This window comes from Drosophila yakuba, chromosome 2L (assembly GCF_016746365.2).
Source record: "Drosophila yakuba strain Tai18E2 chromosome 2L, Prin_Dyak_Tai18E2_2.1, whole genome shotgun sequence".
Lineage (NCBI taxonomy): Eukaryota > Metazoa > Arthropoda > Insecta > Diptera > Drosophilidae > Drosophila > Drosophila yakuba.
In genome coordinates, this window is record NC_052527.2 from 14961217 (window position 1) to 15029225 (window position 68009).

At 41.0% G+C, this 68009-nt stretch overlaps 12 protein-coding genes, 2 long non-coding RNA genes and 1 pseudogene across 17 annotated transcripts; 9 read left to right on the forward strand and 6 right to left on the reverse strand.

The window, feature by feature from the left end:
- Positions 1-2592: 2592 nt before the first annotated feature.
- LOC6528258 lies at positions 2593-8029 on the reverse strand. 3 transcript variants are annotated; one of them, XM_002089275.3, is made up of 5 exons: positions 6574-8029; positions 6330-6475; positions 6057-6270; positions 4572-5881; positions 2593-4475 (listed from the first exon to the last, which is right to left on the reverse strand). In XM_002089275.3, exons 1-5 carry the CDS (start codon positions 7910-7912, stop codon positions 2625-2627), a joined length of 4860 nt encoding a protein of 1619 aa, XP_002089311.2. In that variant the 5' UTR covers positions 7913-8029; the 3' UTR covers positions 2593-2624. The 3 variants fall into 3 exon arrangements, with proteins under 3 accessions (XP_002089311.2, XP_015054444.1, XP_039226834.1); XM_015198958.2 differs by lacking the exon at positions 6574-8029 and having other exon boundaries at positions 6332-6466; XM_039370900.1 differs by lacking the exon at positions 6574-8029 and having other exon boundaries at positions 6368-6448.
- A 6038-nt stretch (positions 8030-14067) lies between these two features.
- Positions 14068-15457, forward strand: LOC6528259. Its single transcript, XM_002089276.3, has one exon. The coding sequence runs from the start codon at positions 14187-14189 to the stop codon at positions 15240-15242; it is 1056 nt and encodes a 351-aa protein (XP_002089312.1). The 5' UTR covers positions 14068-14186; the 3' UTR covers positions 15243-15457.
- Positions 15458-15547: 90 nt separating this feature from the next.
- Positions 15548-16077, reverse strand: LOC6528260 (heterogeneous nuclear ribonucleoprotein A1). Of its 2 annotated transcripts, XM_039371009.2 has the most exons (3): positions 15991-16077; positions 15870-15921; positions 15548-15749 (listed from the first exon to the last, which is right to left on the reverse strand). In XM_039371009.2, exons 1-3 carry the CDS (start codon positions 16000-16002, stop codon positions 15622-15624), a joined length of 192 nt encoding a protein of 63 aa, XP_039226943.1. In that variant the 5' UTR covers positions 16003-16077; the 3' UTR covers positions 15548-15621. The 2 variants fall into 2 exon arrangements, with proteins under 2 accessions (XP_039226943.1, XP_002089313.1); XM_002089277.3 differs by having other exon boundaries at positions 15548-15921; positions 15991-16057.
- A 107-nt stretch (positions 16078-16184) lies between these two features.
- Positions 16185-17808, forward strand: LOC120320865 (annotated as a pseudogene).
- Positions 17809-18058: 250 nt separating this feature from the next.
- Positions 18059-18605, forward strand: LOC6528262 (otolith matrix protein OMM-64). Its single transcript, XM_002089279.3, has 2 exons — positions 18059-18187; positions 18263-18605. The coding sequence occupies exon 2, from the start codon at positions 18315-18317 to the stop codon at positions 18573-18575; it is 261 nt and encodes an 86-aa protein (XP_002089315.1). The 5' UTR covers positions 18059-18187; positions 18263-18314; the 3' UTR covers positions 18576-18605.
- A 955-nt stretch (positions 18606-19560) lies between these two features.
- Positions 19561-20705, forward strand: LOC26534507. Its single transcript, XM_015199029.3, has 2 exons — positions 19561-20207; positions 20264-20705. Exons 1-2 carry the CDS (start codon positions 20121-20123, stop codon positions 20582-20584), a joined length of 408 nt encoding a protein of 135 aa, XP_015054515.2. The 5' UTR covers positions 19561-20120; the 3' UTR covers positions 20585-20705.
- Positions 20702-21204, reverse strand: LOC120320618. Its single transcript, XR_005560150.2, has 2 exons — positions 21008-21204; positions 20702-20921 (listed from the first exon to the last, which is right to left on the reverse strand). It is a non-coding gene; the product is annotated as an uncharacterized LOC120320618 (long non-coding RNA).
- Positions 21205-37336: 16132 nt separating this feature from the next.
- LOC6528263 lies at positions 37337-38564 on the forward strand. The gene has a single exon (XM_002089280.3). It carries the CDS (start codon positions 37531-37533, stop codon positions 38281-38283), a length of 753 nt encoding a protein of 250 aa, XP_002089316.2. The 5' UTR covers positions 37337-37530; the 3' UTR covers positions 38284-38564.
- Positions 38565-39622: 1058 nt separating this feature from the next.
- Positions 39623-40966, forward strand: LOC6528264 (COP9 signalosome complex subunit 1b). Its single transcript, XM_002089281.4, has one exon. The coding sequence runs from the start codon at positions 39751-39753 to the stop codon at positions 40840-40842; it is 1092 nt and encodes a 363-aa protein (XP_002089317.1). The 5' UTR covers positions 39623-39750; the 3' UTR covers positions 40843-40966.
- A 2998-nt stretch (positions 40967-43964) lies between these two features.
- Positions 43965-45320, forward strand: LOC6528265 (outer mitochondrial transmembrane helix translocase). The gene has a single exon (XM_002089282.4). The coding sequence runs from the start codon at positions 44073-44075 to the stop codon at positions 45225-45227; it is 1155 nt and encodes a 384-aa protein (XP_002089318.1). The 5' UTR covers positions 43965-44072; the 3' UTR covers positions 45228-45320.
- Positions 45321-47021: 1701 nt separating this feature from the next.
- Positions 47022-49787, forward strand: LOC6528266 (chymotrypsin-like protease CTRL-1). Its single transcript, XM_039371469.1, has 4 exons — positions 47022-47325; positions 47404-47449; positions 47509-47666; positions 47779-49787. Exons 1-4 carry the CDS (start codon positions 47121-47123, stop codon positions 48297-48299), a joined length of 930 nt encoding a protein of 309 aa, XP_039227403.1. The 5' UTR covers positions 47022-47120; the 3' UTR covers positions 48300-49787.
- A 2972-nt stretch (positions 49788-52759) lies between these two features.
- Positions 52760-54229, reverse strand: LOC6528267 (chymotrypsinogen 2). The gene is made up of 4 exons (XM_002089284.4): positions 53997-54229; positions 53895-53940; positions 53664-53827; positions 52760-53608 (listed from the first exon to the last, which is right to left on the reverse strand). Exons 1-4 carry the CDS (start codon positions 54217-54219, stop codon positions 53088-53090), a joined length of 954 nt encoding a protein of 317 aa, XP_002089320.3. The 5' UTR covers positions 54220-54229; the 3' UTR covers positions 52760-53087.
- Positions 54230-55359: 1130 nt separating this feature from the next.
- LOC120320660 lies at positions 55360-56065 on the forward strand. Its single transcript, XR_005560182.1, has 2 exons — positions 55360-55850; positions 55908-56065. It is a non-coding gene; the product is annotated as an uncharacterized LOC120320660 (long non-coding RNA).
- A 4798-nt stretch (positions 56066-60863) lies between these two features.
- Positions 60864-62409, reverse strand: LOC26535927 (serine protease grass). Its single transcript, XM_039371332.2, has 4 exons — positions 62139-62409; positions 62032-62077; positions 61798-61976; positions 60864-61724 (listed from the first exon to the last, which is right to left on the reverse strand). The coding sequence occupies exons 1-4, from the start codon at positions 62356-62358 to the stop codon at positions 60997-60999; spliced, it is 1173 nt and encodes a 390-aa protein (XP_039227266.1). The 5' UTR covers positions 62359-62409; the 3' UTR covers positions 60864-60996.
- Positions 62410-62540: 131 nt separating this feature from the next.
- LOC6528268 (CLIP domain-containing serine protease B15) lies at positions 62541-64012 on the reverse strand. The gene is made up of 4 exons (XM_002089285.3): positions 63573-64012; positions 63451-63493; positions 63209-63384; positions 62541-63147 (listed from the first exon to the last, which is right to left on the reverse strand). Exons 1-4 carry the CDS (start codon positions 63763-63765, stop codon positions 62615-62617), a joined length of 945 nt encoding a protein of 314 aa, XP_002089321.1. The 5' UTR covers positions 63766-64012; the 3' UTR covers positions 62541-62614.
- Between the last annotated feature and the right edge of the window lie 3997 nt (positions 64013-68009).

Consider the following 68009-nt stretch of genomic DNA (forward strand, 5'->3'; position numbering starts at 1 on the left):
CACTTCACACTTCAATTTCCGCACGGTTTTCTTACCTGCCTCATGGTGGGGCGAAAATTCGAAGTTGTTTGTTATTGCCGCTCGTTATTGTTGCCATGTTCCATGTCGTTTTCCATTTCGATGGTGTCACTAACATGTTGCGCTTCCACAGACCAAAGGGGGCGGGGGGCGGCTGGGCGACTACCGTAGGCGGGGGCGTGGCAGCGGCCAATGATTTGAGGAGTGCGCCCAGGCAATTTCACAACGGGCACGTATGCAAACAGTGGCCAAAAAGTGGGCGTTGTTATGCCAGGGCCTCGAAATGGGAATGTGCCAAACTGTCGGCTGCAATTTTGTCGGCTGGTGGCTTCAGAAAAACGCATAAACAGAAAAAATCTCTTTAGAAATTTGCTAGATTTCCCCGATTGTGCTATACCCACTATTTAAATCTATTATTAAAAAACGGATACCCCGAACATATCGCATGCAAAGCTGCATATCTATTAGTCAGAAAAATGGCATTAAATGCGAGTAAGACGTTTTACAATTTTTTCATAACTTTATAATTTTAAAGAAGCTAAAGTCTTCTTTAATGCAAGAATTGTTACCTACCAATTGCCCATGCCTAGTATACCCCGTATTCAGGACTGCAGTACCAGGTAACTATGCAGTAGCCCAAAGGACTATGATATGACAAATTCAGCTGCGTATGTCGTCTCCTTGGGCTTTTGGCTGAGTGAAGAGAATAATGGCCATGCCCTCAGTACAATTTCCGTTGCATCCTCTGTGCGACATTCGAACAAAAAGGAAAAAAACACTTCGTGCGAAATGGGAGGCAGATGTGCAAATCCATGCCTAACTACAAGGTAAGCAGAAATCGGAACTGGTTGCAGATTGAGCTGTTGCCAAAATTTCGGAGATCCACGGCTGGTTTACAGCCCAAAGGGTAGATGGAAATGCATCAGAGTTGCGACCAGATTTTGAATGCTGTCAATCACCAGGAGAATTGGAAACCACTTTCGCTTTAAGATTTTTATAAGACTCTTTGTTTTAGACACAGCCGTGAAATGTTTTGTTATTAAATACATTTCGCAGGTAATTGAAAAACTTGAATAAAACTTGATCTTTTGCCAGAATATTTTATTTGCTCTTAGAGACAAACTATTCAAGACCCGAGCCACCCCAACTTAACACATTTATAATGCCCAGTAACGTTATGAAAATGCATTTTTCGACTGTCCCCACGACAATGAGAAACGAGAACAACAGAGCAGTGAAGAGAAGGAGAAAAACTCCCCCGACTTCTGGCATAAAATATCACACGTTGGAAACGTTTTTCGCAGCATTTGTGTGGCATTTAATTAAATGCATTTTTATTTTATTTTTATACCCGTTACTCGTAGAGTAAAAGGGTATACTAGATTCGTTGAAAAGTATGTAACAGGCAGAAGGAAGCGTTTCCGACCATATAAAGTATATATATTCTTGATCAGGATCAATAGCCGAGTCGATTTGGCCATGTCCGTCTGTCCGTCCGTCTGTCCGTCTGTCCGTCTGTCCGTCCGTCTGTCCGTCTGTCTGTCCGTATGAACGTCGAGATCTCAGGAACTACAAAAGCTAGAAAGTTGAGACTAAGCACACAGACTCCAGAGACATAGACGCAGCGCAAGTTTGTCGATTCATGTTGCCACGCCCACTCTAACGCCCACAAACCGCCCAAAACTGCCACGCCCACACTTTTGAAAAATGTTTTAATATTTTTTCATTTTTGTATTGGTCTTGAAAATTTCTATCGATTTGCAAAAAAACTTTTGCCACGCCCACTCTAACGCCCACAAACCGCCCAAAGCTGCCACGGCCACACTTTTGAAAAATGTTTTGATATTTTTTCATTTTTGTATTAGTCTTGTAAATTTCTATCTATTCGCCAAAAAACTTTTGGCCACGCCCACTCTAACGCCCACAAACCGCGAAACCTGTCCTTCGCACTTACACTAGCTGAGTAACGGGTATCAGATAGTCGGGGAACTCGACTATAGCGTTCTCTCTTGTTTTAATTTCACCCAACGTCACATAAAATATGCGAACAAAAAAATAGGTGTGGACCACAAGAAACAGGTGTGAAGGAGAGACAGTGCAAAAAGGTGTTAATGGTGACTATGAAATTCCATTTGCATACACTCTCAAGTTACAAAAAATAATAAACGAAAAGCATAGTTTCTAAAAAAAGCGATAATTTTTAATGCAATTTTACCTTTTTTACCCGCGTGTGTGTGTGTGTCTGTGTTTTTTTTGCCCCTTTCGGCTAAGTAATGGTAATTAGGCGTGGAAAAATCCATTAGCCCAAGCCCGGTCGGAAACGGTCGCCAGAACATAAGGCGGAGCCCTTCGAGTGCTAATTTGAATTATTTAAATTTACAAATTGCCACATTTAAAACTACATAACATAAATAAAGAAATCGAACAGAAAATATAAAGTCTTATAGAAAAAGAGATTCTTATTACTTTAACTGTCGCTATTGAAAGATTAGAATTCTAGTTTGTTAGGGGAATATCAAACACTTTTAAATTTATTATGCCTAATAATATTTAATTTATTTTTGTATAAGAAAGTTCATTACAGTAGCTACTTGCTTACTCTTTATTCACGTTTCTGGCCATATCCAACGCAAGATGACGACTTCAAACAACAAATGAACAAGTAAACCAATTACAAAAGCGTAGAAACCCAGAAAGGCGACTAAGTTAACTTGCAGGCCGTTCTCAATGTTTTGCCTGGTCTCCTCCTGAATGGACTGCACCGTGTGCTTGCCGAAGTACAAGGTCACCACCACCAGAGTAATGGCAGTTTTGCAGATCCACACGCAGGTGCGTTCGAACCGATTCATGATGATGCCCCCAGCCTTACTTTGCGATGGCCCCGTGATCGCATTGATCAAATACCAGCTGACATAGAGCTGCTCCACTCGAGTCCGGAACCTCTTGCACCACGTGTACTTGGGAGATCGGCGGTAGCTGCCGTATGTGAAGTACTTGGATCGCATGAACTGCATGTGGCTCTTGCGGTCAATCCAGCTCTCCACCAGGAACAGTTGCTGGACCTTGAACTTCAGATCGACGACTATTATGGAGCGGCAGTACCACGATGGATACCGACCATTGGGAACGAGACGCAGGGCCAATCGGGTTGGTATATAGATGTGTCCACGCGGAACCGTAATCTTAATGGTGCTGTTCCTAACCAATTTCGGGTGTCCGGGATCCTGAGTGATTTGATACGATGTTTGCTGGCGATGCGGCGACTTGAGGTAGAACTTTATGTTCGATGTAGTTCCGGCAAACTCCTGACCACCAGTCACAATCACGACTAGAATCTCCGGCCCATCCCTGAACGATGGATCCGACTTTGCCATTGACATATCGCATTGTAGAAATTCCGGATTCCTCAGATAGGCGGATATAATGTTGAGGTGCAGGAGCCACTTGAAGATAAGCAACAGACAAAGCAGAACGAAAAATACCAACAGGGTCATATTAAACACGAATGTGGGCACGGGTATGTGCTCCACAAACAACTCCGTTGAGATGGGAAAGATTCGAGATGACAGGGCACCCAGGGTATAGCAAGTGCACTGAACAGATGATCCGCGACTGTGCTCAAAGGTGGTGGTGCAGAACTCCTCGCTCCAGCCGGGATCCAATGAACGATTCATCCAGATGTTGCACTGGTAAATTTCCAGGAGTATCGAGTAGTTCAGATAATCCACCTCCTTCACTACTTCCTCATTCTCATAGTCCACGTAGTCCGAATTTTTTCTCACATTCGGTGCTCTATGCGATTTGTTTCCCTTCGCCATTCCCCGCGGCTTCAGCGTATCCTCCTCATCGTTTTTATATCGGATTTCACCGGGCTTGTGAATGGCCACGTATGCCGGGCACCGTTCGCAGGAGTTGGCCATCCAAATGCGTTTGCCCTTCATATCAGGAGTGATTCGACAAGCCTGCTGCCTTATCTGCCCGAGTGTTGGCCATCTGTGCAGTCGCATCTTGACGTACATTAGCTCTGAACAATTCACGATTCGCACTGCCAGCATGGCCTTGTGGTTTAGCATCAAGCTGTAGATGTGGACTTCCGTGCTATTCTGGATACTATTGTTGGTCATGTACTGATTGAAGGACTGGTCGTTGAACTGCGTAATGTTCGTCTTGTATACTAAAGGATTCTTCAACTGGAACTCTTTGGCGCTCCTGAAAAACATAACTGGACTGTAGGCGTGAACGATGAGCACGCTGGTCTTCGAGGGCAATGGGTCTGGATACCACCAGTAGATGTTGTGGAAGTTCTGCTGCGAGATGACCTGGAGCAGAATAGTGCTGTGGTTCAGTCTCTGTTTTAGTTCGAAGAGCAGCTTTGTCGATATCTTGATAAGGTGGATGTGGTCTATTGTCTTCAGCTTGATGTCCTGGGCGTTCTGTGTCACCTCAGTCACATTAATCTGTGTAGTGGACATGCAACAAATCGAATATATAAAGCAATGGGATGACATATATTGAGATGCATTAGATTATTCATTTTTCGAATACATTCCTACCTGGTACGCAATGCCGCTCTGGTAGATTGTCATTGCGTCGTCATAGGGATGATGTCTCTGAGTGGCAATGACACCGAGGAAGAAGATGCACCTGTACAGGAACCACGTACTCATCAGCCAGCTATTAACGCGCTCCAAGATGAGTGGATCGAACTTGATAACGAACGGTTTCTCCAAATCGATTCTCTGCAAATTCATGCACGCGGGATTATGCAGACTACACATGGCGTTCGAATGACTTTGGGTTTTCTGCCCCAGAAGTGACATAAAGAACATATGCATGGCCGACAACGAGAAGTAGCCCTGCCGATGCAGCCACTCGTGGTCCAGAGCGATCTCCAAGAAGGTGTCGCCCATTATTTGGAACAGATCCGCCATGACGATGGCTCCACGAAAGTCGATTGGATGCAGCTGAATCAGCATGTGAGCGGCCACCGAGGTAATCTGCTCCAACTGCGAGCCCGTCGAGGCGTACAAGCCCTCCAGATACGAGTACAGTTCAAATCCATCGATTGACAGGTCCAGGAAGGTGGTGGCAGCTATTGCCCTGATATAGGCTCTATTCCAGTGACCGTGCTGCAATAAATTCGGCACATTCTCCATTACGTCGTCTATCCCACTTATTATTCCTTTATCTAACGCCAATACTTTCACTCTTATTGTTTTTTCGACGCACATGTCAATGGCGTCACATATGGAAATCATGACGATTTCTGTAGCCGGTAGAGGGATCACAATCCTCGAATATGGCACATTGGTGGCCACAACTGCATAGGACACCATGTAGCGAAAGGTTATTGGCCGGAAAGGCGACTCAAATCCCGGGCAGTTGATCTCGAACATGGACAAGCTCTCGACGCCCAAACGCGGATTGATTGTGCAAGTGCCATTTTGGGGGCCGTTGTTCCGGCGCAGCGTGTAAAATGCATCCGCCCACCTATTGCCCCTTACCCACACCCGCAGACGGATATGAACGATGGGCTCGTTGGTGTGGATAATCAGATATTTATGAGAAGATTCCAGATAGGGCGGTAAGCCTGGATCCAGCAGCCACCACTCATACCGCTTAACCTTTCCCGGGCAGTCATCGCAATTGGGGATCAGGTGCACGCTGTCCAATGGAGCATAAACACCCAGATTGCAATTTCTACGGCAGAGGATTTGGGGCGTGAAGCATGTTTTGGCGGTGCCCTTTATTTTTTGGGTTGTGGTCTTGCGGTTCCGCGGATCGGAGCGCGAGGTGACGGTCAAACTGAAGTCGTAAACGGCACCCACCTTAAGAGCATTTGGGGGCAGTCTCAGCTTCGGGCCTATAAAAAAACTTTCAATATACCGAAGTACCTGAAGTACTAGAAGTATGTGATATATTCTAGACTTGTATCTATACTTATCTATCAAGAAAGCTTGAGAAATTTAACACAACATTTAATATCTGTTAAAAGGGTTGCACCAGTGGACTACAATAAGATTGTTCATAATACTCACTCTCGGACATATCCTTTTGGCAATACTTGTTCGATGGATCGTCTGAACTGAGGCAACTCCACAAGAAGCGCTTTGACTTAATGGATTCCTGTTTTGTCAACCTGTGCTTCGAGCTGGACCCGTCAATAAAAATGGGTTTTCTGACGTCGACCAGTCGTCGCTCATTGCCTTTGATTTGGGGTTCAATTGGGGGCGGTCTGTACTTCATATAGCACTAAAATAAAGGTCAAGCCCTGAGGGGTTATACATTTCTTCTAGACTAGGTCCACTCACACGAGCTACTGTGGTTATGCCGTTCATCACAACTTTACCTCGCAACATGAAGACTCTGCTCCTTTCCGGATAGTGGAGGAGGTGGACCTTGTAGGGCAGTAGCTTCACCACCAGTCCAGTGGCACCTTCTAAACGAGCTATGATTTCTGCGGTTAGAAAATATCAATATTTGTGCACTCGTTGTACCATCGATATCAATATCTTAATCACAAAAAGCGTGTATAAGGCATAATTTATAACTTACTTTTCTCTGTGATATCACAAAACTGCCATTCGATTTTGTCATACTCCAACGTGGGGCATGCATCGCTAATGGTCGCGAAAAATTCTAGATGACCAATGGGGGAGAAATACACTGGTTTTTCGGGATTCTGGCAAAATTCCAACTCCAAAGCGGGTAGGCACGGCACTTTTGGTGGTCTGTGTACAGTAATTTTAAAACGCACTATTTGTGCCAACAGTTTTCGTCTGTCCTTTGAAGGACTTACTTTAGCAATGATGTATTTATGTTTCGTATTGTAGAATCGAGCCGAGCTTCGATGGAAATAACAACTATTGTATGGAATTCGCTTACTTCTTATGCCCCAGTTTCGCAGTAACTTCCGAAGGTCGTGGGTGTAACTCCAAGCCCTATTTCTGAAACTGACTGTCGTATTTACCTCATCAATTAGGTAATCATTTGTATCAACAGTAAGGTTGAGCACAAAGTTCGTGTTTCCCAGTTTCGGCATAGTTGTGAAAATTGAGTGCTTTTGTTCATAAACTGGATTGGGGTTCATGAATAAGTGCACCTTTAATAGATTTTGGCTCTGGCTCTGCATTTCGGTTCTAAAGTTTCGGCCACTGATACTCCCAATCAATAGTTGGTTTCTTACAGAACTTATCGTACCATTAACTTCTGAAACAAGGCATGGTCCCGTATAATTGTGATCATTGACAGTTTGATTTTGAAACTCTGTAGAGTTGTAATATATGCAGGTTGAACTGTAATTATAGATGGGAAACCAATACTCATCATCGTTTGGGAAGTCATTATAGCTGGATGAGACATTTGTGCTTTGTGATTGCCTTTCTTCGATTCCGTTTTCATCCGTCTGGTTTTCGTTTTCATAACTCTTTTCGGTGATGACTGCATTATAAACGAGGTGAGTTGAGTTCTCACTTCGCTTTTGCTCCGACATATACTTATGTATGAGTTCTGTATCTTCCAGACCAATTTTTTCACTTCTTGTTTTAGAAGTCGTATTGTACTCCTCAGAGCTAGAAAAGTCGTAGCTTTGATTAAGAACGGGATCCCATAACCTCTCAATTCTTTTCCTCTCCTCCTCTTCGGGATATGTTCTACCCATCCCCTTTCGACGCTTTCTGCTTAAATTTGTACTAAATCTAGTTCGATCTGTAGAAGACTTTAGCCCAGCTCCAGGACTTCTCCACGGATAAGAACTGAGCCCGCCTTGAGGGCTCTCTGTCGAACGGTTGTAAGCCTCCAGAAATGTGCCATCCAATAGGGACATTAATGGGGTTCCGTTGTTTTCCATGATCAACACCAGCGATATCGATATGGTCATGAGGTACAGGAACATATCATAGTTTACACAATCGTATCGAAAAATAGTTCACTTTTTGCGTAATTTCCTCCATTTTCGATTAAATTTTGACTCAAGAAGCAAGGTGTATGAACTGTCTGACGTGGTTTGGCAATTTCAGCGGAACAGCTCTTTCATTTTTTTAATTGCATAATACTCGAACTGGGAATGTGTGGTTGACAGGCGACATGACATTTTACCGCAGAACATGTTCGTATATCTTGGTGGATTTTTAATTTTTTTTTTTCATCACTACCCTCTTGTTTGCCTTTTTCCTGTTGCTGTTGTTGCTGCTGTTGTTGTTCTTGTCGTGTCGCTGCCTACATAATTGTTTTAATTAATTGCGAATTGTGCATGCAAAAAGCATAAAGTGCACTTCAAATGTGTGAAAAGGAACAAAAGCGAAAAAGGCTTTTCTGCACAGCTGGTAATTTATTGACCACAATAGCATCCAGAATCGGCGTCATCAACAAGAGCGATTACAGAACACGGCTTAACCCCAACTTCAAATCCAAGCTCATCCGCTTTCTCATCCCAATTTCCCAATTTCCATTCACACAGTCCATATAAATCAAATGAAATTAACTGAGAGTGAGCGAGTGCAGGAGCGAGCAGATAGAGCAGCAAATAGAGTGTTGAATTTTTATAAACCACAAAAACAACGAGCATTGACAATAGACAATCATACTTTATTTACTATAAACTTCGCACATGCATAGTGTTTTTTATGCCAGGAGGAGTGGCCAGGACACTGGGGCAAGACAGGGCGACAATTTCTTAAATTGTTCGAACAAATGAGAATGGAATAGAAGTAATGGAAGCCGAGGAGAAACCCATTTGCAGGCGAGCGCACGTCGCATAAAAAATAAGGCACCGAGAAAAAGTGGAAACTGATTTCACTTCCTCTAAATGCTTTGGAGATACTCTGCCCCGAAATTTGATCTCAAAGGGTCTTGGGAGTAGATGAAATTATTACTTACTTATCCAATTAACTTAATTTAATCTTGGGCTAGCATTCCGCTTTCAAACTATTAACACATAAAACCAATAAGAACTAGTTTACCGTAGGTTAGGCTACAGTTTTTTTTATCTAAAAGAACTAAAACATTGGCGTAATTCATATAAAAACTCATAGTTTATACACATATCTTTGAGCTTAACAGCTTGAAACCAAATTAATGTATTTAAATATTTGAAATTTATTAAAACAAATTGTTTGACTTTTTCCAATCATCGGATGTGTCTTCCTGGGGTACTATACCCACAAAAAAGAGTATAAAAACTTTAACAGCAAGGCTAAAAAAAGCAAAACGAAGGAACGGAGCATTTTACGATTTAGCATGTGCGGACCAACTGGGAGTCGGGTAGTCGGGTGGTTGGGGGCCTGATGAACCGGCGGACGGACGGATTCACATACGGACGGATCGGAGCGCCAGTGGAGGACCGCCAAGTTCAGCACTTTGGCGCGTCAAGTGCTTTTCATTTTCCGAGCACGTCGCCGCGTCATAAAACAAAAACGCATGAAGCGCAACGGAGAAGACGAAGCGGGGTGTTCGGGCACGTTTAGCATATATATTTTCACACTTGCAATCATACTTTAAGCAGAAAAGTACGCTCTCACACACGGCCAAGTTTCCACGGTAGAGATGGAATCTTAAAAAAACTCGAGAAAAGGCAGATCTTTAAAACAGCATAAGCTCGAGGAACTAAATACATCGGTAAGTTCACACTTTTGTTAAGCGAAAACTTTAAATTATTTAATAAGTAGACGTTGAAGTTCGCGTCTAACTTAGTGAGGGAGTATCTCAATTAAAAAGCACAGTTTCGGCTTTGATTTGAGATACATTTCAAAAGAACTTTTTTGTGAACATCGAAATGTCCTGAACTGAATAGTTTTTCTATGTCATCCCTAAGTGTTACACACTCATGACTCTGACACCCAGTTGGTGTGGGGTCGACTTTCCCGTATCTTCATTTTCATTCGCAGCCAAAAGCGGTGCCATAAAAGTGCGTCGGGATTGTCGACAAACTTTTGCTTTCTTTACTTGCTCTTTTTTACCCTTGTTTGCCATCGTGGGTGTGATGATAATAACTTCAAGAGGCACATCGACGGGGGCGTTTATCTTTTTTGCACGGCGGCGGCTTACAATGACTGCGGCTTTCGGTTTGGCTTTAATTAAAGTGTCATAGACCCCGTTAGCGCATCTTAATTACCGAAAATGATAAAATTCCATAAATAATGTGCTTTGCTGATAAATTAATATTAATGCGAGCGGTCTGCCAGGCTGGCAGGCTGACATTCTGGCTGGCTGAAAAGTGTCTCGCAGTCGTCTAATAGATGTCAACTCTGATTTCTGCTCATTTGAAGGTCTGCTGTTATTAACTGAATCGACTTATCACTTGTCGTCGAGAAGGGTTCGGTATGAAGAAGGCGCTGGGATGAGGCATTCGACATTAAAAGGATTTCGCTGGATGTGCCATGATTTCTGACACTAATGACGCATAATGTTATCTAAATAATGCAGATTAAATGTTTGAAATGCGAAATAGTTGCGACGCGTGCCATTATTTTCCTGCTCGGTCAAAGTTCAAAGCGCTGTGCCACTCGTCATCCTCATCATCCCCCTTCCGGTTTTACCATCGCCGTATTGGCATGGAATGCTTAATGGATCTGAAAGCAGCGTGAAACCATTCTGCAATCCTTTTTGTGCCCATTACCCTGCCAGCAGCTCATCCACTTCATCCATCACTTGGCTGAAAACTCTTTATGCTCACAAACTTTCCAGCTGGAGCATTTTCGATGGCCAAGGGGGAATGAAGCTCGGTTTGTTTTGGACCGGACTGGTTCCGGTGGTGACGTCTGTTTCGGCCACGTTGGCAACGTTGGCAACGTTGGCAACTTTGCATGCGGTTTGTCTCCTCCGGTCCAAAGTTCTCGCCCCCTGCGTCCTTTAATGATCCATGCCGCAAATGAATTGCAGTCCAGTTGCAATTGCTGCACTTGATTTGCGGTGCGACTTAATGGTTAACAATTATCTGGTGGCTTTCTGCGGGCAGGAGTTCACTGTTCCTGAAGTTGACACTAAGTGTGCGGCAGTTGGCACATTGACCAGATGGAACGGACCCTAAATTTAGGATAACTTTGGTCGAGAAACTCTAAGTTTTACTCTTTAAATTTTAAATGGCGTCTTTTTTTAGTAACGTCGTTTTTGAACTATTTAGATATACTTCGTTAAATTATTTATACAGCCTTTTCCTGTAAATGAACTTTTGTTGTTGACTCATCCAGCGATTGACTTGGATTTATCAGTAACTTCCGCAACTAAACCACGAAAATGTGTCAGCGGCAATTACAAGAATCCGAAACTGTCGCTCACCGGTACTTGGCCACGCCCACCACATCCGGAGCCACATCCGTATTTCTATCCGTACACCCAACTCCGGGCCGCACAATATCAATTATCGGGCTTCAAGTGTCGCTCAAGTGTCACGTCAAACACCAACACAAAATACGAGCAAAGAGCAGTGAGCATCGAGCATCCAGCAACCAGCATCCAGTATTGAGTATCTAGCACCAGGAGACCCGCGAGCACACATGACAATCCAGTTTCCGCCCCGAGCATCCTGGCTGCACTTTGCAACCCAGTCGCGCCCCCAAACCCGTCAGGACATGCTCCTTTAACGCCACCCCCAGCACGAGTATGTAAGTAACATTTTGCGCTTTTGACTTTGATTGATTACAAAAGCAATTGAGCATATCGTCACGCTATGGGAGGGAAAAAACTGAAATCGAGCAAAGCAGGGAGAAGCTGGGCAAACGAATTAACATAAATAAAAGAGGCCAAAGAACGAATTTTCATTGACAGCTTCCGACAAAAGAAAAAGCGGAGCGCAATTAAAAGAATCCATCTTTCGCTTCCCACCTACCAATTCTAATGAGCAATGCCTTGTAATTTTCATCAAGGTCCCTGATTTTCCAAATCGCTTATGGCAGCGAGATTTCGGTGGAGCTTCTCAGACAGGCTTGCCATTAATTAGCACAATTGAAGCGGGCTTAACGACACCCTTTGCAAGGCTAATGAAAATAAAATTTCAATTACGTTTAATTGATAAACTAATCAACAAAGGTCGACAGGCCTTGATTGATGGGTTTTCCTTTAAACATGTCGGCCGCATCAAGCCTTTCGGCGCTGAAGTTTGGAACTTTTGAAGTTTGGAACTTGGCTTTACTTCTAGGCATGCCAATTTATCTGTAGTTTTCAAACATTTTTTCATATTTTTTGGTATATGCATTTTGAATTCGCAATGCTGATTTTGTATACTACTTAAGTATACTGCTTAGGTCCATTAGCCACTACGCTTTTTCATAGAATCCGATCTATTCCCGCAGACCGACTTAAACAGGGCAGCTTTTAAAGCAGCAGTCTCGAATAAAAACCAATGTGGAGCACTTAGAAGACTGCTTTGGCATTAGAAAGCGCAAGGACCATACGTGTGAAGCGGTGCCTTGATGTGCGGCCGTTGCTGCAGTTTGCCTTTTGCTTTACTTTTAATTACCAACTCAAATTACATGGCCAGGCAGACAGGCGGACAGACAAAGGCGGAACAGCTGTTTGGCTTGTTCTTGCCACGGGACTGCCGGCGGAGAACCGCTGTGGAACCGTATCGCAATCGCAAAACTTGCCCGAGTCGAAAGGCAACCAACCACAGAGCTCGACTTGCTACACACCGACCGAGCGTCTGCAGACCATCGTTTGCTGCACATTTCATTACAATGCCATTGTATTCAAATCCTATTATAGAGCGTAAAGCACTGGGGGAGTGGTGCTGTGGTGCAGTGGTGCAGTGGCGGCAGGACTTCATGTTTGCAGCACGTTTCCACTTTCGCACTTGGTAAACATAAGTTGCCCACGCACACACACACACACACACACATTCAGCGAAGAGATTGCGTTCTGTCCGCCACACTCTATAAAATAATTACCAACACCAGTGCAGAAACAGGAGCTCTGCTCATGCACTCGAAAAAATGTTACCCTAATTTCAATGAATTTTGAAATAACTCCTAGATTTAAAATAGGAATACATTATTTGTATCGAGTCTAACCAATATTATATTTTTAACATTAATGAATCTAAACATTTTTCCTGAAGTTCAGAATAGTTTTAATTTTACCAGTACAGTGGATGGATAGACGTCATTTTGGGTTTGATTTGGTTCCATACGTAATGATTTTATCCATGGAATATTTATTTTAAATGATTTTCATTATTAGTATTTTTCATTATATATATTTTTTTTACGAGTGGACTGAATCCACCACATTGGTTTCCGTCAAGGGGGAGGTGCATGAAGCCGGAAGACTTCCATTACAACTGCCGAGCACCAAGCCCGGGAAATTAAAAAGAACAGAGCGAGATGGAGAGCCAGAGACAGACAGAGACAGAGACAAAAGAACAGCTAATGACACTGAACCGATGTGTTTAACGCCTTACCGACTAAAATGGCAATTTTTTGCATATTTTTTTCGGGTTTTAATTTTATTTGTACAAACACTGCGCTGGATTACATTTGTACATATAATATCATTTTAAATTCAGGTATAATTTACACAAAATACAGGTTACAGTTTATTGTATATCTGTGACTTCTTTTCCCCATTTTGCATTAAGCTATAAGCAAGAATAATGATAGCCTTTAAGTAATCTTCCACTGCCAATAGATTTACTCTTCTTTCAGCTGTACAATCATAAAAGATTGAGTTCCATATCAATAATGGGTATTTATTTTGCTTATCATGTAAAGCCGGCAAACACATGGCATTATCGTTATTTGAACGGATATATTTGCATGCTTATCTGAAATATATATTTGTTAGTTTTCCGTTGGTCTTAAACTACTAAAAATAATCATTTATTTAAAAGATGAAAAGGAAAATACGATATGCATATGTAAATATATATTATTGAAACATTATCTGTATTAATAATCATTTATAATCATTTATTTAAAAGATGAAAACGAAAATACGATATGCATATGTAAATATATATTATTGAAACATTATCTGTATTAATTAATGATTAACTTTGGTAACAAACTTTGCGATAAAGTTTAGTTAAAAAGTAGAATGGCTAACGGTAAGCATTCACATCGATGAAAAACATGTCATATAGATTCGATTTGTTGAAATTCAGAACCCTCTTACCCGTTTTTTCGACCAGAGTTTAGGTCTATTCGCTTAAACCGAAGATAGCTCACGGATCAAGGATGGGCCACCGCAACATTTGCTGTGACGGCTGTCAAATGACGAATCTCCGGTGTCGCCGCTTCCGGTGCTTGCGCTGCGTGAACTACAACCTATGCGGCATTTGCTACGATCAGCGGATAGAAACGGGAGAGCATTGCGCCTGGCACCCCATGCAACTGACCTCTGACCCGGACGATCTGGGTCTGCTGCTCAACGGCGAAGTCCCAGACCTGATCCACCTGTCCAATTGCTTCAGCTGTCCACATTGCGGCATACTTGGCCTCTCGGCAAAGCGCCTAATCGAGCATGTGTACATGCAACATCGGGGGTCCGATGAGTATGTGGTCTGCCCCATGTGCACTGGCCTCTCGGCCGTCGAACTGGTGACCATACGCAACCTGTCCAAACACCTCCTGCACGACCACATCGATCACGCCAATTTGCTCGAGCCCGACACACCGCCACTACGCCGAATCTTCACCCGGAATCACACACGCCAGCGCCGCCAGTCACAGCAGCCACCAACTCTGCATTCAAGGGCAGTAGATATGCTTTTACAGCTGCCGACTGGACCCGCGAGTACGGATCAGCAGCTCCTTGGCAACATTGATCCTCCAGAGGAGGCAGCCAATCCGGAGCCCCTTGCGTTCAACCTGACTGTGGTGGAACCTGACGAACAGCACGACGAGCGATACCTTCTACTCCAGTGGATGGCACAGCAGAAAGTGCGGTGCCAGGATGCGGAATTGGACCAATGTACTAGGCGGCGGCACAGCCTCTTCGCCGAGCACTTGCTGATTTCCATGCTGTGCTGCGAGGAGCTGCAGCTGCCGGAGAACGGCAGACAAAGGCACGAACAGAATTCGGAGGGCGATCTAGATCGGGAAAAGGAGCACAGTCTGTCCAAGGTGATGTCGGTGATGTCGCTGCCGTGGACCAGAGTTTGGCAGGCCACCCAGCTGAGCGGATCGGAGGGGGAAGGCGATCTACAGGGAGCCGGAAAAGATGGAGTCGATCTGGACAAGGTTCAGATCGAGGAGCACAAAAGGGTAGCTGCGGAGGAGGCCATCGATTAGGCGACTCGAGATTGTGTCTCTTCTTTCAAGCATGTTGATTTCGCTTTGTGGTTGCGTTATTTAATTCGAAGAAAAAACAAAATTTTTGTGAAAATTTGACTTATATTTATAATTTGGCTTTTATATTTTGGCTTTTATTTATATTTATAATATTGTAAGTAAAAATGGCCAGCAATGTCAACATATGGGAGACAAGATTTCCCTTTGTCCATCAATTTATCTCGTGTTGACGCGTCTAAATTTGAGTATTTCTACGCTCTTTCTTGAGAACGATGGCTCCCGTAAAAATATAAAAAACCATTAAATTTTGTATTATTAAAGTGTCATGTTTTTATTGATGTATTTGCGTTAATGTGTTGCTAGGGATCTTAGTTGGTCTTTACCAGCCGAATCCTCCTCCCTGCTGCTGTTGCTGCTGTTGGTCGCCAAATCCACCTCCGAGTCCACCTCCGAATCCTCCCTGCTGCTGTTGCTGCTGTTGGTCGCCAAATCCACCTCCGAATCCACCTCCGAATCCTCCCTGCTGCTGTTGCTGCTGTTGGTCGTCGAATCCACCTCCGAATCCACCTCCGAATCCTCCCTGCTGCTGCTGCTGCTGTTGGTCGCCAAATCCACCTCCGAATCCACCTCCCCACTGAGGCACGGCAGCGGCCATGGCGAAAAGTGCAACGAAAAGGATCTGTAACAATATTAACAACAGTTTAGTTTTACAAATTTCTCTTTCTTAACCGTATATGTAGGACTATACCAAGAACTTCATGATGCTGATGTTTCGATTAGTCTTGCTAATGTGAATGGAATTTTGGGACGCCTCCGATCTTTTATACTCTCCTGCAATCTCATTGTGTCGTCACGCGCCGAAGTATTATCAATGTTCGGACAAATTCAAGTACAAATAACACAACAAAAATACCAGATAATTTCCAGACGTCTGGGGTTTCAATGTTTGAGCACTGTTTCTACGTCTATGCTCAAGAAGGGCAACCCTTCAACATCAACCTTATCAGGGAACGCAAGCCTAATCTAATAAGGTCTCAACAGTTTCTTAGCAAACTGAGGCGCGACTTAGAAGAAGTCTTTGTTTGAGATTATTTTCGATCGCTTGTGTTCCATTTTCACGCATCTTAAGCGTGTCACGGCAGTAATATGGCTTGCTTGCTTTTCTGGGTTATCATAAGAACCAAATCAAAAAATTAAATTACACTTTCGAAATTAGGGGGGATAATTAAGCTAAAATCCTTGTAGTTATGGATTTATTATGCTATATCTATGTGTTTTATGTTTTACGTGGATTTCCCCGGCTATCCACTGTTCCTCCGCTAACAGAAGTAATAAAAAGATATTTCAAAATTGAGATAGAAATAGGCAAAAGGAGATAACATCAATTTAATGACACTTTTTACGGGCTGTTTCCGTTGAAATGGGCGTGGCAACGTTCTAAAACAAACTTGCGCTGCATGTGCGTTCCAATAATCGATATGCTTAACCTCAGCTTTTTAGAGATCTCTTCGTTCATACGGACAGGCGGACAAACGAAGACGGCTAGATCGTCACGGCGACTGATCCTAAACAGGAATATTTATACTTTATAGGGTGGGAAGCGCTCCCTTCAACCTTTTGAATACTTTTCAAAGAATCTAGTATACCCTTTCTATCTAAGAGTAGCGTTCTTTAAAATTTTCTAGAAAGACAATACTCAAAACAGTCGTCTTATCAGTTTTCTCTCTTACATAATACATAAGTGACTGAAAGATATTTTTAAATTCATTTTTTGAGAAACAACAAATTCAAAAATATTAATATTATTTTTATTTTTGCTGTTCGTTTCTAGTCGGTTTGAAGTGTTCCCGTTTCGGTGCAGTTTTAGTTGCATTTTCGCCAGCGATTTGGGCGCCATCTTCCATCTTCCAACTCCCGAAAACCCAATCACCATGAGATCATCACAAGGATATCATCACCAGATGAAGCTGGTGGACGATGTGATCTACGGAGGTGTACGGTTGATCACCGTACGACTGGCGAGGGTACCAAAATCATCTCGGGGTCGAGCGTAGACGTTGAGCTCAACCATCGACAGCAGGAGTGTTTCACCTACGGCGACAAGAAGTCCTTCTACTCGAAGGACTACATGAATAAGGCGCTGGCCAAGCTGGAGGAAAATCGCCCGACCAGATCTTCAAGACCAAAATGAACAATGGTATGAAGGACATCCTCGGCCGCTTCGAGGAACCGCAGTTCTTCACCGGCGAATATCGCTACATCAACGGGGACAGCGTGCCCGTGGCCATGTTCTTTAAGGAAAAATGCTGGATAGATCCCAATCCCGCCCAGATGGTTATCAAACGCACCCTTTACAATTTTGAAAGTCTTAAATTTATGTTACAGCGCTGACAAAAATGCCTGTCCTTCGATTTGTTATGATTTCTTTTGGCCGTAGCCCTTTTAAACTCGACCTAATGTTAACTACTATAAAATTGTTCTGTGTGTTCCTGTACAAATTCAGCCTAAAAGAATACTGTTAAACTTGTGAAATGAAATACACCACTTAGCAAAGTCTTCAACATTTCTTATACTAGATTTTAGTGACAATTAGAAAGCTTTTAATCGGCACTTAGCTAATCAGCTCCAAAATAAGCAAAACAAATTAACAAAAGGAAAGATCAGGCTAAAGGTCCTCATCCCCGATCAGAAATCAGCACGTTTAGTATTACTTAAATTCTGCCACCTCATCGCAGACGCCTAATCTAATAACCACAGCGTGGGGTATATATATTTTGATAGGAAATAATAAGCGAAGAAAACAAAAGTTTGTTTTTATTACTTTGTTTTGGTGCAAATCGCACCATGCTAGCGTCCACCGGCTATAAAAGCCCTGCCTGTTTCATAGAATTATTTAGTACGCTTTCGACAGTGTAAAAAACCAATCTACAAACATGAAATTCTTCGTAAGTTATGACAATTTCTTAATAGCGATTTGGTGGGCTCGGAACTAAAAGATCGTCTTTCTCCTGTTTGTTTAGATTGTCTTCTTCGCCTTGATCGCGATGGTCTTTGCCGGTGGCTACGGAGGACATGGTGGACAAGGTGGATATGACCAGCAAGGATTCGGACAAGGTGGACACGGCCAGCAAGGATTCGGACAGGGCGGACACGGCCAGCAAGGATTCGGACAAGGTGGACATGGCCAGCAAGGATTTGGACAGGGCGGACACGGCCAGCAAGGATTTGGACAGGGCGGACACGGCCAGCAAGGATTCGGACAAGGTGGACAAGGTGGACAAGGTGGACACGGTGGACACGGTGGACGCGGACACTACTAAAATACTGATTTAATAAAAATTTAAAAACCTAAAAACCCCTAAATGAACTGCGCTTTTTAGTTCGATACAATCGGCAAGATTGACATAGAAATTTTATTTACATTTGCTTGTAGAAGAAAGTGGTATACTAGATTGAAAAGTTAAAAAGCATAGCCACGAAGAGCAATAGTCAACGTTGGTCAGTGAATAATAATTTCAATATATATATGTGTATACATGCGATCTCTAATTTTAGATTGTTGTAGTACGTATTAGTCACTGATTTTTATTCCAAGCAGCGTAGCTTATTTGATCGCTTATTTGATCGGGCATCGCGAGTACTTACAAACATCCGCTCAAAATATTCGGGTGTCTGCAAGCCCAAAATCTGTAGATAGCCACATTTTTTCCTTAATTTTACAAAAATTGAAACAACACGAAATGGACATTTCTTTTTTATATGTTATATTATTTGCTTTGTTAAACTTTTTACTTCCTATATTTAACTTTATAAATGTATAATATTTCTTTTTAAGCTCTTTCTCAAGCTCTTTCCAGAGCTGACAGCTGGTCTTAGCTCCTGGAAAATAGCTAGCTCATGCACTTCCTCCAGTCGGTCGAAATGACATTATTGATTTCCTCTGCTGCCACATAAAATCATTGCACCATTCACTCACAGTTAGTATTTAAAAAAAAATCGAAAAAGTTGTTGCTTACGTAGGAGTTTTGAGAAGCGCAGAGAAGGGCACACATATTTTGATATTTATTAGTATTATTTAGTATTTAGTACTTTGTATTATTTAGTATTTAGTTTAATTCATTATTTCTTTTTAATGTAATGTAATACTTTCAGCTATCTTACTTATAATTTTATAATTTCACTTTGAATGCCAGCTAGAACAATAGAATAGTGTTAATTAAGTATAAATATTATTTAATAATATATAATAATAATAATATATAATATAAACACCCGTGTGTTTGATACTGCCGCAAATAGAGTGTCAACAAACACCCGGGTGCTGAGACACCCGGTGTTTAACGGGTGCACTTAGAGTGCCGGTGGCTTGCTGAAGTTGTTTGATAGATATGCTCTTTAATTTAAATAATATTAATGTTAAGGCTAAGTATTATTGATTTATGTAAGCTGTCTTTTCGGCGAAAATATTTGCTTGATATATGAAATAGTAGTTTCTTGAAAAAATGTCTTTATAAAATGTTTTTGTATATAGATGAAATAGATGAAAAAACGAATCTAAATGTCGATTATGTTAGCATGCGTAACAACCTCAGTTAGCTTTGTCATTCAACGAGGTTAGCTTGGGAATTAATCGGTGCATCAGCTAATTCTATTGAAGAAACATTGCAAGGCTAAAAATATCGACTTCCAGTGAATACTGATGCTGGGAAAATGTAATTACTCTTAACAAAAGTTCGAGTACGACAATTTTTACAATCGAATTAGAAATAAGGGGAAAATAAAAGCATATAAGTTTAAGGCCAGGTACTAAGTAAAAGTATTGGTGCCTTAAATGGCTATGATAAGTATTTTATATTATTGTATTTGTAAGGGTAGTTTATGTTAGGTGTAAGCTCCCTTTCTTATTTGCTATATAAGACACAGTTCGCCATAAAGAACTTTATCACTTACAAGATGGAGCTTATGGTAAGTGGAGCGTAATATGCCAATATATGTAAGTTACTAACGAAAAATATTAATAGTTTCAGCTTGCACTAGTCAGTTTCATTGTCTTCGCTTCAGCTGCGACCAACACAGGGTCATCCTACCGATACACCTGTAATTCCAATACTGGCCAATATAAATGCACCTATGAGCTGTGCACAAAAACTTTAGATGGTAAACAAAATTGCACCTCTAGCGTTTCCATGCAAAAAAATATAGCTACCCAGGGAAGTTCATCCTCCTACAAGTACTCCTGTGCTTGGGAAACTGGAGTATATAAGTGCACTCATATACGATGCACCCATAATTTCAACGGTCAAAAAAAATGCACTACTAGTCAAACTACTCCGAAGACTTGAGTAGGCCCAAACGCTAAAAGAAATAATGAAAACCAAAATCCAAGCAAATAGAAAACGTAAGCACTTTAGAAAAAAGCCCAATACTTATTAAAAATCCCTAAAAAAATTAATAAACAATTTAAGATTGGTAGCTTTATTTCATCGACTTGCAAGAGGTATTATAGAATGTTGTTTTTCGATGTTTCAATCGGAATGACAAGACAAATTAGTTCACTGCTCCGGGAGGCGGTGGAGGCTGCCCGGCGCACCAGGGCGTGCAGGGCGGTAGAGTTGGGCGTGGCGAGTCTGGTTCTGGGCGAGACAAAGCCCCGGCAAACAAAAGCGATAGGAAAAGCAGCTGAAGAGAGGTATTGTTAATCAAAAGTGGGGTCAGACCCAGCTCACGGCTATCAGATCAGCTTAAGCTGCTCTGAGCGAACTTACGCAGCACTTAAAGTCCATCGTCACCAAATAAAATTGTTGCTATGAATCCGCTGGGAGCCGCTGTGCCTGCTTATATACCAATCGGTTGGGCATGATGATTACTTTACCAATTGCGAAACATGCACTTAAAACTACAGTGATTGCTTTTAAAAACTGTATCAGGATAAGATACTATTTGTTAATATACGGTTGAAAGAAGAGCCATCTGATCCATTTGAGTACATGTAAATAGTTTGTTTCTATTTTTAAAAAAATCCTTTTTTTTTTCGGTGTGCTGAATTTATTGTTCTCCATGCTTCGGTGTCAACATTCAATGCGATTAAAATTAGTATTTAGGGGCCATGATTTCTTGTGAAATTGTGTACATACTTATTAGAGTCGTTGATAACATAGGTTTTTGGTTTTACCCTCAATGTTGCGTGCTAATTGTAAACAATGTCAATTTATAATATAATTTATAGTTATTAACGGTGTTTTTTGCATTTAAATTATGCATTTTTACTACATTGTTTTAAGCAACCAAACTGACTTTATATCATACAGATCAACATGCAATTTAAGTTTTAAAAATGTATTTTCTCGACACATTCCACACAGCAATATGTAAATTAAAAATGTGGAAAACAAACCGGAAATTTATTTGAGTGGGTGTTGGGTGGAGTGCTGAAGAGGGGGTAAATAAAGAGTAAAGGACCCGAAAATGCTGAAGTGGCACTTTCAGGTGTCTTCGAGTTTTGCTCCTGCAGAAGGTTAAGGATGCAGTCAAGTGCAAAAGACCAACCGATCAGGTCTATTTGGGCCACCCAAACCACACTGGGTCAGCAGTGGTTGTATCTGGAAACTTCCGGTTCGTCACTCCTATTTAACACTGTGACCGAGGGATACGGGTGGAGGACGTTGTAGAAACAATGTGCAGTCATTGAGCGCAAATGTGCCAAATAATGACTTGCAGGCGAGCGAGTGCAATTTATATGATAAGCAACAAAAATAAATTGCAAGCAATTCATTTTACTTAAATGCAGTGCAGTGCAGCAACAACTGCCGAGTTGGCAGCTTTATTTTACCCCTTTTTTCAGGTGAGTGTGTTTGCGTATGTGAAAGAAAAATACTTGGCTCAGATGTGCATACATATCATTTCAATTTTTCTGCTACGTTTGCAGGCAGACTTGATTTACTTGGGTGCTTGCTGCCTAATGAAGCCAGCGTTGGAAAATGCAAATGGAAATCCGTAGCAAAAACATCGATTGTTTGTGGTAAAGCTGAGCTCATTGCATTCATTCGGAAAGGTTGTTTTAGCCTAAACTATGATTTTGGAAAATATGTTCTGTATGGCCAAAGCTATATTAAAACATTAATTATACACGGCAATCAGATGTTGCTGTATTACACAAAATACAAAACCAAAGGAGAACTCCATAGTCCATTTTCTCAAATATCAGATAACCCTTGCTCAGCTGATGGGAGTTATTGGAAGATTTTTGAAAATTATGATAAAAATAGGGAAGAATAAAATGTCTGCCCACACGCAACTATCTAGCTATTATAGTTCCCGAATTCTCGACACTCATCCGGACAGACAGACATACGGACGGACGGACTCCAATCGGCTAGTCATCCTGATCAAGAATATATAGACTTTACTCTACGAGTGACGGGTATTATGAAAGAAGTCACTAAATATACTTGCAAGTAATTGAATCCCTTTTTATTATTTACGCTACTAACAAGAACGTATATATTTAATAAAATTGATTGCATCCAATAAGAATGACGCGGGAGCAACGAAATTGGCAATGCTGGGAAACGGTTGCAGCCGCGGCAATCCGCTATCCTGACAACAAGGACACATCCACAGTGCTCATATTCATATGCAAAATTAATACTGGCTAGAGACTCCAGATGGGGACATTTGCCATGGAAAGTTCAAGCCTCGAACAGTCCAGGTGCGATGTCATTCAGCAACGTACAAAGGACTCCAAGAATTGCAGAATGTTGTTCCAAGGGGAGGGATGAAGGTGTCACCTTTCATGCACAAAATAAGTACACTTTTTAATGCCTTTCGTAAATAATTAAAATTGCTATATTAAAACTTTAGCGCGCAATTAAAGAAATCTTAAAAACTATAATAAAACCTTAGCGCACAATTAAAGAAATCTTGAATTCCTTTTAATTGAAATATATTTCTTTTGTGAATTTTTTAGAAAGCTTACGGAACTTATGGTCATTGGATATCAGATATATCCAAAATTATTTTATCCAAGCTTGTATACTTAAACATGCATTTTCGAATCAAAAGTTTCATTAACAATCCTTACTAGCTTTAACTGATATTGTGATACTCTAGTTGAGTATAAGTACCAAGTACGAACAGATGTAATAGCTGATGGACTTTGTAAGTCCAGGGGAAAATGCTCTGCCTGCAACAACGAAGTGCATCGCATCCGTTGACCCGACAGCTATAGCAGAACCAAAGGTAACCTGTCCCGTCATCATTCTTCTTCTCCGCACTGCCCCATGTTTCACGCTTGCGCCCCCTGATTTCGCTCTGTGCATGTGCTGTGTCCTTCATTGTTGAAAGCTGAACCTTGGGAGCAATCAGTGGATTATACGCTGCTTTACAAAAGCGGGCGACGCGTCGCCATCCCAGAAGACCTATGACCCGGACCCAGACCCGGACCCGGACTGGATGCCCTCTGATGCATTCAACACTTTTTTTTCTGCCCCGCTCATTGTTCGTTAAGAGTTGGACCCATGTGTGTGTGTGTGTGTGCGGGTGTGGGATGAAACATAAATTTTACTGCGAACTCATGGAGCCGTGTGACAAGGCCGCAGGAATTCAAAACAAAAGTTGCAACAAATACCGAACACGCCATAAAGACAACAACAGCAAATATATAGACATAAATTGCAGGCCTAGCCACTCCACTCCCCTCTACTCCCCTCTACACCCCTCTACACCCACCAACACCACTCCATTCCGCTCCCAGCACTGCACTGCAACAGTGTTGGTTAGCCCTTTCTGTCGCTGGCAAGCAGAAAGCAAAAAGAATGACAGGAAACCGGATGTGAGTGCATGCCTTTTGTGCATGCAACGAATTATTCAGTTGACACACAGGATGTGTGCTTTGCTGTTCATGTTGTTGCCACTGCCACACTGCTGGTTGCTGGCTGCTGGTTTGTTTGCCGCTTTTCTCAGAGGATCTGCGCCCGGATCCTAGCCCAGTTTTCTCTGCATTTTTGGTTAATTTCGTAACCATGACAATTGGTGAAAAATTAACACACCCACACTTGTCAGTTGTATAATCTAAAAGCGCGAATTGCCACAAGAGCGCTTAGTTGGGTAAGTTTTCCAGTTGTATAGGACATAAATTCTTATTTTATCTTTTTCTTTTGCAAAATGTACAGATTCTGAAATCCTTGTTAAGTGTTCTCCGAATATGTTAAAGTCCTTGCCTTTTCATAAGGTGGTATGTTTGGCTTGATGGCATGGACGGATATATGAATTAAAATATGCTTTACGATCGCATATGCCCATGCATTAAAGGGAATAATTTTCATAAAGTACCTGTCTCCTACTTGAACACCACAAAATGGCGGAAGCATTTTATTTTGCCATTTCATTTTGTTCCACTGAATGTGTATAGGGGCAATTTTTTAAAGCAATTTTACCATTTTATGTGGACCAAAATCATAAATAATAAAGACCCAAAGCAAAAGCAAAGTATGGGGTCGATGCCAAAAAAGAGGAATGGCTGAATGCGATGAAAAAGAAGAGTAATCAAAAAGTGCGTGCTAACTAAATTGTTATTGCTTTCAAATGTCACGTATCATTATCATAATTTTTTCGCTTGACATTTTTAAGTAGCTGCCATAAATGTTTATAACTTCAGCACACCGAAAGTGTTTCTATTAACTTGGCCCAAGCTCCACCCCCTGCGGAGCGTGGGACTCTTAACATTATTGGACCCGAGGGACGAGCAGCCCAATAGGAACGGAACGGAAAGGACGAAGTCCTTGGGCCACACACGTACGTAGGCACCTTGACATTCATAATTCATAATTTATGACTGCATCTGCCAGGTCCTTTTCCAATGTATATATTATAATTTAACTGTTGAAAGGTGGCACACGGAAGGCAGCAGATTACGTTGAAGTCCGAAAGTCTATACTGAAAATAATTTAATTTACTGCAGCAGAATGCACAGTTAAAATTAATTGTAATTACAAATCAATTAAAAAAGGATTCTAAGTATTTGAATTCTTTTAAACAAGTTATGTGAAAAGACTCGCGACTCTTAAAAAACAACTAAAATAATCTGAAAATGATCAAATGTAGTCATGAACTGAATTTATAACATTTAATTCAGCTTTTGTACAGCATCGGAACCTAAGCAATTTGCATAATTTTATTCAAACCATTTTAAATGGGCAGCAAACAATGTGTCTAGACAAATGTTTCCATTTATGAAATTGCTATTTTATGCAATATGCTTGTGATTAGTTCGCTTATGAATGAATAGGCAGTGCATGGGCATATATTCAGATGCAGATACATACATACATACATTACCAGGCGCAGATCGAATCAACTTTACAGAAATTACAAAAAATACAAAAAAAGATGATGATCAAAAACTTACCCTGCAAACATTAAAACTAATCAAACTTTTAAATACACTTCAACCGCAGCAGGCTTAAGATTGAGATATTGCAGCAGGGCGGAAGGCGGGAGGAGGTGGAGGCGTGGCATAGCCCAACGTCCAGAACAATTCGACAGGCGTCTTAAGAGGCATCGGCATCGGCATCGGCATCGGTTCGACTTTGATTTGTTGCCGCGGTCGCGTCTCATCTCATCTTCCTTGCCCCCGGTACCATCTCTTTTTGGCCTTAACTTTAGCCGGACTTTTGCCTTGTTGTCAACGTCAACAGAAATTGATTGCTCACCGAGAACACCAGCAGCAGTAGCAGCAGAAGCAGCGGTATCAGCATCCTCCCCGCTTTTTATACCCTATTGGACTGCCTCTGTGGCATTTTCATTTCATTCAGAGTTGAGTTTACTTTGCGCTAAAACTTTTACCCAGAGAGCTTCCGAGTCCCCCGTCCCTAAGCTTCTCCAGTGAATTATCCTGAACCAGCGGACCAAGGAAGCCTACTCCCCGGCCAAAACTTTGACACAGTTTAGGAGCCAAAAGTTTAATGGAATTTGTCTATGGCATCGTCTTGCCCCCAGGCCTTCCATTCGCCCATTCGCCAGCACTCCTTTTGCCGCGCGCCGCCAAAATAAATAAAACAGCATTCAACTTGTTTTTAAAGCAATTAAAAATTCTTTAAGACTGCGGAACACTTTTACCACTTCGTCCTCAGACCCTGGAAGACTCCTTCCTGCTGAAGGCCACCGAATTGCGATCGCGTCGTGGGCTGAAAGGCTGTCGGAGGGACGAGAGCAGAGAGGTGGAGAAGCGCTGTGAAATGTAAACAAATGGGGAATGAACGCAGGTTTTTAATGTTAAATAATAGTTTAGTTTACTTCGAAGTCTATGCTTAACATCTATAGAATGGATTTAAAAGATGGGGTCAATAATGGTTAATAAAGGATTCGTAAAACATTTGAAAACTTGTCAAAAAACAATTAACAAAAAACAAAGAGTACTTTTTGAGTATAATAAACATTTATCATTATTATTATGTATTTGAGTACATTGCCTACCTATAAGTATAAGTTGGTCCTGTTAAGCAATCAAATGGAACTCTCAACGATTTCAAATCTAATTTAATTAGGCAGATTTCGCTTGTTGTTTTCTCTGTTGGTTTCCCAATATTTTATTACAGTGCTCCACGCGGCGTATGAACAATGCGGCTGGTTTATTGCTTGCGCTCCCACAGAGAGAGCATAAAACTCACACACACCCAACATCATTATCAACACTAATGCACAGCAACACTCAAACACACACACACTCGCAGAAAAGTATGGGGAGAAGGTAGGTTCTGAGGAAACTGGTCTTAACTACTTTCTGCACGTCTGCAGATAAAATCGATAAATTCCTTTTCGTAAAACGAATTAGGAAACTAATTGACTTGGATTTCGCTTAAAGAATCTCACATAAAGAATCTCACATAAATCGTTAGCTTAAGCGTGATTCTGGCAGTTGCATGGTTGGGGTTTTTTGTTCTTTCGGTGCGGGATTTCTTGAACTTTTTCAGTAGTTCAATGCCAAGCTGAAATTGGAGCAGAAATTGCTCGCATTTTATTTTATTTAATTTTTCCTGAACAATTTATTTTGCACCATAATTGCACTGGTTTACAGAGTTGATGTGCGGAGCGGCTAAATTTGCAATTTTTCCTAAGATCATATAAAGTATTTATCTAATACAGGACCATAAACCCTTAACCCTTAGAATAAAAGACTTTAGTCATACTTATTGAGCAAATTATTTAAATAGGACTATTAACGCTACATATATGTCCTTTTAGGAAAAGCTTAGCAAAGTATTTTATTTTTGTAAGCTAGTGCTGTTTAGCATTTTAATTATGTGGCCGTCGTTGTTGGACGTTAAATGTCATTAAATGTGAAACATTTTCTCCCATCGCCCCCTTCCATTCGACTCCTTCCGCTAACCACTCAACGCCATCATCGTAGTCGTCGTCATCATTCAGCTCCAGCGGAGCGTTGACAAACTAACAAGGCGCAAATGTTATGCTCACATCTCCTGGCTCTATGCATTTGCCTTTCAATTTAATTTAGCCCATGGACTCGAACACTTGCACCTGCAACTGGTTTACACGACTCCCGCATCCTGAATTTGCTATCTGTGCAGGCATTTTATGCTCGGCTTATTTGTGCAGACGTCTATGCCACTTGAAGGTGCGAGCCAGCATTTTTGCACACAGATACGGAAACCTCTCACTCAGCTCATTGGCATGGAGGAATTTTCGGGATCACTTCCTGGTAAACAAAGTTAAAAGCTGATTTCCATTCACTGATTAAAAGAACAGGTTATGTTCAGCTTAGATGCACTTACATACGAGTATGTAATGAGAAACGTTTTTTTAATGAATTGTATAAAGCAATTCTATGTAATACTATGGATTTCGATTCTATGGATTTACTAGTTATTAAAATACTGAAGTTGAAAAAGCAAGTAAAACAAGAGAGAATGCAGTAGTCGAGTTACACGACTATCAGATACCCTGCTGGAAGTTGTACGTGTAGGAGATATCATCATTTTTTTGGCACTCTAAAAGAAATAAAATGAATAAAACTCCAAACAAATTTCAAGCTTTAGGGTTTCCCCACTTTTTGGTTCAAATTTATAATTTTAACAAGATAGAGCGCTATGTCGATTTCCTCGACTGTCACATACTCATTACTCAACAAGTGGGATGGCGAAGGAAAATCTTGCAGTAACAATTTTGGTGGACAATTAATAAAATGTTATAATTTTTAGTTCGCTGCGTTTAACGCTTCCCAGTTATTCACAAATTTTTTTAGGGAATGTATTTTATCCTTTTACTCCACGAGTGAGAGGTATATATAAAGTTAACTAAAATGACTTTTCATTTATAAATTCGAATACTCCCATTCTTTTGCATTCGTGAGCTCATTAAAATATGTATATGATTTTAATACAATCCTGGTAAACAGGACTTTGGTATACATTCCGAGCTCATCAAAAATACCATCCGAAAGGGGAACCTGCCGTGGCAAGTCATGTGACAAGGTAAAAGTTGTCCTTCCCTTTTCTGTTGATATTGTTGTTCATTTGCTAAGAGGGCGAGGTGTAGTGGTGTAGTTGGTGGTGTGGCGCCCCATGATACGCCATGAAAAGTGGAAGAAAATTACAAAATTTGAAATTTATGTTCCAGGAAATATTTTTATGCAGATTCCCCATTTTTTGCATCATCACTCCCTACCCGCAAATAAATGAGTGCAATTTATATGCAATTTCTTTGCGGAAAGCACAAATTAGAGTGAATGAAACCGAATCTGACTAATTGTGTCAACGTTTTCTGAAATGGGAAATATGTTGGGATAGTATTCATTTTCCTTAAAGTATAGCATATGGCAACAGAAATAAAAATGTAATTAAAAACAAAAAAATCATGGCTCTTTTTGAATCAAAAGAAACTGTAACTTTCAGATTTTTTTGTGAATACAAAAGTTATTGGTTGGGGTATAACTGTATTTATACTGTAAACCTCTCGTCTTAAAACTAGTTTGATTAACTATTTTCCAATTATAAACTTGGCGAAATTGTACTATTTGTTCCTTCAGTGAAACATTTCCAGAACTCGTTGCACAATACCTTTTGCAATGGGCAAACTTTGTTTTATTTTTACCTTCTGCTCGAACACTTTTATTCATTTTATACGTTTTACTGGGCTGGGGTCAAAGCTCTCGGCTGGGTTAGACATACACCCTTCTCAAGTTCAAAAATTTATTGTTTCAATAGACCCCGGCGACACATGCAGTTCGACGGGAACAAAATAAAATAAAACCAAACCGATATAGGAGAAATTGAATTTCTATAAAAGTTTCGACAGCATGCAAAAGACAAACTTTGTCCACTGGCCTTTTGCCCGGTGGAGGAAGTGTGGGAGAATTTTGGGGCTGGGCAAGGGAAGTCGAGAGGTTGGATCACATACGCTGCTGCCACGCCCACCATTCGGAGTCAGGAGTTTGCCAAGGAGTTAAGTAGCCAATCACCATGTCCTCCTTTTGTCCTTCACTCAGCCCTGCCATCTTTCGCCCTCTTCCCTGAAGTTCCGTGTGCAGTTCCTTTGGCGCTCCGCAGAGAGCGCTGTCAACACTTGGACTTCCGGTGTCCGATGCCGCTACCTCTGCCACTGCCACTGCCACTGCCACTGATGCTGCCGCTGCTGCTGTCAGCAAAATGTCACCAGCATGCACATGGAATCGCTTTTTCCACTCTCCTGTATTTCATTGGGTCTGGGCTGGCGATTGGCCTCCGCCATCCAGTCATCCTGCCACCATGCAATGCGACATCCTTCGATCCCTCCATTTCGCCATCCTGGCTGACTCTGCCTGGTCAGGAGCATTATTTGCTTTTATTTCTGCAAGTCAATAGCTTTGGCTTTTAAATTTATCGACTGACGTTTGATGCGCTTCATTTAACTTGGAAACACTTTTCAACTCAAATTCCTCACCCCTATAGTTGGCCCTCTTTTATATTATTATATCCGTTACTCGTCGAGTATAAGGGTATACTGGACTCGTTGAAATGTATGTAACAGGTAGCAGAAGGCGTTTCCAACCATATAGAGTATATATATTCTTGATTAGGATCAATAGTTATGTTGATCTGGCCATGTCCTTTCGTCTGTTAAAAGTTAGAAGGGTTAAGACTAAACACGTAGATTCCAGAAACATTGACGTAGCGCAAGTTTGTTGACTTTCATACTTTTTCTGTTTTGTAAAATTCCAAAAACCTCTTTCAATTGATATCCCTGAAAGATGTGTTAATTTTTTCGTTCGTACTTCCACTAGTTGAGTAACGGGTATCTAATAGTCGAGAATGTAGAGTTCTCTCTTGTTTTTAGTTCTATATCTTATAACGAGCTTAGATAATAAAGATATAACATTTTTCTGGAAATGCAGCTAATTGTTGCATTAGCAGCGCTGATATCTATCAAAAACGGCTTTTTTCATAATTGGTGCTGAGCGTCATGCTCAGATGTCAAGTGTCATTAATCACATCGCACAATGCGTTCAGCTGGGAAAATATGTGTACCACTAGACAAACAATGCTACAAATTGTAATATATAAAAGGTCAAAAAGCATTGCCTTGCCTAATAAGATCGTTTAAGGTATTGACAGAGTCGACCAGTTCCTGTTTGGGCAATGTCCAGTTTGAGTGTCGAAGAACTGGTCAACGCTGCTCCTACATAAGCCGGTATGCACCGGTAACAAAACAACTTATCTGGACTTCAGCCTGTCTTAGCCATAAAGCTGAAAATATCTTTGTAAAAATGTAGGAAGTAAGAAGATCAAAATACTAGCACATCTAACTGGGTTCAGCTGATGCCATACCATCCATTTGGTTATCTGGCAATGTACTTTGCAGAAAATAGTGGGTTAAGTTGTTAGAAGGGCAGCCATGGTTGGTGCAATAAGCAGAATGCAGTGAACTGCAAAATATAGAGCTTCATGGTTTTTATACCCGTTACTCGTTAAGTAAAAGGCTATACTAGATTCGTTGAAAAGAATGTAACGTTTCCAAACCTTTAAGGAAATATATTCTTAGCCTGGATTAAAAGCCGAGTTGATCTGGCCATGTCAGTTTGTCCGTCCGTGTGCACGTCGATATCTCAGGAACTAGAAAAGCTTGAAAATCGAGATAGAAAATTGATTGAGATGACAGAGACATAGACGCAGGACACTTTTCTTTCCTGATATCTCCAACAAAATATATTTTGATTTGCTTTAAATTTATTATTTGTCTTACACCAACAAATTTTTTGAGATCCACTCTAACGTAATTCGTAAAAGTTTTTTTCGGTATATTATTTGTCTGGCCAATTTCAATCGGAATACAAAAAACATTTTGGCACGCCCACAAACCGTCCAAAAAATATTAAAATTTCTCGTTTGGACTTCCACCAGCTGAGTAACGAGTATCTGATAGTCGAGAAACTCGACTATAGCGTTCTCTCTTGTTTTGTGCTTTAGCTAGTTGCCATATTTTTCTATCCCCCCTTTTTCCCAGATCAACCTTACCCCTGTATTTTTAAGAACTGAACAAGGGGCGGACTCAACGCCCACTTCACAAATATCAACTGAAATAGCTTTATATATTGTTGAGATAATAAAATTTCAGCAAGGTTCGATGGAAGAGCACAGACAACAGCAATTGTATGCGTTCGGCCATGTAGTCCTGCGAAGGTTAAGAGATAGGGGCACGGAAAGTTTATATGCCATCTGCACACTATACTAGTTTCAGTTCAATGAACTCGAGCAATACTCTAAATGAACTGATTGATCTTGATCTTTTTTCATATTAATTGAGGACAGTAGTGCTCTCTGTAGAACTCGGTGGAATTACATTCTGTAAATGTCTCATGTTTAAAACAGCCTGCATTCTGCTTCACCTACCATAGGAGCAGATTCGATTGTTTAATGACCCTTGATTGCAATAAGCCAATTTGCAATGGGAAGGTGTGGGCGAGTGAAGCGAAAACGCTTCGCATTCGAGTTCAAAATGCGGAATAAGTTCATTAGCATTAAAGTAAAAGAGGGGGAATTTCCAGCATCGAACTGCAAATGCTTGCCAGAAGCTTTTAGTTTAATTATAGTTGATGTAACTTTTATGCTCATATAATCATATTTTAATTTCCCTTTGAATAGGCTGTTTGTATGTGGTTTGGTCAGAAGCCGCATTGTCAGTTGAATTTGAATTTGAATTGCCATTATTACCAAGATCTTCTTAGCTGGCATGGGCCATAAGTAAAAGTTTAGGCACATGCTTTTTATTTAATAATCCGTGCTTAATTGACTTAAGCGAGACGGATTGCGTGTCTAGTAACGTAAGCTTCGAAGGGGAATTAGATCAAAATGAGTTGATTAGGACATGAACACAAAAGCCGTTGACAAGAGATAAACCTTTGACTTGGCCCTGGATTTCAGCCCCATTTCCTACCCACAACTCAGTCTGCAGCTAAGTGGGCGTGGCCGGCTTGTAATAACTCACGCCTTTTGACACAGATTAAACCGGCATGGAGACAATGCTGGGATAAGGGAACTGCAACGATGACGAGGACAGAAACAAACTTGCCCGAAAGGATTGGATTGTACGTATGACCCCTCTCGCATGTGCCTACATACATATGTGCATGGATATGTACTTGCATGTGTGCAAGTGGGTGGCTTGTATAAATGTTAGCCCTTATTGTTTGCCCGGCTGGCCATGCAGGCTGCAAATATCAGAGGGCGGCCAGACAATCCCCATTCCCACCCACTTTCCATATACTACTTTCCATACCGAGCTCATTCAAGCCAGTCTGCTGCTCATCTTCATTGTAGATGACAGCTCCCATTGTCCTTCGCCGACTCCTGCAGCGACAGCAGCTGCACATTTGGCCGCCTCAGATCGGACAGAATAGTACCCATTATCCACCAGGGGAGCCAGCACCCCATATGCCATATCTCCCCATTAGCATGTTCTTTTTGTTCCTTAAGCCTCTGCTTTGTCCCTGGCATGACTCATAAATTTCCGATATATTCGGAGACATATCTTTTAATCCGTTCTCAAAGGAACTAAAAAAATTAAAAAGAATAATTAAGAAGATTGTGAGATGTATATTATTTAAGGTTTGAGTATTTTACTTTAGACGAGAGCAACACACAAGATGTCTGACTTTTAAATTAAGATTAGACACAAGTTGGAGTAACTCATGTTTATAAATATACTATGCACATTGGAAATTAAATGATTTCCTCTACAAATGATTTTTCTTGTTGCGTTGCGATTTTCCATTTTTTTTTGTATTCTGGCTTATTTGTTGAGACAGCGCCATGCATAATATAAAAATTGTACTCAAAACGCATCGACTAAAGGGAAAATTCTATGCATTTTATATCGTGCCAGAGGGCATTCGTACGATGAATGTAAGTACATGCACAACTCATATTATATGTATGCAGATGGGAGTTTCATTTTGCCCTATACACGCGGAGTTCCACTGGCAGGACGACCTATGCAGGCATTACCTATGCTCTGTGCGGACCTATAGCCAGTCACCTTGGATCCTCAATTGGAGCGTGGCAAAGAATTCATCATGTAAATAGGGTTAGTGTGTGGAGTCAGTGAGTGTGAGTGACTGTGCTCCTTGATGCATAAGGCATTCGATGTCTGCTTCGGAAATGACAAATTTCTGCTTGCATCAATTGGCAATTCTGGTCGAGACTGCGATGTACTGAAATTTGAAAAATATTTTAAGCCTCTCGGAGAAACCTTTTCTTAAGTTTTTAGAAATATATTTTAGAGGAGCGTGGAGAGTTCAACATAATTTACTTACATACATATGTATATATTCAGGCGGACAATTTGCTGAGCTCTCTGCATCTAAAATTTTTTGAATATTAATCTTTAAACACGAGCCTAAGCAGGTTGTTGAATTCCTTTATCTGGCCGTGGGGACATTGAAAACATTCCGAGCTGCATGCAGCTCTTGGGGAGAGAAAGGCACAGTTGCTGTTGCAATTTCTGTTTTGTAATTGGCTTATTTACGTATTTTTTCTGCGCCCGACATCCAACGTCGACCGTGCTGTGCTGCAGGGGTTTTAGAGTCCCTGGCCTTTGTTTTGTAATTGTTTCGAAAGTGGGCGACACCGAGGAGCGGCGGGATACAGTAGGCGGCGAAAGTTAACGTCATTGTCGTTTCCGAACTCGACGACGTTGGGTCGCTGTCGTTTGGGCCAAAAGAAGAAGGACGACATTAGCGGCAACTGTTTTGAGTGCTGCTTCCTGCCGGTCTGTTCTTTATCGTGCCTGCACCACAAGCCCCGCCCACCTGCCGCCCACCTACCGCCCACCTACCGCCCATCTACCGCCCACTGGCCGCTTTCAAGTGGCGTTCGAGTGGCAGCCATTGTGCAGCATTATGATGAAAGTTTGTGTCGCAAAATGCAAATATTTGAAAGGTAATTGAATTTGAACTTTGCCGCTCATCGTCCTCGACTCCCACTTGGCCACTCGAGCTGCCTGCTCAGTATGTCAGGTGTACAGAGCAAAAACAGCAGCCAAACTCCTCTTAAATTCAGGACCCTATCCCTTAAATATTAAATAGCTGCTTTTTATAATTTGAAAATTAAATTTAATACAATATTCAATACACCAAACATAGTTTGTTTCTCTGCTTTCTATGCCACAAAAACCATCTTAAAGGCTGGGAAATGGTCGATTTAAAAACGGTAGAAATATGATTACGAATATATATTTTATAATATAAAAATTATTTTTTGGTTTTTTGTTTTCGTTGCATTTGTAAACACAAAAATAAACTAAGCTTACACAAATTTATATGTGTGATGAAAAGATTTATTGTACAACTAAAATACATTTTGATTCGCATGCACAAAGATTATTTAAGTTTTTACTAGCGCAGGTCAATGTAGAAAAGTTGGCTTTAAGTGTCCGATGCCGCGCGTGCAATGGCGTTTAAGCCTCAATGGTAAATATTTGACAAACAGCTTACATGTTTTATTTACCCTAGCCGAATGGTCAACACAGCACAAAGGCCAAATCGCACTCGCCCTGTCTCACTCACAGCGCCTCTGTCTCACTCTGGCAGTCATTTGTTTGTTGTACAAATTATATACAAAATTTGCACACTCATGAGGGCATTCAGTTTTCATGTTTTTGAGTACACATGAAAATCTATACAAGTCTGGAAAACACAACTGCCCCTTTTCTGCACCAGGCTATGTGCTCAATTTTGGGGCATGCCGCAGGTGCAGTGAACAATAAATTTTGATGAAAATAAACAATTATTTAGACATGATTGGCTTGTTGCCTGCCTTTTTTGAGTTGTCAGTTCAACTTCTGTCTGAGTTCAGCTTTTGTTTTTGGACCATTGCTTTGATTGGACGATCCAGTTTGGGAAACCTTAAACCTTAAAAAAAATTACACATTTCACAGGAAAATAATAAATGCTATGAATTGTACAGCTTAGACTAACACACATTTTTAAATGTACATGTTTTGCCAGATTCATTATCAAATTGGTTATCAGAAACATTTCTAAGAGATACATTTAAATGTATATTACTTAATTCTCTGAAATATTTTAATTGAAGAAAAAAATAATATATTAAGAGAGACAATTATGAATAATTTCGTATCTTTAATCTGTATAAAATTAATTATACGGTTTTGATGGATTTTAATGCTTTAAGCGAACTATTTTCTCTAACTCATCGGTAGTTAGAAACCGTTGTTATGAAATACAAGCCCAAACCCAATTAGCACAGCTCGAAGTGCTTTTTTTCTGTATTGTGGCTAACGCCCCCTAGCTCACTGGGGGCGTGGCAGACATCGTCTAGCTTCTTCCACCGCGTCAAAGACAGTAAATTGGAGTGCAAAAAGTGGAAGCCTTCTTTCACTCCTGGCTGCGTTTCTTAGTCATCTTTTGTTTGTGCTAATTTCCTGCGGTGGGAGAAAGGAAAAGAAATAAATTGAAATATAATTAAATTTTCGCACAGGGGCAGATGTGCCACATAAATTTCTTGCACTTTTTCAGTGTTTTATAGCCCGTATATACATATTGTGTCAAAATGTTGGTTTTAAAAAGTATTAAAATCAGTTTGTGCACTTCAAAAGTAGTACTTTGAAAGAGGTACTGCATAACTAGTCTTCTTGTTTTAAGGACGGGGGCTTGGAAATCGCTTTAGGAAAACAAAGTTGACTTATTCTTCAAGAAGTTAACATTGTGACCTGTCCTTTGTTAAGTGACCTTTGATTGAAAGTAGCAATAGCGCCGACATATTTTGGGTCCGAGCATCAAAGTCGAGCAGATTGATAGCTGAGAGATGGGCACCCGGTTTCTCCCAGGTTCGGCAATCAAAGTCAAAATTGGCTCACAATTGGCAAGTAATCGAGAGGACGAGAGTGCAGTACCCCAGAAAACGTTGACATCGTTTTCAGTTTTTCGTCGGCGCGCTCAAATTTCTAATTTCATTAAAATTTGTTCAAAGGGCTGACGGCAAAGGGCGGTTGTCGGATGGATGGATGGATGTTGGATGTTGGATGTTGGAGTCCCAGACGTTGACAGACACAAATCGACACAATAGACGTCAAGCGCAGGCGGGTGGGGGATGTGGGTGTGGCAGCTTTGGCAATCAAAGAGCGCCGATCAAAGTTGAAAATCGATTTTAATTGCAATCTAGGCTCAAAGCCGCGGTGCTCGATTAGCGGTCAAGTGGGCGAGTGTGTAGCTGTCAGTGGACATTAACGGGGCGTGGCATGTCGGAACTTGGTACAATGGACGTTTTTCTGCTTCCCCTTTTTTCCAGTTGAAGTACAGCTTTCGACCATTAACAGTGATTTTTTCTACTGAATCTTTGGCTCTTATGGTTTCGCAATTCTGAATATTGTACAAAAGACAAATAATTATTTATCCCATGTTCAATATCAACATAAATATCGCTTGCAACAAATTGTTCTTTTAGGAAACTTTCATAATGCAATTGGAACCTATACTGATATCGGTGGAAACATAAAACATGTTTTTAGAAGTTAGGAAATGGAAAAAATTCTAACCATCCATGAGATTTGTATCAGGCTAAAAGTCAGTGATTTGCCCCCAGTAAAACAGCACACGCTTTAGTCTTCCCAAACGCTCCAAAGGGAGCACATCAAAAAATTTAAAAAATGCGGTGCGGTCAGTAGTTAACTTGCGAAATTGAAGTCGAAGTAAGCTCGAGGCGTTTTACCAGTTTTAACCCAAAATTATCTCGTTTTGAATTGAGGACTCACTGCGAAGAAGTTTTAAACAAACAAAATTATGATGCTTTCAAAAAGCAAACAGCTGATTGGCATGTCGCAATTGCTGCAAAAGCAAGTTTTGGGCTTCCTGCCACCGTCATCGTTTCGCCTGGAGAGTGGCTATCCGGCGCCCTTGCAGCCGCGCAAGGACCTAAAGCCGATGAAGAAGAAGGATAGGTCAAAGGTGTACGATGCCTGTTGGCAAACGACGCGAAGGACCGAGTACAAGTGCCGTTCGGATCCGGAGTTTCAGATGCACGCCTTTATCGATTCTCGCAAGAGTTGTTTAGAAGATCCCTGCGCCACCGAGATGTTGGCCCTCGATCTCACCCACTACAAGCCCTCGGACATGGGCAAACGGAAATACCCTCGTACCTGGTTCGAGTGTGTGGTCAAGCGGCGGAAGCGCAAGGCCCACTGCGTCCCCATACCGCCACCGATGCCGCGACGCAAGCGCAAGTCGAGCAAGGCCCTCTGCCCCGTGGATATGTGCGTCCTGGGCAAACAGGAGCTTAATCTGATCAAGCCCTGCGTTAAGCCAGCCACCTCATGTCCGCGCTTCAAAATGCCCAACTGCTGTGTGGCCGCACGCAATCCGCCCAAGTGCCGTCGTCCCTTCAGACGATGTGGCCGTAGACCCAAGACCAAGTATCCAAGTTTCTCCGAGTGTAAACGTGATCCCTTCCCGGATGCTCGACCCATCGAGTGCAACTGCCTGCTCAAGCCGGCCATCTGCGACATGTGGCGCCACTACCGACGCCGATTTGGATGATCTACTTCGATTTCATCAAGGGATTTTTACCAAGTTTTGACCTATCTAAATTAATGTCTCGAAAGCCTACCGCATGCTGAAATTCAACTAGCAACAAAGTAGCTTTCGTATTTTCTGAGCATATGACAATTCCCTCCCAACTATATGTTTTGTCATGCTCGTATTGAAGAACTATAAAAATTGGTAACTGTATGTTTAAATTCATTGGTATTGGGCTTTGCAGAATCTAAACAAATATTAAATATGCTAACATCGTTTCCCAATAAAATCTTAAATCTTAATCTTTTACTCAACTTTTAGGTGCGAGATGATATGAATTCGGTACTGGCATTTGGCGCCGGGTGCCCTGACATGCTCGCAAAAATGCAATATGCAACAGCCCGTACGCGAGTTTGTATCTGCAGATTGTCCGAAATGGTTACAATTCCCAGGGAAATAACCAAATTCCATTATACAGATACAAATCAAATTGGCAAAAGGCATTGAAAGGGATCAAATGAGGGTTGGTTGCAGAGGTAGGAGGTAGGGATAAAATGCAAAAATCAAATTACCCGGACTTGAGAAATCGCAGACATCAGAGAGCCATAAATCAGTAGGGAAACGAAAGAAATGGAATCGTACTTATATCGAAATTGTTACCGCTAGTTAACGGTTTATTGATGCGTCGCTTTTGGCTGAATTTATTGGCCTGGTCGTTGGTCTTTCGCTTCCGCACGCAAATAGAAAATGGCCAAAAGCGAAATGGAGGAAAATCGTGCAAAGCATTGAATTGATTTGGCTCTTAGCCGACTTCTTAAGCTGGCCAAATGCTTTGCTTTAAAAAATACCTGGGTGCCAAGTGTGGCGAGAAATCAAAAATGAAAGAATAATTCGCAGGCTTCAAGGTGAAAACTAAACTTTCACGCTTTGATAACTTTTGAAGCTGAACAGCAACTTTTCAATTTGTTGGTACATAAAATATTAAAAGTATACCTGCATTTTCGATTTAAACAAGAGACTACAAGCCACTGTAGTCGAGTCCCTCGAACAACAAATTTTCACATGTTACTGGCATATCGATCGAATTTCCTATTTCTATCGAAATGCCACCAAACCAATAAATTAAAACTAAAAAATGTTTTAAATGTGTGGGCGTTAGAGGGCGTGGAGTCTGGAATCTGCATGTCTAATCTCATGTCTCCCTTCCTAGCTTAATAGTTTCTGAGATCTCGACATTTATATGGACGGACCTGATCAAAAATATAATATATATACTTTTTATGCTCAGAAACGCTATCTTCTACCAGTTACATACATTTTAACAAATCCTTTTACTCTATGAGAACCGGGTATAACAAGTAACTAGAACGCTCTTCTTCCCCATTCAAAAGCATTTTGACTAAACATTTAACATTTAACATTCCGGAAAAAGGTTCTATATTTCTCCACTCAGATTTCCACTCATGCCCGACCTCCTGACAATTGATAATGAATAATGGGGAGGATACTGTGCTGCATCTGCCAAGCTACGCCGATCGCTATACGGACATTCCCCGTCTCATCCGATTGAAGTTCATAGCTCAGGTCTGCCCGCAACTAAGTGTTCCTGCCCTCGAGTTAGCTCTCAATCATGTGAAGACCACCTACAATGTCAAGTTGTACGACGAGCTCTACAAAACGCTCTGCGTTGAGGTGGGCAGGAAAAACCCCACGCAGCCCAAGGGAAAGGAACGTCGTGCAATCGATGGCAACGAGGCGAGTACGTCGAGCGGCAGGGGGAGAGCTGTGGTGCCCTATGATTTCTACTGGGTGGAGGACAACGCCATGGAGGCCACGCTGATGCTTCAGGAACTAGACGCGGAACTGAACTTCAAGAAATCGAATTCGGGCAGCTCCTATGTGCGGCGCATTCTGGAGGAGATCGGGGATCATTACGAGAAGAGTGGAAACCTGCAGATGGCAGTCAAGTTCTATGCTCGAGCCAGGCCCTACTGTACCAGCAGCGAGAACGTGATCAACATGTTCCGGAACCTGATTAGGGTCTCTATTTACATGGACAATTGGTGGCACGTACTCACCTACATCGATGAGGCCAAGCAGTATGCCTATGGATTCGAAAATCTGGCCCTGGAGGTTCCAGGACGCCTGAGCTGTGCCGCCGGTTTGGCTCACATGGGCCTAAAGATATACAAATCTGCAGCCCAATATTTCCTGAACACTCCGTTTGGGCGGTACGATTACGATAAAATCGTGGCCCCAGAGGACGTTACTCTATATGCTGGTCTGTGCGCACTAGCCACTTTCGATCGAGATAGTTTACAGCTGCGCGCCATCAACTCAGAAGCATTTAAGCCATTCTTTCAGCTGTCGCCCAAAATGTGGAACATATTGGCCAAGTTCTATGCCAATGAGTTCGATTCCTGCATGAGCCTGTTACGCGAAATCGAAGATCATGTCAGGCTGGATGTTTATCTGTCTCCCCATGTCAATGTCCTTTACGACATGATAATGGGCAGAATAACGAAGAAACGAAACAGGGAAGTTATGACAGAATCTTTGAAAAAACATCAACTAAAATAAGTATTATGCTTTATTAAATATAAATCAAATTAAATTCGAAAACATATTTGAATTTCAAGGACTCTATTTAAAGAACCTGTTCACTTTACAGCAAATAAATTTATGTCTCAAGCTCTTACTATTATTTATATACTTTTTCGTTGAGTGCTGCGTGATACTTTAAGTTGGCAGTAAAATACGTCTAACTAAAAGGATTTCCTCTGTATTGTCACATTTTTACGAATTCTGCAGGAGTTTCCAAGTGAAAGCTTCTGTTTTTGCAACAATATAGGCACAGTAATAACAAAAAAATATATAATTACATTTTTCGTGTGCTCAGCAGAACGAACGAGCGAACTTGGAATCTGACAAAGAGGACAAAATAAGGGAAAAGGACTGCGAATACAGTGGGTGGTATTCAGTGCAAGGTAGTGAGCGAGCAGGAGTTGGTGAAATCATGAAATATTGCATAGCTGAAGTGATTTTTATGAACTCTTCAAAAGTAGCTCCGTGAAAGGCGAATAGACAGTGGAAGAACTTGGGCTGTTTGCTCAACATAAAGGTTCCCGGCACGCTAACGAGCTTAAAGATGTTGCACAAAGTGCGCACTGAAATTGCATCCATAATAGCGCCGCCCAACGGAAGCGGCATGATAGAGAACTCTGTCAAGAGGGCAAAGGTCAAGAGCAGATCAGTTTTTGGAGCTCAGAAAAAGTAAGCCACTCCACTGTTTAAGATGGATTTCACTCCTTAAGGTGCTCTTTGAAATATGCATTTAATTATATTTATTTAGAGAAGTTATTGCACGTGCATTCGTTGATCCCTATTTTAATATACATAATCTATTTAATCTAATCTCAATCTAAATAAATTCATTTGGATTTAATAGGATTTAGTCTTACATTGAGTATATGCATGTAAAATTCACTTAGGTTTCATTAAACCTACAATATTTTCTGCATTAGATTAGATTTAATTTTTGATTGGCACACACAGACGTGGAGATGTTGGATTAAAATGCTAACAAGACTGGCGAAATACCAGTTTGGGGAAGTAGACAGAGACACCTGAGCCAGGAATATGAAAACTATTGGGCAAAAACGGTGGATAAAAGGGCTCTGTTTGTAGTAGTGAAAACTTCGTCCAGACATTGTGTTGAGTAATTCTTTTGTAATGCGGAAGGAAGCCCAAAACAACACAGTGCGCAGCGATTTCCGTGAAGAGGGAGAGGGCAGCGGAAATAACTTCAAGACAAAGCACAGAACTGACCTGCGTTCGGTGGGCTGGGTAAATTGGGTGGTAAAGGGGTTCGCAGATAAATTGCTGCAGTGTTTAGTTAATACTTCTGACCGTCTTATGGCCTGGCCTTTCGTCCTTGGCTGCTGCGTCCAATTTAACAGGATACCGAAGGAACAGCGATGGATTCTCGCAGCTAGATACAAGGAACAAGGAACAGCAGCTGGCTCGACAAGTTTATCTTTTGTTACATTGACTTCCGCTGAGAGATACTAAACTAGAAAACATTCTTCTCCGCCTTCCATTCATGCTTTTTCTGTTTTATTTGCCGGCATTTCTTGCAGGTTAGCGCCAAAATCCTGGAGGAGGAACAGAGGCAACCCGGAAAACTTAAACAGAAATTAAAACGCATCTGGACTATGCACAGTGGTTAAAAATGGCTTCTTACAACTTATTGTATACAGTAGCTAAGTTGTTTACTACTTAATATAGTTATAGCAGTGTGGCGAAAATTCTTTTACGAGGGTCGTTTGATAAGTCCGTGACTTTTTGAATAAAATATATTTTTTTCGTCAAAGAAGCGTTTTATTTCTCAACATAATCTCCTTTTAGCTCTATACATTTAGTCCAGCGTTTTTCCAATTTTTTTATTCCTTCCAAATAATAGGTTTTCTCAAGGCCCTCAAAATAGTCGTTTGTTTCTGTGATGACCTCTTCATTTGACCCGAATCTCTTACCGCCGAGCCATTTCTTCATGTTTGGAAACAAAAAATAGTCACAGGGGGCTAAATCTGGAGAATATGCTGGATGGGGTAGCAGTTCGTAGCCCAATTTATGAAATTTTGCCATGCTGACTACACACGTGTGCACCCGTGCATTGTCCTGATGGAACAGCACTTTTTTTTTCGCCAAATGCGGTCGTTTCTGCTTCAAATCAATATCGAATCTGTCCAAAAGCTCTGAATAATATTCGCCGGTGATCGTTTTACCCTTTTCAAGGTAATCGATGTGAATGATACCTTGTGCATCCCAAAAAACTGTGGCCATGACCTTGTTGGCCGACAGACCCACCTTGGCCTTCTTTGGTGCACGTTCACCCGGAGAAACCCACTGTCTTGATTGTTCTTTGGTCTCTGGTGTGGTGTGGTGGATCCATGTTTCGTCTACGGTAACGAAACGGCGCAAAAATTCGTTTGGATTGCGGTTGAACATCGCCAAACACTCCTTTGAAATGGTCACACGGTTGCGCTTATGGTCGTGTGTGAGCAATCGCGGCACCCATCGCGCGGAAAGCTTTTTCATGTCCAAATATTCATGTAAAATGTGATGTACCCGTTCAGTTGAGATGCCTACAGCCTCAGCTACCTCACGCACTTTCATTCTCCGATCATCCAATATCATTCCATGGATTTTGTCGACGATTTCTGGCATGACGACCTCTTTTGGGCGACCTGAACGTTCGGCATCACTTGTACTGGTACGACCACAACGGAACTCAGTAAACCATTTCTTAACCATTGAAATTGATGGTGCAGAGTCCCCATAATATTTATCAAGTCTTTCCTTGGTTTCGGTGATGGATTTTTTACGCAAAAAATAATGCTTAATTAGCACACGAAATTCACTTTTTTCCATTTTCGTTAAAATTCACGAGATCGTCTGCTTTCAATGCCTATAAAACGCAAACCAAAAAACGCAGCTTTCTCAAAATTTTACAGTCAGCTGTTAATCGATAACTGCTGACAGGAGCAGTGTTGTATTTAGAGCAGGTGCGCGGCAAATACAAAGAGTCGCGGACTTATCAAACGACCCTCGTAATTTTTATAGACATATATGTACATGTAACAAATTTGTAGAACACACCATTACCGAACACTTGACATTCCTATATACTATATAAATCAGTGTTGCGCATAGTAGGCAACAGTAGGCAGTTAGTCGTATATCGATAGGTAATTTTTAAGTGACGTTTATTATTCGATATTGGATTGTCGATACAAATTGGTGTGTGTAAAATGGACTCGCAGGAGGGAACTCAGTGCCATATCCTGGCCATCGTAGTCCGGGTGTGTGCGTTGAGCGCGTTTACGTACTACACTGCCAAGTGGATGATCAACGCGCTGGACCCCAATACCAAGATCCGGGGCAAGGCGAAGTATGTGGCGGAGGAGCAGCTGCGCAAGTTGAACTCCTCGGCAAATGGCTCGGGAAAGAAGTTCCGAGCTCGTGACTTTAGTGAGCATGAGATGATGATCGCTTCGCATCTGGTTACTCCCGAGGACATCGATGTCAGCTGGTCGGATATAGCCGGGCTGGATGCGACTATCCAGGAGCTCAGGGAGACGGTGGTGCTGCCAGTGCGTCATCGTAAACTCTTTAGCCGATCGAAGCTGTGGCGGGCGCCCAAGGGAGTCCTGCTGCATGGACCGCCCGGTTGTGGCAAGACCCTGATCGCCAAGGCCATTGCCAAGGATGCTGGGATGCGATTCATCAATCTGGATGTCGGTGTGCTGACGGACAAGTGGTATGGCGAGAGCCAGAAGCTGGCCACAGCCGTGTTTACACTGGCCAAGAAGCTTCAGCCCTGCATCATCTTCATAGACGAAATCGAATCCTTTCTCAGGATGCGGGGTAGCAGCGATCACGAGGCCACCGCCATGATGAAGACTCAGTTTATGTTGCAGTGGGATGGCCTAATGAGCAATACCAACATTTGTGTCCTCGTCTTGGGCGCCACAAACCGGCCGCAGGACCTCGACAAAGCCATCCTGCGTCGAATGCCCGCTCAATTTCATATAGGAGTGCCGCGAGACTGCCAGCGACGGGAAATCCTGCAATTGATCCTCCAGACTGAGCAACTGAGTCCTTCGGTTAACCTGAAGGAACTGGCCCGCTTGACGGCGGGATTTTCAGGATCTGATTTGCGCGAATTGTGTCGCCACGCATCCATGTACCGTATGCGCCAGTTTATGCGCGAAAAGCTGAACACCGGCGAGAAAATTGGAAAGGGCAAGATTGAATGGGACTTCGAGGTAAAGGATCAGAACCTACAGGAGTGGGAGCACTTGGAAATCCAAATGGACGATCTTCTCAAGTCGCTGTCCGTCATGAAGGCGTCGAAGCTTCAGGCGCAGGGCGCTTTTCTCGAAAAGGATCTGGAATTGGACTGAGAACGCCGAATTGGGTATTGATGAGCATATAATCGGTCTCCATACCGACAATAAAAGCTTTGTTATGTGCTGCATCAATCTGTCGTGGATAAATTTGCAGTTTTCTCTCGTCTTATTTGGAAACTTTCATTGCTTAAAAAGATAAATTTTATATCAAAATAATATTTTTAAACTCTAAAAACTCAAACTTCTTTCAAAAAAGTGTCAAAGTGTCCTTGTCTTCCTCACACTTACACTTACTCGATAGTCCCTGCCGCAGTACTTGTATGTTCAATAACAAATTCCGTTTCACTGCCAAGCTCACTTTTTTTCAGTGCTTCGACATTATCTTCCGGCTAGTTCTACTTTACGAGGCTACCCACTTTATACCTCACTTTAGTTCGTCCTAGCCAGTTACCCAGTCACCAACACCCCAACTTTCAGCCCGACCAATATTTTTCACATTTCATGGCATGCATGAAGAGTTTTTGCAGCCATGAAGAGCGGCGAGATATCTGAAAAAAGGTCTGCAACCAGGAACGCCTGCGAAAGAACAGCACCAGTAACAGCACCAGCACAGTGGCACAGCAACAAAAACTCAAAATAACAACAGCTACGACAGCAACAACAAAAAATCTTTTATGTAAAATTGAATATTCATAAGTTGATTCACAGAAGCGGCAGAAGCCTAACTACGGACCTCAGCCTCCGCCTCGTTTGCTTCAGTGTTGCTCTTGCGAAGAGTATTTTTATTTCTATCATGCATATGCAATTCGGCAGTAAGGAAGTTAATTAATATATAGTGGTCGGTTTAGGCAACTCATACTTTCAACTCATACTTTTTCAGCCTAAATTCAAGTTTGCATGAAGATATCAAACTAATAATATAGCTTTGTATGAAGATATCCTCCTAATTAGTTGATTTAATACCTAGCTATATCTATAATATATCTTTGTATCTATACATAAAATTTATAAAATAAACCCTAACTTTAACAAACAGTTGTATAAAAATTCTCAAATTACTATAATGCTAGAAATAAGCCTATTTATGAATATTTGGATATCGGATAAATCGAGACGGACAAGATTTTAAAAAGGTATGCGTCATTATTATGAAGCAGTAAAATGAAGTTAATGTAAGTAAAATGTACTTAATTGGCACTTCCTAAATGGGCAAAGGGTATTTTAAATTCGGCATTTAGGGCCATGCAATGAGGTCCTTTGTAGGCAGTGTTGCTGCAATGGACTGCTCGTTGATTGTTTTGTGTGCAGTTTTGTTTGGCTGAGTGAACCTGCAGACGCTTCCGCGCCACGCCCCCAACTCATCTCCCGCCCACGCACACTTACACACAGAGAGACACACAGGCACATGCAAAAGCTGCCGGTGTTTGCTATTTTGTCATGCAAATTGTATTTATTGCGGCCAAAAACCAACAACAACACCGAAGCCGCACAAAGATATGGGGGCGTAGACTGCCCCGCCCCGCCTCCTGTAATTGTTTGCCATTTGTCATTGTGTGCGTGTGTGAATGGGGTGTGGGGCTGCGTATGTGTGCTCTATTGTAAACAAGAAAATTGACTGCCGTTGGTGACCTGAAAGCTTGGGAACACTCTTTCGAATTTCCCGAAATGCCATGCACTGCCCTAAATGCAGTGGAGCTTCTCTAAACAGAAGGTGTTCCTAAGTGAAAATTGGGAAAACCTTGTGATGTTTCTGTTTTCTAATTTTCAACATAACACTATCAAGGGTAAAGTATTATAAGCTCTCTAAGGTAACGAAGAAATGACAATTGATTGTGACTTGTAGCTTTCGTATTAAGCGAGCTCAGTTCTCTTTTTTCTTGATAAGCTTATGTTACATGTCGATTAAAATAAAATGAGAGCTTCGTTCACTAGAACGACAGTATCGCGATGGAGGCACAACTAATCGCAATGCCAGTAGTTAGTATTCTCCTATTGTTTTTTCTCCCCTTACCAGTATTAAACCAATTTCTCGACGGCGAGTGCGGTGTTCAATCCAATGGACAGACAGTTAAACGATCCTCGAGTCCCTGGATAGCATTTCTCCACACAACTGATTTGATATTCGTGTGCACTGGAACTTTGATCTCTCGCAGTTCGTAATAAAACATTGGCTTCTAAGAAACGGATTTATATGATTAATTTCCTTAGGATTAAACGGATTTCTTTTTAGATCTGATACTGACTGCTGCGCATTGCATAACGTCCAACACGCAACTGTAAGTAGAGCTAATCAAAACGATGCAAAATCATATCTAAATATATGTTTACCTTCCAGAGTAGCTCGGCTTGGGGAGTTTATGGGAACACTTGAGGAAAACCCTTTGCCAGTGTTGCATGATGTAAGGGAATGCAGCAAGCATCCATATTTCGATATGACAACTCATGCGAATGATATAGCTGTTTTGGAGCTTGCTACAAAAGTTGTTTACACAGGTGGGTTTGATTCTACACGATTGCATTTCCATGTGCATAGTGATGTTGCTAGAATGTCTTTGAACATGACACACTTTGGTCTTTAAAGAGAACACGATTTCTTTCTTTCTAGACAACATCAGACCAATCTGCATTGTGTGGGATCGTTCGTGGAAACGCCATATGGATAGCATTCAAATACTAAGTGGCCCTGTTCGGGGCAAGCCAGAGAACGACAATGACGGTGGCAGCAGAATCGTGGACATCCGACGCCAGCCACCAGAAATGTGCCACAACTATATGGGCACCTTCAGGGAGAATATATCAAGCAGTGTGATCTGTGCTGGGGACTCGAACAGTAATCTATGCAACGCGGACTTCAGCAGTCCTCTGGGAGCCTTGGTGCTTCATAGGAAGTTACAGAGATTCGTCCAGATCGGCATCGCCACATCGAACCAGAGGTGCAACATGCCCAGTATCTACACGAATGTCCTAAGCCACATCGAGTTTATCCTGCGAGCATGGCGGCATTATAGCAAAGGTAATAGTTCCTCGGGAGCAAGTTCACCTACAAAGTCACCGACAAAGTCACCAACAAAGTCACCAACAAAGTCACCAACAAAGCCACCAACAAAGTCACCAACAAAGTCATAAACAAAGTCACCGGTGAAATCACCGAAAAAATCGCAGACTAATCGTAAATGCCTTTCGGTTGAGTATCATTAACTGAGTAGTCCCCAAGAATGAAATTTTTTTAGTGATATACAATAGATAAAGTGTTTTTAAATATTTCGATATTATTCAACTACTGGCCTTTCAGGAAAGACAAAATACTTTTTAAAATGTCAGCGAGCTTAAACTGATTTAGCCAACTAATTAGATTGCCTCAAGTATTTACGATTACGATTGTATGCGCCGTTTAGCTTGAAGTTTTTATGTAAATCGGTGTAATAAATTCTGATGCAGCTGTGGCGTCTTCACAACTGCCTACTGAAGGCGTAATTGAGCCAAGAGAAACTTTTTGAAACGGATTTTAACAGCCAGCAGCAAAGAACAATTAATTTAGTAATGCGCTGTGGCAATGTCATGTGAAACTGAAAGCTTACAGCCGATAAAATTTAATTATTCCCTCTGGTAGCTAATTCAAAGAGTACCAAATTACAGAGGACTTTACTATTTAAATACACGTCATTTTGGAGAACATGAGGGAGACGATTTTTACCCTATTTTCTCTGAACTTAAATTGACTTGTGGCCTTCGCATTATTCAATTATTTACCTTTTGCAACTTATCAGATAGCATAAATATTAATTTCATAAGTCCTTCAGTTGGCTATTTCAATTAAAATGTGTACTTCAGCAAACCACTTGACAATTAACACACTCTTTAAATGACAATTTCTTTGCCTCGGCTGTTGATAAACTGCATAATTTATGTAATTTGCTGCACCGACAGACACACTCACGAGCACTTATTGATGACAATTATTTGAAATACTTTTAAGTGAGTGGGCAACAATTTATTGAATTAATAATTAACTGCAATTGCGCAATACAAAATTTATTTTATTGCTGTCATCAAGTGGCTGGGAGAAGCCAAACCGGGATGGCCCTGTGCATCATTAACTAATTTTAGTCGCATTCATAATTTAATTGATTTAAATGGGAATAGCGATTTCTCTGTCAATTATCGCACCCCATGTGCACGAATGTGCAGTTTTAGAATAATTGATGACATTTAATATTAATTACACTTTACAATTTAACTTGAAACCCTTATTTGCAAAGAGCACATCCCGTTTTTTCCCGTTGCATGCCGGCAGTTCTCGAGGCTTTAACTAATTTCATTACTATGCATTAATCATGCACCGCATGTTAATAAATATTAATGTCCTTCAGCTAGCCAGCGAACTGCCAATTTTGGCCATAAAATTTCCGGAAAATTTTGCATAAAAGTGTACTGATTTATGGCATTGCCAAATAAAAAAAATAAACAAGTTCATTCTACCAGTAGGGTTGTAAAAAAATCGTGCACAAATAACAATTAATTATCTAGTAATGAAACGAAAGTGTTGCGCTTACTATTGAATCGACCTTACCTTACCTATAAAAATATCAGTTTTGGCCTAACCAAAACATGTATGTAGCTTATTAAACAAAAAGTACAAACTACATATGCATTAAAATGTTTAATCACACTATAGTTTTTATTTTGAATAGTACATTACAATATAACTAATTTAAACACTGTATATGATACACTGTACCGATATGCCTTCTTTCATTCTATTAAAAGAGTATTATATTCGTGGTTCCTGTGGCCATTTGTTGCATTCGCTACAATCCTGGCTGTTTCAGTCTTTTGGTCATTAAACGCATCTGTGTGAGAAAAAAAATGGTGGAAAAACTATTAAACTCCTTTGTAAGGACACAAAAAATGAGAGACAAAATAGACGAAGGTGAGGGGAAAACGGGAGTGCTGGAACCTCAGTCTTTTGAGGGAAATGGCAAAATCTGTGCTTTTGCGCACGACCATTTCTATTTCCTTTGGCCATTTCTAAAATTTGCATTTTTCATGCCACAATGTATAAAATTCATATTTATAAATCTTTTAACTGCACACACCACACCAAACACAAAATGGGACACATCAAAAAGCCAAAGCACAGACAGAAGTAAAAATGTGAAAATAGGAAATGAAAACGAAAAAAATAAATAAAAACTGAATGTCATTCAGTTAGGCCGACTACAAACATCTCTTTACCTAACAATCAACTACGAAATGTATGTGTTTAAATTAATAAACGACTTCAGACTTAAAATTCGTAGATAAAATCAATGAACAAAATTCAGTTTTAATGATATTTTTAATTGGCTACACATTTGAAAGTAAGCTGCAGTTTCAGAACGTTGGGATCGAAATAAATTCTTAGGAAGAGTATATGAGAAACTTGGATAAAAATATCCAAACCATTCACACACTTTGCCCAGAAAAAGAGCAACACCAAAGGAGCAGATATAAAAATGTGTTGCAAGTCAGAAGTGAATGAATGAATGTGAATGAATATGACTTTGCCACACCGAGCAGAACACAATAAAAATGTTAGGACCTCGCTGGCCAGTGGGTGAGCGGAACCCGAAAGCCAGGAAGCGGAAGAGAATGCGGGGAAGGCGGGGAAAGCGGAAGTGGGGCGCACGGAATGAGACACCGCTGCACGGCGCTGTGATTTTTCATTTGGAGCGATTTTCCTTGGGCTGCCTGGGGCAACAGTTGTGGCCGAAAGTGGTGGGGAAACTGAACGCGTGCGGCATGCAACTGCAAAGTGACCATGCCACCACGTCTGCTGCTGCATGTATTCAAAAAATTGCTTAGCCTTTCAGCCGCTCACTTCTGAATATATACAGGATTCTCTTATTTTTGGCCTTTGAATAAAAAATAAGTCTCGGAATTTTGGGCTTTTTATATATAATGGGAGGGTGGCCAATAAACTTCAGGATCTCTTTTGGGACCTTAAAATAAACTCAGAAACTCTGTAATTCTGTTATGTATGGTGAGATCTTTGAACGCGATTGTCAGTCCTCTAAACTATATTACACTTTTTTGAAAGTTGTGTGTATATTAAAAGTAAGTGAACATACAAAAAAGAACGTATAAGACGTATAACTTTTTGCAGAAGTCTGCACAAATTTGGTCGCATACCTTGCAGCGCACGCCACCTTTTATTTGCTGCTGATTCTGAAAGTAAGCATCTCTGGCGTTGCTATTTTAATTTCAGCCTGCCACGCGTTTGCTGAAATTAGCGTGATGCACTCCCCATTACCAGCGTGCATGGTACTCAGATACATTTAACTTTGGGTTTACGTTCGAGGCGTTGACGTTGCATTTTTACTTGCACGCTTAAGAACTTTGCTGCGCCAAAGTTGTTCAAATAAAATGGTAGAAAGGAAGTTTGGCACGGAGGCTGGAAGTCAAGAAGGAGCCTCTCATCAAGTTGGCCTGGCTGGCATAAAATTGTGCACACAGAAAATAAATCCGCACGACTTTGAATTTATTTACAAATTCAAAATGTTTATTGACGAATGCGGAATTAATGCGGACCAAATAATTTTGTGTGTTGTATTTATGGCGGTGTCTCATTAAGAATATGTCGTTCTACTTTTAACAACGGCCCATTTTTCGCAGTGCAGGATGCGGAATGCTGCGGATGACTATCCCTGCTACTTGGCTTCCTCTACCTGTCTCTGGCATTCTAATTAGTGCCGACTCGACCCACCTGCTTCCCTCTGCCAGAAAACGGCGACTTCTTCGCCGATCATGGAGCACTTCGTTAGTCGCGTGCGTGTGACATTGTGTACATGAAACAATTATGCAACATTTACGCGCAACTCATAAAAGTGTCCGTATGTGAGCCCTTATCATGAGCCCTTCGTATATACATATATCAAAGAATGCTGATTTCAGTCAACACGAGTTACCTTTGGTAACAGGAAGGGCTGGACGAAGCCCTTAGGAAAATGAGTTGGACTCAACCTAAGTTATACAAATTATATTTTATTTGTGTTTAATATGAGCCGTAAAATATTTTTAAACAGTTTACAGTATTCTTGGAAAACAAAGAAACTAGTTTTAAACACTTCACCCAAATTATAAGCGTAAAGTTCAGGCAAAGCGGAATTAAAAATGAATTGCATAAAAGGGAACGCCAAATGCGGGAAATCTTTCCCCCAATCGCAGAACTCCACCCGCCTTGCACAATAATTGCTAGCCCAGCGTAAAATTTTGCGCTGACTTCATTAAAAAATAACACGAAAAAATGTCTAACAAAAGGAAAAAAAATAAAGAAAGAAATCAAATTGCAAGCAAAATGAATGAGTCTGGGCCACAGAGTGTAGAGCAGGAATGGCATCGATTGAGTTCAATTGGCGGGCATCGGATGGCGAGGAGGCAATTGTAAAATGGTCAGACCATGAGCTAAGCCAATAATCAAGGGTCTGGAGCTGGGGACCCCCAAGTCTGGCAGGTGGGCGGGGGTTGTGGGAGTTCTGTTGGTGGTTGTTCTGGGGGCGAGGCCGGGCTTTGCGGTCCGGGAGGTGGCAGCTAATTTATTACGAGCATTTAACAAGCATACTCCTGGGGTCTCTCACGAGTCCGCTTTGATTTATTAGGTGTTTGGTGAAAAAAAAAGTACGGCAACGAAATGAAAAGCACAAGAGGACGGGGACGAGCACGAGCAGGCCGAATCGAGGAACCAGGAAGAAGGAACACAGCAAAAGAACCAAGGGCCAAGGACCAAGGACCAAGGACCAAGGAACGAGGACCAAGGAACCGACCGGATGGGCAGGCTGCAAAATTCCGAAACACTAATGTGAATGTAATTTGTAGTTAATGTGCTGTCGGTTGGCATGTGGGCGGGCACTCCGGCTATTCAGGCATTTTAATTGTTCAAACAAAATCGGGATTTTCCGGAAGTTTCGGAGGCCGTCCTTCTTCTCGCAGCACCTCCTCCGTCAAAGTGGACGCGTTCGTGTATGCAGGCCCACGCTGAGAAGGTTGTCTTTCACCTTTGCGGTAGTGCCGCCATACTGAAAGGATGAATTCGGTGTAGCTCAGGACATCCGTATAAACGCTTGCCCTATTACAGCTTTGGTTAGTGGTTGCAATGCCGATTAGGACAAAGCGCTTGAATTTGTTGAAGGTTATAATGGCTCCCAGAGGACTGCTATAGTCTGCGTTGCACAGTTTTGTATCGGAGTCTCCTGCGCAAAATTGGCTGCTCAAAAGTGCAGTGCCATTCAAGATGGAACACATAGTTGCTGGTTGCCGTCTGATGTCCGTAATGCTAAATGGATAGCTTTCATTTCGATCCTTGGGCTGACCCCACCGTGCACCGCTTAGCACCTGGATGCTGTCGATATAACCTCTCCAAATTGTCCACCACAATATGCAAATAGGCTTAATGGTTTCTAGGCAGAGAAAATGAGATTATCAAAAAGAGAAATATAAATAGTAAAAACTCACTAGAGAACACAATATCCGTCGCCAAACCGAAAATTGCTATGTCATTGGCATTTGCGGTCATATTGTATAAGGGATGTATAAAGGTTTGGATTACTTGGTGCTGTGATAATATGGTGCCATCGCCATCGTCATCTGCTTCCATAAACTCTCCCACACGAACCACTCTGCAAAGTGTAAGCATATGTAATAAAAACCTTTAGCTTTTTAGGTAAATATTTCACAGTCACGTGCAATTGTTCGTTGGCCCTTGTGCAATGCGCTGCAGTCAGAACTAATTCTGTAATGTAAAAGAATATGGATACGTATTCCAAGAAAATGATTGAATTGACATACTTTCAGTTATCACACTTCCGCCGCACACGTATAGCAATTCCGAAGTGTGTATATAAGCCATCCACGGACTGGACATATCATCCGCGATCTTCCCATTCGGCAGAAGTCCGCACCTTCCGTCCAGATATTGCGATGATCCCGGGACGGGGAGCAGAAACAGCAGTGCTGAGATTCCAATTGCAACTGACTGCATTGCGCTACTGCAGATCGATGGGTCAGGCATTTCTTTTTAATAAGCTCGACAATGGGCCTTATCAGGCTGGTTATTCCGAGAATGCGATGCAGCGAAGCCTACACAATTCTCCCCGTCTTGCGTCATAGTTATAATAAAATTGTACTAATCATTTAACGGAACAGTTGATAGACACCATTGCTTATATCTACAGATTGGGATATATAGTTTAATATGTATGAATTTTGCAATTTACAATCATAAGGATGTTGGGCAAGGAAATTTAAGTGCTGCACAGTAATTCAATTTAAAGAAAATATTATGTCTATTAGATGCTAAGTTCCCGTGTCTCCTCACTGATTAACTTCAAGGGTCAAGGGTCACCACAATTTTCGCATTTATTGCTGTCCTTCCTCATTGCGATTTTTGTTTCAGATTTTTGCAGCTGGCCAGTGTTAAATGTTGAATGTGAAATTTTCGTTGTCGAATTCCTTCTTCCTTTATTGTTCAACAACGACGACGGCGTTCGCATCACAAGCTTTTCCATCGGCGGCCATTAAAGGTCATAAATCACAACATAGCATAGAAATAAATCAACCCTTTATTATCAACACATCGCAATGTTTGTTATCGAAAGGGTTATTTATAGTTCTCCTGGGAGCGAAGGCCAAAGAATCGGACCGGCCCCAGCCAGCCGGAATTTGTGAATATATTTACCGGAATTAACTACGGCTCGCAGATTGAGTTCAAGGTTGAAATTCGCTGACCGAATTGCCTACTTATCGGTGTCTATGTGAGTGTTTGTGTGTGTATGTGTTGTGCGCTTTTTTGTGTTCTGGCAAGCTCATTAAGCAAATCGCATTATTTGCTCATACGAACTCAAGTATCTTTCCAGTGCACTAAGCACACAAAACGCTCTGACAGCCCCACAAGGAGCTTCATTTGCCGGCAATTGAAAGCCTGAAAAGACACACTGGGGAGGAGCAAGAGCTGCACATGGAAAATGAATACATCATTAGCTGCATAAAATGTCCTTGCCGACTCAAACGTACCGATGCACAGAAAAAATAGATGGGCTGTTCGACCGAATTTGTTTTAAATTCCATTTTATTTTCATTTATGTATTCCCTATTAAACTCCTAGGTATTGTTTAAGCTAAGTGATATAGTAAGCAATTCTTTCTTAGTTACAATTCCAAATAATAATTTCTTAAAATAAAGTTTAAATCAAAATCATTTGGATTTAACGTTTGACCTAAGCCTATTTCTTTTATTTCACAAAACGCTAAAATGAAGACTGTAATTTTTTTCGGTGTAGATACCCGTATACACGTTCATACGAACGTGTACGTTAGCTACAAGTGGACAAAGCCGACTATAAGTGGCAGAAGAACGAAAACCCGAAAGGAGGACGAAAACATCAACGCTCCATGGCTACTTAAACGGCTTAGGTCTGAGAACTTATGCAACTTGTTAACTAATTACGTGCACAGCAGCATAAAGTGGCTTAAAACACACGCACCTGAGGCCACTTAGGCATCGAACACAGAGGGAATTTTTCATAATGCCCTGGCAATAGCTCCAAATTAAGCTGATAAGACCGAACTGATAATTTTATGGAAATACGTTATAATCTCTCAAGGATTGTTCACAGCATGGCCTTCACTCTGTCCTTACAAGAAAGTATGGTGAACGTACAACTACATACTTGCAATTAATGAGTTAATCTTACTATTTTAGCAATTACGTTATGTTATGAAATCCTTAAGTAAATATGATACATGTTACAATTTCTCCTTAAAAAAATCATTATTATTATCGAGATGTATGTGCCAGAAATTAATGGATAGATTGCCAGCTTTATTCCATGAAATATAACTGTGTGTTGTGAATATGAACAGCATCAGTGTTTATTGATTAAATTGTCAACCATAGGCGTTTCAAAAAATGATTTCTATTTTCTAAATTTGGATGAATGGAAATTAATGAAGCATTTTTAATCATTATTTGATATTAAAATTTCTTTATGTTAGTATCTATTTCCCTTGCGATTATTTTTGTTAAAAATTTCATTCGTTATCCTTCCTGTTTATTTTAACAGGGTATCCATTGCAGTTATTTCTGGACTTTTAATTAAATTTTAATCATTATCAACGTTGATGGAACGTTGCAAGAGCTGTGCTGTTTGGCAGGTGTTCAATAAAGTAATTTCCTGTCTGATTTCTGATTATTCATCACTGTTGCATTAAACAAGGTGTTGGTTATTGAGATAGCTTTCACTTAATCTCAGTTAGTAGACACTTAATGCTTTTTATAGAAATTAATTAAATTTTAAAGTCCTTTAGGCAAACATTTTAAGCATCTTTAAGCATAGACAAACAAATTTCATTTTGATTTGGCTGGAAGGAAAAATCTTTTTGGAAGCAATCTAAAATACAAAAGTTAGCAGACAATAAAAGGAAAAACACAAGAAAATAAAGACCAGAAAGGGGTCCAAAAGGAGTTGGAAAAAGACAGAAAAGAGTGATGAACCAAACAGCCATTGAATATAATAAATCACACCTTTGTCACTCAATGCGAAAACGTATTTTTCCAATTAAAAGCCAAAGAACGGTCCCCTGCAAATTACTTTAACCTTTCGTCGGCCATCGGGTTGCCGACATGTAATTAGTTGACAAAGGTGTTCGTGCCAGTTGTTTTTGTGGGTTTGGGACGGGCTTAATTGAATTTTTATCTCGGCCAATGTGCCTTCATTCCACGTGTACTTCAAAAAAGTGTAGACAGAAAAATCCCAAATTAAAGATTTCATTCAAAATGCCGAAAATTAAAGAATTTAAATGAATTGAACAACTCCTTATGAGTTGTAGTAGCAAAAAGTAAACGAGTTAGCTATCCAATTTTAGGGATAATGATCTTGTCTATAATAAAGGAAAGATTATAAATTTCTATTTTTATTTGAAATCAATATTTAATTGCAACAGACTTGATACCTCCGTGCCTCGCCCAACCGCGAATATATACGAGTATTTGTCAACATTGTTGATTTTGCGACGAGCTATTCCTTGTTTCGCCATGGGAAGATGTGCTCGGTGATTGTTGTTGGCTTCTGGTGACTGTTGTAGGCAGGTGGTCAGAGAGAAAGGTCCTGGGAGTGGCGCCAAACCGCAGCAATGTCAACAGAGTAAGCCGATTGCGTGGAATTTCGCCATTGTCCCCTTCGATTGCTTATAGGGGATTGGCTGCTCCGTCAGTCAAATGATAAGTCAATTGTTTGGCTTGAAATTTCCGTTGCCGCAGCAACTACGCCTCCGGCACTCGGAAACATGTATACAAGTTAAATTATGACAGTAAAAAATTAAAACCGAATTTAGCAATTTAATTCATAAGTCGTCATGGGAAAAATAAAAATTTAAATGTAAGTAAAACCAGCTAAAACCAATTTGAAGCTTGAAAGAAATTAATTAAAATCCGAAATTCTTCTTTTATATATAAAGTGTTAGGCCGTTTACTTATTATTATTTATACTACATATTTAAATCTCTGATTTTAAGTGTACAGACAATTAGCAATCCATTGAAAAACTGCAAATAACTGCAGCTAAGGGTTTGCCTATTATTAGCCCCATTTAGTTTCAATTTGCGGTCGAAACGATCTAATTATTTATTATCCGGTGCCCTTCCCTGGTTTGTTGACCATCCCTTCCAGTCAAGCGCGGTGGCTTTTATGGCCACCAATTGCGCTTAAGTGGGAAAGCAGCAGCTTTACGAGCTTTCCCCTAGTTGCTCCAACTCAAGCCACCTCCGATTCGATTCAAATTGGCACGCAAGCCAAATGAAGTTATGAGTTTGGCCAACAGAGAGGGTCCTGGAGCGAGTGTGTGCTCCTTATTCAAGCTCCTTGTTGCTTCAGATTTCCTGAGCTGAAGTCTGGAGAAATCGGTACAACAAGTGTGCGCTTTGCGCAGATACTTAAACACCGCAGTGTGGATACCCTTACTTTAAGCAATATGAATAAATTACATATTTTGGTAAATATCACAAAACTTTTAAGCAGCTTTAAAAATGTGATGTAATAAATTTGTCTTTTGGGAATATTTCATACCTAATAATTATATTTACAAGGAGCCAGGGCTTAAAGATTTTCATTAAATTTTTTTTCGTAATTTTAGTTACGACCTACAATTTGTGAACTCCTGCAGATATCGTACATACTCTGCGCCCTTCGACATGCTCGCCAGCACTTGCAGAACAAACAGTCGCCGTGGGAAATTATTAGAGACAAATAAATTAAATTTTATAGCCTGGGTGCGCTAACACGGAAGGAAGTCTGGACAGACGGAGCAGGAGCCAATGGAAGGATCCCAATTTGATTGACGATTGTTTGGGGGCAATTATAGATTTGGTTGGCTTGTTTTCTGCGAGCTAATAGTGCTGGAGCTGGCTGATAGCTGGCTGGCTATCCCATGCCCACCAGGACAATAGCCACTTCAATTTCCTTCAGCTCCATTTATGGCTGAAACATGCAAACTAAAAGTTAAGTTCTGTGCGAACTCCGACCCCAGCTGAGTAACAACAAAAGCCGCTCGACTCGATGGCGTTTAACAAAGTTATTGGCTTCCCCTCTTCTCCGCCAGCCAGCCTTCTTGGCCATCATCAACACTGTCTGTCGGATGCGCCAACTCGCCCACTCTGTGTGCCCCGTTTTCTTGCCACCTTTTGTTTTTTACAAGCACTTTGCAAATATTTATGGCTGAAAGCAGCGTAAACAATAAACTCATAAACTGCAGCGACGACGTCCGCGTCACAGGACGCAGGACACTGGACACAGAACCCAGCGGGTAAATCGATTTTTAAAATGAATTATGTTTGCAGTTGTGCAATACGTATATACATTTAAGGACACAAGTATGTAGCCGTTCTGAAGCGATATGATGCCGGATATTGTATATAACATTTTATAAAGATGCGATTGAATGTGCGCTGCAAGATCCGCAGAAATAAGTGCATTTTAGTTTATTAAAATATTAAACATTCAAAAAACAAAGATATTCGTTCATTTTTTTACGATAATGAAGAGGAAACTTCTTTTCGTTTTCGGGCTTTTAATTTTAAAAAGCCAATTGAAATGCCTGTTGTTTGACCAGCACTTGTGCGTCACATGCCTTTGTTGGTCGAAAACCTGAGAAAAAGGTGGGCATATGTGTACGCGTCGATGAAAAGGGACAGTATGTGCAATTTATAAATTAGCTAAATATTTTGGCAGTAACTCCACCACCACCTCATGGACCCAACGACCGACACATCCGGCTGCTTCTGTCCAAACAACACGCATGCACATGCATTCTGGAACTCTATTTGCTCAAAATTTTGACTGCAGAAATTGCACCAGTGCTGGGAACTGTACTGCCAGTTGTTAAGTAAACATTTACCAGTGGAGGGGAATTCAGCAATGAAATTAGAGTCTACATTGAAATTAGCAGGCGACGCAGCGTAAGCTATGTCCCCAAACTCAGGGGTAAATATAAAACGAAAGTTGGCATATCAGTGCGATAAATATATAAACAATACATAATGGTACAGTGAAATCAAAAAGGGTAGAGAATCAAAATGGTTCACACAGAGTAAAGGTTGCAATATTTATCCTTTTAGTGCAACAAAATGTTTAAATACATTTAAAGTTGTACTTTTTTAAACCTTTAGGGTATTTTAAACATGTTCACATGACAACCCATTCGATTAAGAGTACAAAAAATATCCTCGGTACACTATTGAATGTTTTAAAGCTGTGAACACCTGTTTTTGAATTTAAGCAGCAGTAAAAATATTTAATACATTTCTTTGAACACGTCACTCCATTGATTGCTAAAGGCACTTTAGCTCAGGGCCGGAAACCCCAATTAAAAAATCGAATTGACTGTTATCTGTTTTTATATTTCTACACATTCACATGAGATGTCTCCGCTTTTTCCGACAATTGTCGACTGCAAACTCTTGTAATCCTAATGAATCCAGCACCTATTTATTTTTCATTGTGGGAAATTGTGCAAATGCCATGACAACAGTTCGCTTTTGGGGGGTCGAATGCCACGCATACACATGGCCACTTGGTCTGACCATCATTCGGATGCGAGTGTGTTCAATTGTTTAAATGTGCCGTAACAATAGTGCAAAAAAGTATACACGACCTGAAAGAAATTCGGACTTTCGCATCACAAATTTGGAGTGCTCTTCAGTCAAGAATATGATGGTGTCTAAAAAGATATATGAGGTGTGTATACAATTAGCCAAATTGTCGATTTACCACTATGCTACGAGCATTTCTAGGTTTTATTTTGTCAATATAACAAAGTGTTCTGGATACTGTAGATTCCAGTGCTCCACACAAACGGATGTATCTGCAGACTGGTAAGAGTATTCAGAACAAGACAGATACTGATGTAGATTCACTCCTGGCCGTTGTTTGCATACATCAGTCTGAGCTCGGGGAGTAGGCAGAAGTGTAGAGGGTGGATTGCTGACAGATAGGCAGTATTTGCTGCTATTTTGTTACTGCTTGTTACTGTTTCACATGAGGCTTTGTCTCTCATCAGTTTAATTAGTTGGCAATGCTTTTGCTTTGCTTTTCCCAGCCCCTTTACACGAACCTCCATGGAAAACAAAAGCTTAGCTGGAACAAAAATAATTTTGTCTTTCGCACTACATGTAAAACTGACTCATGGGCGTTGATATATTTCTGTAGTTCCTGAAAACAATTTAAATATTTTATTACGAACATATACATACGTATTCAGCTAAAACATGATCATTGGAAAGTGTACTGGATATCTATGTCAATCGAAATACTCATGCGAATCGTGCCAATCGCCCCCCCAGTGAAAATCATAGTCAAAGTCCAATTCCCAGGAATGACCTTCATGGTGGTGCCCCATCCAATCATCATGGTTATGCCCGTGATCTGGCATGAAATCTCCGAAGCTATGTTCCGGAATTGACGGCACGACTGGTGGTACAAACGGTGGATTGAATGCTGGTGGGATGGGTGGGAGAACTGTTGGTGGGATGGGTGGGCTAACTGGTGGTCGGATTGGTGGTCGGGTGGGTGGTCGAGATGATGGTCTGATCTGGGGTCTATTTATAACTATCCTCTTCTGACCATTGCCGAAGTTACGCCACACCTTGAGAATGAAGTCGATGTGGCTCATAACATTCGTGTACACACTTGCATACTCGCATTTTTTCTTTGTGAAGCTGGCAATACCGATTTGGACGTAGCGCTTTGAGTTCTTATAGGGGACCAAGGCTCCAAGAGGACCACCGGAATCGCCATTGCACAGATTACTGTTCCTGTTTCCCGCGCAGAACTGATTCCCCACGATATTAGCACCGATATACTGGCGGCACACCTGCGGTGGTTGGCGCCGTATGTCTAGGGTCCTGAGGAAATCGCTGTCTGCTCCGTCCTCGGTGATGCCCCATCCAGTTCCGGTTAGTATCGGGATGCTGTCGATATACTTCCTCCATTTAGTATTTAACAAAATGCAGATGGGTCTAATGTGATCTGGTGAAGCACAACAAATACAAATGTTAGATTTCCCGTAAGTGCGAAAAAATTAAGTTATTATATGGCCCACCTGTGTAAACCACAGGTCTTTCTAGTCGCAGAATGGCTATGTCGTTCCAAAGCATTTTGCTATCAAATCTCCGAGGCTTGAAGGCCCCGTCCACTTTGCAAATTACTCGAACATGGCAGTTACTTCCAACGCATTCACCGTCCTTTGCACTTCTTTTGTACTCCCCCAGACGAGCAAATCTGAAAAAAAGGTACATATGTATATAACTCTTTTTCTTGTACGGGTGCCACTTACAATGTCTGGTTCTGTTGAAGGCAGTGCGCTGCAGTCAGTACCAGCCCTGCAATGACATATTAATATATATAATATATGTTCATATATAAAGCAATTTCTGTACGAACTGTTTGTGATCAACGTTCCGCCGCACACGAAAGCACCATCAGTTGATTTGAGAAATACCATCCATGGACTGGAGTTATATTTCGCTATTTGGCCATTAATGACCCTTATCACATTTTTTGGCTCACTTCGAATTCCGCAATTTGGGTCGAGAAACTGGCCAGATCCGGGAAGTGGAAGAACAAATAGCATTGCCACAATGGCTAATGCTAGGTATTCCATAACTGCGCTCTTTCTTGCTCGAATGTCGGGAAATCTGTCTGGAACCTCTGCTTTATAACGTCGGCAATGGTCTTATCAAGAATTGATTCCAAGAAATTTGTGTGTGTGAAATTTCTCAGAAGACCCTCGATTCGCAACATAGTTGTGATTAGGTCCCCATTTCGTATTTATATTTTTTTTTACTTTATATATGAATATGCATTCTTTATTTATTACATATAATTCAAATCTATTTGAAATATCCTGAAAACTCTTACTAGGATCTCTCCAAAAACCCTTCGGGACTATAGTTCCATTCGGAATACGAACCATCATTTGTATCGGAATCGTAGTCCTGGGCACGGTTGGTCGTTTTAAGTTTCTTTAGGATCGGTAACCTTTGACCACTGCCGTGCATCCTCCACACTCGACGAATAAAGTCGACATGGCTCAGAACGTCCGTGAAAACAACAGCCTTTTCGCAATTTACGTTTGTATAGCTGGCTATTCCGATTTGGACAAATCGCTGTGTGTTCTTATATGTGATCGTTGCTCCCAATGGACTACCGAAACCGCCGTCGCAGAGATTACTGTCCCAGTTGCCTGCGCAGAATTGGTTGCTAGAGATGTTTAAGCCGTTGAATTTAGCGCACACTTCTGGTTGCTGGCGATAAATGTCCAGTGTCCCAAGAGCATCACTGCCACTCTCTAGTTTGGACTTTTCCAGCCTAGTACTAGTTAGCAAATATATATTGTCGATGTACTGCCTCCACCTAGCATTCCACACAACGCAAATGGGCCTGATGTTGTCTGCAAAGAGAGTTTAAAATACAATATAATTATTTCCAAAAACACAGTTAGAAACAGGTACCTGCGTACACAACGCGTTTGGCCAGTCGCAGAATGGCAATGTCATTAGCAAGTGAACCTTCATCATACAATTTGAGCTTGAAGGCTGCATCCACCGTGTGCTCTTCTCGAAAATTGCAGTGATATCCGGTGCATTCTTCGCTGCTTGTTCTTTTATACTTCCCCAGCCTGGCTATCCTGTAAAGTTAGGGAATGCATTTGAGGACTTGAAAGTCTATCTTTCTGGTTTTTATTGCTACTTACAGTGGCTTAGCAATGAGGCAATGAGCTGCAGTGAGTACTAGTTCTATTAAAAGGTTCCAAGATTAAATACAGTTCTTAGAAATTTACAATCAATGACTTATTGAGTTTTAATAAATACTTACTGTTTGTGATGAGGGATCCACTGCACACAAATTTATCTGTAGTTGAGTGCAGAAAAACTATCCAGGGACTCGCAGTCGAGTTGGTTCGGATTCCGCAGGCTGGATCGAGAAATTGACTGCATCCGGGTTGTAAAAGCTGGAGCATCAGAGTAATTACAACGAATACTGGAACTCCGGTTACTGCGGTGTTCATTGTGAGAGTGCTTGTCTATTGATTCTGAGTCTCGGCTTTATAATCCAGCTTATCATGCTGTTGTTCATATTAACAACAAGAGAAAACACGAGAGGGCACATATAAGTATATATTTTCTTGATCTTATCAACAGCCATCAGGCGTTTGTCCGTTCATCCGTTTCTACACAACTTAGTTTCTCAGCTTTCATCTTTAAAGCTATATGCATACAAATTTCCGAAGATCTGAATTTATAGCACTATAGCATAGTTTCTATGCAAAAAATAAAACGAAACAAATCACAGTTTCACTTATTTTGATCAGATGGTGTCCTTATTCGGTGTTCGGTTATTGTCAGTGTTTTTTTAAATTTGTATATATATTTATTATTCTATTTTTTTTTTATATTTACTGTGAGTTTATATAGCTTTCGAGTGGACGATTGTTATTGTTTTCCAATATAGAACAGAAAAAACAGCGTTACCCAGCTAAACACTTTTATATTGCATATTATAATTGAAAAGTGTGAAAAGAAAAAACAACAGAATAGAAATAAAAATGCTAACTCGCAATGGAAAGCAGGAAATTCGCTCACAAACGGAAATGTGCATTTAATGGGTTGCAATTTCTAGCTGCAGTTCGAAGCAATTCCGAAATTGGCGTAGATTCGTTTAACTGCCTCGTTAGCGAAGGCAGGAAAATATCTACGAAAGAATGAAAACGAAACCGCTTCCACTTTCCTTCTCAAACACAGCCGCACCTCCCGCAGTCATCATCATCATTGGACTACCCATAGATTTATCGTTCTTATTCGCTGAAAATCACATTAGGTGAGGGTAAAGCCAAGAGGAGCGAATAAAAATTGGCCGGCATCAGAGAACGGAAAGTGCATACTTCCACAACTCGAACTCTCCAATACAAGATACCCCAGAATACTGGGTGTTCAATAAAATATTATAAGAGCACTTCCCTTTTTATTGATGGATCGAAACTTTAAACAGCAAATACAACGCGATTGCGAATACTATTAAAATTTATTTTGGTCAGCATATTTAGCCAGAGTTCCAATTATATTACTACCCTGTTTTTCAGAGAGATGCACTTTGCGTCTGGCGTAAAATCATTTGGATAGAGAGTAAGGTAAAACGTAAAGCAGTGGGCCGAGTTGGCTGAAGAAGGTGGTATATTGGGCTGAAAGGGGGCGCTTAGCAAAGACAACGGCTAAAATAAAAAGTGTTTGAAATTATAGCTTTCAGGCGGCTTACCCGCTCCTTTCATCTGCCGTTCAATTCCATCCAACCGCGCGAAGAAAGTGCAGGACTCTGTTGACTAAGTGGGGCGAGTGGGGTAGTTTGTGGGGGGGGTTGCACATGAAATATGAGTTAAGAAAATTGATGACAAACATTTCAACGTTTATTGCATAAAATTACCATAAAATATTGCATGCAAGTAGTTCTTGTCCCTCTCTCTCTTCCTCTGTGTACTTTCTCGAACTCTGCTCGTTATAAAAATTTTCCCTTTGATTTCAGAGGAGGTAAACGTCATCATGATTGCAATACGAGTTCACGTAGTAGTTGGGAATTAAGCCAAGATTAAAGTGGAGTGTTTTGTCATAAAGGAAGACGCATGACTTTAATTCATATAAAGTAATAATCATACAAAATTCCAAGGATTTATCAATGAGTAAGAAAATGAGAAGGATAACTAGAACTGATCGGTATCTCTGCACCTTCTAGAAAACTATATATTAAGACTAGTTAATGCATAAGTAAATAAAGTACCGTGCTCTACAATTTTGTACTTGCCAACCATATCGTGGCTAGAATGCGGCTATTGTTCCGTCTTGGGCATAATTAAAATTGACGAAGAGAACGTTGGGATGGAATGCAGCACTGCTGCCTTCCACAACTACATTCTTCGCAGCTGCCTTTTGGGTCTGCGCGCTGGCCATGTCAAATTTATCACTATACCTTCTTCGGTGGCCACTATAAATTGTTGCCTTTTGCCGGTGAAGATGCTGGCTTTGGCATCCTTTTTGCGTCGCTCCTCTGGGCAACCCGCTCTTCTTTGCCATCGCTTTATGTTTTGAGTCCTGGACAGCACCGCAGGCAACATTATTTGACGTAACCAAAGTAATTTTAATTTTCACCGCAGCACTCGCAAAACATCAGCGTCGGGCCGCCCAGGACGCAAAAGGGAGCCCAGGAGCGCAGAAGCCCAGGACCACCAAGTGGCACTACAATGCACTCTGTGGAGTTGTGGAGTTGTGGATGGGTCGGTGGTGGGTGTAGTCGGTGCAGTGGTACTGGATGCCCGGGAAACTGGGGATTGGGAGTCTGGTTACTTAAGCATATTGCAAATAGACTGCATAATGAGCTACGCTTTGCTTTTCAAGACACTCAGGTGGAAATCGAGTGAACGAAGGCTAACGAGAAATGGCTGAAAAAGCATTGAACCAAAAGATGGCTGGGTCTCGTTTATAAAGGAGAGTTTTTTATGAAAGTTACCTGAGAGGAAATTGAGATGAAACGAAAATTATAAACATGCCCATTTATTTTCTATATCAGTTAATGCAATCGATAATGTTGGATTAATCATCTTATCCAGTTACTTTTCCATTACATTATTCTCATTATAACACAGAAGTTGTACATTTAAGCCCGCAAACGAAACAAGATAAATCCAAAGATAAATCTAACTAAAAAAAGATTTCCGAATTGAGCAACCTTAAGTTGACAGCAAATGGAATTTGGAAATACAATTCAAAGGGTAGTTTTATTATCTCTTGTCTGGGTTCCTCCTCCAAATAAACCTCATTCACTTCTAGAGATTTCTAACATTCCGTATAGCATAAACACATTTGCATGAACATAAACTTGCAGCGAAATTTACATAAATTTAAAATGTATTCTGTATTCAGTAACGCCATAATTTAATTTAGTACCGCAATCAAGTGGTTCAAGCTGAAATCGTTTATTTTTTGCGAGAAATGTTTGGAAATTCGAAATGACAAGCGACGAGACCAACAAACACACACGTCCGGCGGAGTGAGACGGATAGTCCTTCAATTTGGGTGATCTGCTCGTAAATTGGTAGCCAAGGCAAACTCTTTCCCTATATTCAGTCGCAAAGCCAACGTATGCAAATTTCGTATTCACTTTGTCACACATGCACACAAATAGACAAATACACACGCACGGAGGGATGTCCGTTTTATTCGAACACACACACACACACACATACACGCACACACATACACTGGCACAGGCACATCCTTGTGCATTCATCATCAGCCACATCATCATTTATACATTGTATTTGTCTGCTGCTGTTGTTGTTGCTGCTGCCGGTGGTCTGCAGTACATAAAACTGCTGACATTTGTTGTTTCCAATTTAGGGCAGTGCATCCCCCGCCACACAAGCCCCTCTGGCGCACAAAAAATACGAAGTTTTCGGATAGAGCTTAACATTAATTGATTTAGAATTTGTGGAATTGAAATTATGTTGAGTTGACAGTTTGGGTATAGAGTCGCTCACAAGCGTTCTGATGAATGTGTTTCATCTAAACGGATAAAGGCATCGCCGACGGCTTATAGAAATTAATGGGGTCTATATGCGAAGGTAGGTTGAAGCCTTAGTAAACTCAATTAAAGAGACAAACTATAAATAATATTAAATTTAAAAATTTTCAAAATTATTTCATAAATATTTCAGCCTTTAATGATCAAAATTATTATAAAGTTTCACCATTTCAAAGGAAAAAAATTAAATTGCCATTATTATAAAGTATGGCAGTTAAAACATGAGAAAACGCCAAAGTCGAATGTATCAGGTAACCCTTACCTAGCTAGTGACAGAAAGATCCTTTCCAGGATGGCTCACTGCGCAACCTGCTGGCGGGTACATTTACTCACTTTGGGAAGCAGTCCACGTAGTGACGAAACGCACCAGATTATACTTCTCATTTTAAATGTGCCGAAAAAGTACTTAGTATAAAATGATTAGTATAAATGATTACAAAATGACATTAAAAAAAAGAATATCTTAAAATATGGAAAGCACTGAAAAGTGGACCACATTCGCACACTGTTTCTTTACTGTACCAGAGCTGGGAATTCTTCTGTCAAAAGGCCACAAGCTGTGCTAATTAGCGCAGACAAAAGGCTCGAAAAACTAAAGCGCCGCAGAGGCGATACAAGGAGTTGCCAGGCCACGAAGTGTGGAAAACCCAGAACAAGCTCCGGCCGAAAAGAAAGGCCAGCAGT

Coding starts and splice junctions, on each gene's coding strand:
- LOC6528262 (XM_002089279.3), top strand. CDS start 18,315: ATGGTGGACAAGGTGGATATGACCAGCAAGGATTCGGACAAGGTGGAC.
- LOC6528258 (XM_002089275.3), bottom strand. CDS start 7,912: ATGTTCCTGTACCTCATGACCATATCGATATCGCTGGTGTTGATCATG. Junction 6,271..6,329: donor GCATAACCACAGTAGCTCGT/GTGAGTGGACCT, acceptor CCTTTATTTTAG/TGCTATATGAAGTACAGACC. Junction 4,476..4,571: donor AGAGCGGCATTGCGTACCAG/GTAGGAATGTAT, acceptor TCCACTACACAG/ATTAATGTGACTGAGGTGAC.
- LOC6528259 (XM_002089276.3), top strand. CDS start 14,187: ATGGGCCACCGCAACATTTGCTGTGACGGCTGTCAAATGACGAATCTC.
- LOC6528268 (XM_002089285.3), bottom strand. CDS start 63,765: ATGAACACCGCAGTAACCGGAGTTCCAGTATTCGTTGTAATTACTCTG. Junction 63,385..63,450: donor TGCCTCATTGCTAAGCCACT/GTAAGTAGCAAT, acceptor CTAACTTTACAG/GATAGCCAGGCTGGGGAAGT. Junction 63,148..63,208: donor CAAACGCGTTGTGTACGCAG/GTACCTGTTTCT, acceptor CTCTCTTTGCAG/ACAACATCAGGCCCATTTGC.
- LOC26535927 (XM_039371332.2), bottom strand. CDS start 62,358: ATGGAATACCTAGCATTAGCCATTGTGGCAATGCTATTTGTTCTTCCA. Junction 61,977..62,031: donor CTTCAACAGAACCAGACATT/GTAAGTGGCACC, acceptor CCTTTTTTTCAG/ATTTGCTCGTCTGGGGGAGT. Junction 61,725..61,797: donor AAGACCTGTGGTTTACACAG/GTGGGCCATATA, acceptor GTGCTTCACCAG/ATCACATTAGACCCATCTGC.
- LOC6528263 (XM_002089280.3), top strand. CDS start 37,531: ATGATGCTTTCAAAAAGCAAACAGCTGATTGGCATGTCGCAATTGCTG.
- LOC6528266 (XM_039371469.1), top strand. CDS start 47,121: ATGGAGGCACAACTAATCGCAATGCCAGTAGTTAGTATTCTCCTATTG. Junction 47,450..47,508: donor ATAACGTCCAACACGCAACT/GTAAGTAGAGCT, acceptor TTTACCTTCCAG/AGTAGCTCGGCTTGGGGAGT. Junction 47,667..47,778: donor TACAAAAGTTGTTTACACAG/GTGGGTTTGATT, acceptor CTTTCTTTCTAG/ACAACATCAGACCAATCTGC.
- LOC26534507 (XM_015199029.3), top strand. CDS start 20,121: ATGTTAGGTGTAAGCTCCCTTTCTTATTTGCTATATAAGACACAGTTC. Junction 20,208..20,263: donor CTTACAAGATGGAGCTTATG/GTAAGTGGAGCG, acceptor AAATATTAATAG/TTTCAGCTTGCACTAGTCAG.
- LOC6528267 (XM_002089284.4), bottom strand. CDS start 54,219: ATGCCTGACCCATCGATCTGCAGTAGCGCAATGCAGTCAGTTGCAATT. Junction 53,941..53,996: donor CGGAAGTGTGATAACTGAAA/GTATGTCAATTC, acceptor TTTACATTACAG/AATTAGTTCTGACTGCAGCG. Junction 53,828..53,894: donor ACAAGGGCCAACGAACAATT/GCACGTGACTGT, acceptor TACACTTTGCAG/AGTGGTTCGTGTGGGAGAGT.
- LOC6528265 (XM_002089282.4), top strand. CDS start 44,073: ATGGACTCGCAGGAGGGAACTCAGTGCCATATCCTGGCCATCGTAGTC.
- LOC6528264 (XM_002089281.4), top strand. CDS start 39,751: ATGAATAATGGGGAGGATACTGTGCTGCATCTGCCAAGCTACGCCGAT.